Source organism: Calonectris borealis, chromosome 9 (assembly GCF_964195595.1).
Source record: "Calonectris borealis chromosome 9, bCalBor7.hap1.2, whole genome shotgun sequence".
Lineage (NCBI taxonomy): Eukaryota > Metazoa > Chordata > Aves > Procellariiformes > Procellariidae > Calonectris > Calonectris borealis.
Window position 1 is genome coordinate 19,630,054 of NC_134320.1, and position 60,948 is coordinate 19,691,001.

The window sequence follows — 60,948 nt, forward strand, 5'->3', positions numbered from 1 at the left end:
CCGTCCTCAGCACCCAGCAAACCGCGCCGAGCAGAGCGTGCACGCGTTGCCCTTTTGCTCTGTTCCAGGATCCTGTGTTTTTTAAAACAGGATCTTTTCTGCTGGCTGCCTGCCACAGGCTTTTTTTATTTAATATATATATAATTCTTTCTTTCTCTCTTTCTTTTTTTCTTTCTCTCTTTCTTTCTTTTCTTCCTTCCTTCCTTTCTTTCTTTCCTTCTTTCTTCTCTTTTCTTTTCTTTCTATTTAATTTTCTGACATTTCTAAGAAGAAATGGAGGGGAAAATAAAACCAACCCAAAGCAGCCTGTTTCCACTGCTCACAGCACACAATGACCTGGCGAGCGCCGGTGCCGGCTCTGGCAGCGCCCGCTGGACCCGGCATAGCCGGAGCTGGGCGGTGGCAGCGGTTCAGGAGCAATGCCGGGTGCAGGGAGACGTGCTCTGGGTGGTACCAGCCCCTTGGCAGCTCCAGCAGCAAAAGCAGCTTTTCTCTCTGCCATAAACTGTGCCCAGACCCAACCTCTCATCCTCTCTCCTCGGTCCTCCCCCGACCCCTCCACGGAGGAGTGATGGGCGCCCGTGGGGCTCTTGCTGCCGGGTGCCGTGGGTGGATGTCGGCGATGCCGCTGGCTGCGACACGCCGTCGCGGAGGTGAGCCGGGGGCCCGACAGATGCTTTCTATTTGGTCATTTTTTGGTGCAGTGGTTTGATGTGTAATTAGAATTATTAGTTATAAATTAGCCTGTCCTCCCTCCCCCGGCTGCGAATTAGTCCTGATCTCCTCGCCGTGTTTTCACCCAGCCACGTGGCACCGTCCCGCCGGGGGAAGGTGTTTCAAACCCGGGGGTGGCACGCCACGAGCAGCCGGCGGAGGGGAGGAAGATGGTTTGGGCGAAGAGCCCCACGAGCACCGGGCGCAGGCTGAAAGGACTAATTGGCTCTTTCCCCCCTCTGCTGCGAGCTGCAGACCCAAGCACAGATATTTCAGCTGGTGGGGACTTGCACATCAACATATCCATCCCTCCAGGTTTTGCTTTCCAGCCTTTCGCCAAATAAAGGCTCGTGCTGCTCTGCAACATGCTCAGGCCCCAGGCTTTTTATTATTTCCAAGGTCATTTGCTCTGCAGCAGGGCTGAAAAGCAGAATTGCCTTTCTTGCGCTGTTTATGTCTACCAGATACATACTACTTGCTTTTTCATTTGGATTCATTTTCCGTGCTGTCCTGAGAGAAAGGAGCAAAGCAATTTTCTATTTACTGCAAAATTCCAAGTGAGCAATTTTGTGGATCTGGAGATTGTCAGGAAGAGGTTACTGGACTGTGTACGTGGAGGAGGAGGAGAGCAGAAGTGATAGGAGAAGCGCACGGAGCGGGAGAGGCGATGGCTAAAGCTTTTGCAATCCCGTCGCCGTCTCAAGAAACCTTTGCCTAAACACCCAAGACTGGTAACTATTACTGGATGTGTGAGTAATTCCTAGATAATTTTTTAAGTATTTGGAAAAAAACAATGCATAATGAAAACATTACGCTATTGTCATGCTGCTAACACTGTTGGCCAGATTCTCAGCTGCTGTGAATCACGCTCTCGCCTTTGACTTGAGCAGAATTATGCCTTATTTATCCCAGCTGAGGATCAAATGCATCGGCCAGCGCTCGTACCACCTTTGCCTCACAGGTCAGAGCAAAGCTCTGCCTAAAAAGCTGGTAAATTCGGCGATGCCTGCCCGCGGCCGTGCTCTGAAATGCAGCCAAGACTGCAAAGCCCCGGCCGCAGCTGGTTGCTGTTGCCTCCAGCCTAACCCCGATGTGATGAGCTTCATGCACATCTCCCGGGGACAGGCAAAGGCAGGCAGCTGCTTTGCCAGGTCCCAAGGACGGGAGCCCTCGGCGGGCAGCGAGGGCGGCGGGCTGGGGTGTGGGCGAGGGGCAGGGCTGCAGCCGGAGAGCGGGGAAGCACCCGGATAAACAAGGAATGGTTAGCAGTTTGCGCACATAGATTAATTTCTATATGTTTTTTTAGAACTTAGAATAATTTATTGTAATTACTGTTGGCTGAGTTGTGTTTGAAGAAGGCAGTGCCGTTTAAAAGGATTTTTGAAAGGCATTGAATTGGGAGGCAATTATTTTTTTTTTTAAAATATGTTTAAGGATTATAAAAGTAATTACTGCCCTCAAGCCAGGATGTCTAATTATGTTAAACTGTGGCTTAAGACAGCACAACTTTCAGTCTCTTCCTTGGGTGGTTCACGCAGGAGCAGAGCGCACGTGGCATGGTCGGGGCAGGGCTCAGCACAGGCAGGGACGTCCCGGTGGCACCACGGCGGTGATGCAGCCCTCGCAGAGACGTGGGACGGGCGCAGGGGGTGAGCACGGGGCCACAAAGAAGCAGGGAAAAAGGGGGGAAAAAAAGGGAGAAAGGGGAAAATCAGGAGAACAAGGGAAGCAAGGGACTGCAGGTACCAAGCAGGTACCCCCATCCTCCCAGTCTCTGGGCACAAGCTAGACTGACGCCTGCGGGGAAGAGCTTGCTCTGGCTTTGGGGAACGGGCACGGTGACCCCTCCGGGGCCTCTTCCTGCCCTGTTTTTCTCTGTTTTCCTCTGGGAGCCCTTCACGAGCAGCAAGAGAGAAGTATGCGTTTATTTTTCAAGCTTGCCTTTTGACTCCAACTCCCCTCTGTTCTTCTGCCAACGTGTGAGAAACAAGTTCAGGTTTAAAAGGCAACCTGAAATGTGCATGCACACACAAAACTGTTTTATTTTTATAATGCTGTGATTTATGGGCCAGCTTGGGGCAGGGGGGATTTCACTGGTGATTTTGAGCGTTTGAAGGTTGCCCATACTGGGAGAGGCAGCCAACATCCTACGTGCCGGGGAAGCGGCCGCTGCGGGCAGGGGGAGAGGGCAGAACAGGCAGCGCCGGGGACGGCACGGAGGGTCTCTGCAACCACGCTGCGGCTGCACGGGAGCAGGGCAGGGTCTCTGCAACCACGCTGCGGCTGCACGGGAGCAGGGCAGGGTCTCTGCAACCACGCTGCGGCTGCGGGGGAGCAGGGCAGGGTCTCTGCAACCCCGCTGCGGCTGCACGGGAGCAGGGCAGGGTCTCTGCAACCACGCTGCGGCTGCAGGGGAGCAGGGCAGGGCTGAATGTGGTGAGGCAGGAGTGGGGAGGAGGATATTTCAGTAAGGGGGATGAGAGGTGGAGCTGCGGCAGTGATAGGCAAAGCTGCATCTTAGGGAGGTCTAAAGAGCTGCTGAGATTTGGACTCAGCTTGGAGGCGGGGGACCTCAGGGGAGGTGATGGCTTTTGTAGGCTGAGCTGGATGGAGACTGGATACCTGTGCAGAAATTGGGTGCACCATCCCTTCCAGCATCCAGCATGGCAGTGGGCTCGCACGGCTGACCACACACATCAATTCTGAGTACATATCACCCGACTCATCCCTCTCACCCCCCTTCTCCCCCAGGCAGCTGCAAGCCAGGAGGCCATGGGCTGGTGAGGGACTCCTCTTCCAGCACATCTCAAAGCAAATTCACCCCATTTAACCCAAACCATCAAGCGGCATTGACCCAGAAAAGGCTGTTCCCGGGGCGGCAGCAGGCAGAGCAGGCTGTGAGCGGGCGGGAGGGCTGTGTCCCACACAGTGCTGGCGAGCAGGCTGGGTGCTCGGCCCCACGCTCGGGTGCAGGCAGAGAGCGGCGGCCGCAGCCCTGGCACTGCAGCCCCGGCTGCTTCGCAGTGCAGAGCTGCTGGCTCGCAGGCACCGGGGAGCTCGCAGAGGCACGGAGACACCGCAAGGACGGGGAATGCAGCAAGAGACGACGGAAAATATCTGCTTTCTGGGAAGGGAAAGTGCTGCTCCGAGAGAGCTAGAAAGCAAACCCGGAGCTGCCAGCGCCGGGAGAGGAAGAGCAGGGCAGTTTCCAGCCTCTCACGCTGGCCTGGAGGTCTGTCAAGTGTCAGGGCTGGATTCACCTCTGGCTCAACTGCACTAGGCAGACTAGGGAAAATGCAGTCCCAACACAAGGTTTTTTTCAACTATAGAAAATTGTTTATCATTATTATTATTATTATTATTATTACCACCACTGTTGTTATATTTCAGCGTCTTTGGGTGATTTTCACCCTTGGAGTCTGTCAGCAGAAAGACTCGGTGGGTTTTTTCCCAAGCCGCGCGTGGAAGCAGTTCTTGGTGGTTTGGGTCCTTTGTATTCTGCAGATTATAAAAGGTCTCTCCTGTAAGGAGCCTGGAAAAGGAAGAGTTCTAATTATTATTAACTCTGCCAAAGCCAATAATATCCTTGGGTAATTATCGGTTTACCCAATTTTCCTGTGAGCCTGCTATGTAAATACACCATTGTGAAGAGGCTATTATTTCCTCCACGCTCCACCTCGCCATGGCACTGATGGTTTCGGGCTGGTCACGTGCCCATTGCGATCGGGGTTGTTCATTTTGGCGGGCGATCACCACCAATAATCAAATACGATATGGGAAACGGCACGAGTCGATGCACTCCCTCCACCCTCCCAGTCCAGCCCCTTCTCTCCAGTCTTGCCAAATGCCTCTGGACCCTCTTGCCCCAGCTGGGGCCGTTTGCCACCTCCATGCAAAATCCAGCAGGATGCTCCCCAGGGACCACGGCCACCCCTCCAACGCTTCCCAGGCTGGGCCAGCGGCACGGCACGGCTCGGCAGGGACCATCCCATTGACCGGCTGCCTCCGTGTCCGGCCCCGAGCGTGACTTTCCCTGCCGCGATGAGGTGAAGCGCAGGCAGGGAGCTGGCAGGGAGCTGGCAGGGAGGAAGCGTGTCTCACGGCAGGAGACCCGAGCCGCTTTCGCTTTCATCACTGCTCATTTATTTGGATTAGAGTCAGCTCTCTCCTGAATCCTTTGTTCACTGTTTGTTATTCCACATGCACCCAGCGCTGCGCGTTCATCTTTATTAGCTCTAATTGCTTCCCCGTTCTAATGGGATCTCGCTATTCGCATACAATTGAAAGGAAATGTATTCATTAAAATAATTCTCCTCCTAACTGTTGTTTAGGGCTGGTGCTGTCAGTGCCACTCGCCGTGATTTTCTCCCTGCCCGCTGCCGAGCGCCGGACGCCAGGACGCAGGCAAAGCTTCGTTAACGATTTTGTGTTAACGTGGACCGTAGGCTTCAGGCTCGGGTCAGTTTGGGCGATGTTTGTTGATAGAGGAAAGGCCGCAAAGCCACCCGGCTGCTCTTTCTGCGGAGCTCGAGGAGCACGTGAGGGGCGGCACAGGGGTGCTCCCATCCACGGGCAACCGAGCTGCTCTCCCGGCCGCGGCCGGGCTGCGCTCGGCCCCGCTTGCAGTCCCACGCACCAGAGCTCCCCAGCCCTCGCCCTCAGGGGGAAGAAAATAAATGAGAAAGCGGCAGAGAGAGGATAAAGCCAGGGATGCTTGAGAGCCGGAGAAACCGCGCTAGGCAAAAGTCTTCAGTCGAAATTAGTGACAAGAGACGGCTTCAAGCAGCAAACAAGCCATCTTCCGAACAGCTTGGCTTCCTCCCTGGCACTCAGACCAACTTTTCCTCCTTATTTATTTCCTCCCACCACTGCTAGTTAAGCATCTTTAGGGAACACTTTAATGACCCTTCTTCCTCCTCGCTGTTTACGCTCGGCTTTCCCTCCCTACCTGGGGGCGGCTGAGGTACCATCGCCACTGTAGCTAAGCAACCTCCCCATTAGCACACTCGAGGCTCAGACCAAGGCATCTCCACACCAGCTTTACACAATTAGCCCTTCAGTTTTTGTCTGTGGTGCTCTTCTCCTCCCCTCCCGACACCTCTGAAGGGCTTGTTTCTGCAGCACTGTCCGCTCAAATGAATACATTTCCCTTTCAATGAAAAAAACATCCCCTGTTTTATCACATTCCCAATCCTCTGTGAAAGCCGCTTTCCCTCGCCTGGCACATTTATGCCATAATTTGTTAAGACCATCATGTAAGGCCAGGGGTGGGAAACGGGCAGTTTCGGAGCTTGCAGAGCTGTTTCAGCGGAGATGGGCAGCACGTTCTCCTTGTAAGCGATACAGATGTGCAGAGGTTGTCCCTGCAACCGGGGCTGGCAGGGTCCTTCCCTGTTGGGCCACCCCATGGGCCACATTCAAGTCACTGATGGGCTACGTGAGCGCGGGCACTGCCGGGCACGGCTGCAGGTCAGGAGGGAGCATCACCATCGTCCTGGCAGAGATGAGCCCTGCCAGCATCTCCCGTGCTCTTGTTCCCATCCCGTGTCACCTCTGCGGGAGTGGCTTTGCGATTAGCACAAAAGCTGAGCCCACGCGATGTCCGTTTTCACTAGCAGGGTATTCCCAAGGCTCCCCATGTGCAGACACAGCCTTGCAGCTTTCCTGGAGCTGATCCTGGACTGGAGCTGGTCTGGGAGCTTCGTTTAAAATGCAAATGACTCGGCGTTGCCTAACAGCAATGGCACTAATGGGATGCGAGTTTGTGCCCACTAATAGCATCCTGCAGTACTTCTGAAGTAAGCGTCTGCTTTGTCTCCGCATTTGTCTGTCACAGAAGAACATTACCCAGGCCCCGGCTCCCATTCTATTAATGTATTTGCTTAATTATGCTGTACAGAGTGAGTGCCAGGCTGGCAGACAGACTGCAGAAGCTCTGCTATCACTGGAAGCGCTCTGCCGAAGAAGACAGCGGTGACATCACAGGCGGATGACATCAGCCCCGTGACAGGCTCCAGCTTTTCCATCCAGTTCCGCAAACCCTTCTGACCTTGCCTCGCCAATCTCAGGCTTCCACGACATGGATGGGGGCTACCGAGTTGCCCCTCAATAAAAGATACATGTCCTGCTCCCCCACAACTTGCCCTGCGCATCCTTACGCTGGCATCCAGCTGCCGAGTGCTGCCTCCTTCCCCCGGTGAGGGCTCGCCGTCTATCTGCGTTTTAAAAGTGCCCATCAAGCCCCAAAAGACAGAGCGTTAGACAGACAGTAACCATCTGCCTGCAGGTCAAGTGGCCGTGACAGGCGTCCTCTGGCCACTAAGACAGCGAGACGGTTTTGAGACCGTCTTCGCAGAGACTGGGGCTGACTGCAGAAATCGCTACCTGCTCTGTCGCTTTTTATTCCTCCTTGGGATGCACTTGAGAGCTGTCAGCTCCCCGAGTCACGGCGAAGCTGAACGTCTTGCCAAACTGTGTGCTCAGGTAGCAAAAGTGTTGATGAATGCTTTCGGCAGAGCCGGGAGCCCTGCGCCGGGCTGAGGGGTTTCTCCCCGGCGCAGGCAGCCTGCTCGTGCAGTCGGGGAGGGGGGACCCCAGCCTCGGCGGCCAGAAGCACCCAGGCAGCCCCGGGAATTGCTACGGCCACCAGATCCGTGCAGGCGCGGGGGTGCTTGTCACTACATGCCCCTTTCCAGCGTCACCGTAAGCTGCGCGAGACGGATGGCGAAGCATCGAGATGTGAACAGGGCGGGTGGCCGCTGACGGCGCCTGGTCTCGGGCTGGGCACCCACACACCCCAGCTCTGCTTGTGCTTTTTTGGAAGCCTTGCTGTTTATTTGGCCCAGCGATGGGACAGCCTGGATCCAGCCCGGCAGCTTTCATCTCTAAAAGCCCTGCTGAGCTGCAGCTGAAGTCCAGGTCTCCTCTCCTTCCCTTCCTGCCCTCCTCCTCCCCGCCGAGGGCTTTTCCTGACCCCTCCTCTGCCTTGATGCTTCACCTTGGAGCCCTCTCCTCCTCCTGCTCCTGCTCCTGCTCCTGCTCCTGCTCCTGCTCCTGCTCCTCCTCCTCCTCCTCCTCCTCCTCCAGCTCTTCTTCAGCTCCCAGAACAAAATGCTAGGTCCCTGCCTTTGCAGGCGGTGCTGGTGGGCTGATGCGGGGCACCCTGCTCAGGGGGAATTAGTAAAAAGTCAAAAATAAATAAAGTAATCACCCTCCCCCAAAAACCCCAAAACATAAAGGGACAACCACAAGGCATATACCTCGGTTACTGGGGAGCTGGGGGGACCTTAGGCACAAACCGCTGATGGGGGAAGCCGAGCCGGGGGCCAGGGTGAGACCCACTCCCGGACCCCGGGAGCTCTTGCAGCGACTTACTGGAACCATCTGGGGCATCTGCAGGTCCAAGGATGCGCCGTGCTTACAGGGAATAGCACCCGCAGGCCCTGGAAACGCACGGCGGCGGGATGCTTTTCCTCTCTTCCCAGCCACGGGGAAGGAGGGGAGTCGAGTGGAGAGAGGACAATTCTTGCTCCAAAGAGAGTAAAATGAGATGATTATTTTTTTGCCTCGTTCTGCACATAAACCTAACACGTCCTTTGAGGCAGTCCTCGAGGACTGCCCAGACCCTGACTTCATCAAAAAGGAGAAAATTTAAAAAACTAAGCTGTTCTACCAGAGTCGGTCTCTTGAAGCTTATAAACACGAGTGAGGTTAGAGAGGGGCAGGAGAGACGGGAAACACGGGCCTGATCCTGCCAAGGGCGGCGGGCAGAGAAACCAAGCGGCGCTGCTAGAGGGGGCTGGGGCAAGCAGGGGAAAAGGAAATTCCCTGCGAGGCAGGGCTGGCTGGGGGGAGAGGGGGGAGCCCTTTGGGGAGGGAGCCCTCAGCCCTGCAGGCAGGGGGGCACATCTCTGCAGGCATCGTGCAAACCCCTCCCTGCTCCTGGTGCCTTTGAAAAATCTTCTAAGGAAGGCGCGAGCGCAGCAGGAGGAGGAGGAGAGCGGGCGGCTGCTCCTCACCCTGCGGCGCGTCGGAAGCCTCGGCTGTGTCAAAGCCTTGGGCTCGGTTTTGGGGTTTTTTTTGGATCCTAACGCATCTACTCTTTAAGCTTCACTCCGGTTACAAACCTGCGTAGGTTGTTGCTTGTGTTGCTTTACTATTTTTTACTATTTGCTTATTTTCGATTCCCTGCCTTGTCTAACAGCCTTGTTCCCTCGCTGAGACGTGCCCCTGGTCTCCGCCGGCCGCTCCTCGGCAGCACGGCCCCGCCTGTGCTCCCCGCCGCCGTCACCGGCGCTCGCTGCCGCCTCGGACAGACGTCTCCGACTGACCGACGGCTCCGCAGCATCTCGCCACGTTCCCCAGATGAAATAATCCCCCCACACCTTGCCAGGTTTCTGCACCAGCGGCCCCACTGCAGTTTAATTAAGGCGAAGCCCCTCCTTGCTGTAGACACTTTCGCTTACCAGCGGATTTCCCTAAGGCCTCATCAACCGAAACACTTCTCTATGCCCGCTCCTCCTCTACCGGCAGCGCAGCTTTCCCCGGCTGCCCGGGGGAATGGGCGAACCCTGGATTTAAGGTTCCTCTGAGGATACCTGCGCGGGATGCCCCGACACCCAGGGAAGCACCCAGGTGCATCTGCTCATCCAGCGGACACTGGTCTTGTCCTGGGAAATGATGCTTTTGCTCCAAACCCTGGCTTTGCTCTAGGCTCAGTGCATCAAAATTTAGCTCTTGCATCTACACCGGGGGCTGCAAACGGCTCCATGGCTGTTGCACAGGCTGCGGTTTGTGTTTGTTCTCCAAAAATATGTATGGCCAGCGATGGCTCTGCAGCCGGAGCAGGAGCAGGGAGAGTTTCCAGCAGCCAGGCCACCCAATTACTAGGTTTTTTTCTCTCCATCAAGCTTGACAACAACATTTGTGAAAAATTAAGAGAGAGCAATGCTCTTCGCTGCTTACAGGAGGAATGAGAGCCTATCTGCCATAGGCTTCCAGATGTCATTTTATATTTTCTATAAAAATTTACAGGGAAGCCAGCTGGCCCTAGAGACACGGTTTGAGGAGCAAACGTCGAATTGCCACTTGGCAGAGGCGGTCGTGCAGCACGAGCCAGCGGTGCCGCAGCCTGCGCGACGGCCCGCTGCCTTTCCCCAGCCGGGGGTCACGGCCAAGGCGATGGGGGCACCGGCCGAAGGCTCTGCGCTGCGCTGGGCTGAAGGGGGGGTCAGCCTGCTGTCAGCAGAAGGGCAGCGTTTCGGGGGCGGGATGGGCTCTTGTGAGCGGTGGGGAGGGGGATGAGCCCCCTGAGCTGCTCCTGCTCACCGGTTTTCCGCACTCCTGGCTGCTGCTGGACCCGGTACTCCTCCGGCAATCCCTGGCATTGCAAACCGCGTAGGAGTGGACAGGGTAGCAGGATTGGTCCCTTCTCTGACTTTGTTTCGCATTTTCAGAAACATAAATTGCCATGGTTACCAAAGCCTGGGCACCTCATTAGCAACATTTGGTCTCAATGTCACGTTAACGAAGTTGTTCCTTCACAGCGCTGACGGGTGCTGCGGTCGTACCAGCGCCTGTCGCCCGCACGGGCCGTCACTTCGCCTGCAACCTGCGGGAAGGGAAGCCGGCTGCGGGCACCCAGCGCCACCGTGGGAAGGCGGCAGCGGGACCAGCGGCGCAGGCTGCTTTCCCCGGCCCGTTCTGCTGCATTTCCCCCAGACCCCAATTATATCCACCCGTGTCACGTAGGTGCCTTGCACCCCCTTAGCGAGCTGCAAGAACACACCAGCTTTCATTTTGCCTAACGCTCGTTACCGGCAGTAGCGTCTTTGAAAGTATAAAACGTATCCGTTGTTCGTATCATCACTCGGCGATGCCTACGCAACATCAATGCTGCGGCCAACGTGCCCTCTCTCTCTTCCTCTCCAAAGGAGCTATTTAAAGCATCACGTCGAACCATTTCATCTGTCCATAGAGGAACTTCGAGCGCTCCCGATATCTTACAGCACTTGCTGGTGCCAGCTATGAAAACGCTATCCGTGCGCCCTGGTCTGCGAGGAGGGAACGACGCAGGGACCACGGCTCCCTGCCAGGGAGAGCGCGCACGCGGACGGCGTGCCTGGAAACGCGCCGCTCGGTCGGCAGCCCCGGGATGCTGGTGGGGGGAAGAAACGTCAGCTCACGCCAGAAACTCCGGACCCGACCAAATGTCTTGAATGACATCAGCACGTACATCGTTACCCTGGCGATGTAATGTCATCAGGCTAATCCCCAACGGCGCGTAATCTTCTGTCACTGGGACAACACTGAAAGAAAGCAAACCTGGACCAATACCTCCTCATTTACCCAGACCTACCTAATCCCAGAGAAGCAAGTTAATAACATACATCAGCTCAGTATCTGCTAGTTTTTTATTAAACTCCTCACATAACTTCTCTATTATTTTTGTCGTTGCCAACTCAAGCTGCCCGGCTTCAGAGCAGCAAGGACGCACTCGCAGGTGATGTTTCGTGAACAAACCTCAGGCTAAAACTTATTTGCTCTCGCTATCTGCTGAATTCTTATGAATAATGAAAAGATTTGTTTAAAAAACCCCCAAAACCCTAGGTCAGATCCCAAGTATTTTGTGTGCAGAATGGGCTGAGAACAATTGACCAAACGATTTCTAACGGGTCGTTCGAGCGGCTCTTTTGGCAGCATCTCCTCCTGGCACCCAGCGACTCCCCGGTGCTCACCGGGGCCCTTCCCATCGGCGCCTGGCGCCGCGACCGCACCAGCGCTTACCCCTATCTTTATCGTCCCGCTGTGGATGAACAGCCTTTTTCTTACCCAGCTGTGGCTTAATAAGCTTCTCCAGCGAGCAGAGATCTGTAAACAGCGGTATCGGTTATTCTGCCCGACCTGCCGTACAAAATTGTTTTCCTGCTTGTGAAGGAAATCTGCAGAGCGGAGCTGGGGATACACAAACGCAGCCCCACATAGACCATAAATAAATATATATAAGTGCACGCACTCTTTTATTTTGCATGCCTGAAGGCTAGAAATAATGTCTGATGCTCAGAAGAAAGGAAATATTTAGTTAAGAGAAAAAGAGAGAGCTGTAAGAAGGCAAGACAAACACTATATATTTATTTTTTATGGCGTAAATGGAAAGCCCGCGCTTTCAGCTTCGCTGAATTATTTTACGGCATATCTCTGGCAGAAATCGAAAAAATCTGCTCGCATCCAGCCCCTCAATTATTGCACCTCGCTCTTCGGTGTGCCAAAACGACATCTTAAGAACTGGCAGAAAGATTTGCCTCCGCGCTCTCCCTTCACGCAGGAAGGCTGCTCCGCCGCGCTCAAAGGTGTCGGGAGATTTTGCAGCTTAGGTCAAAGGATGTTAATAAAGCACTTGAGTCTCCATATGGTATTTTGGCACTAAAATGTCAGCTGCTTTTCAGACACTGTACTTTAATCACTTCAGACAGGCCCCTTTTAAATGGTTTGTTTAGTTTGCTTAGAGAATAATATTTGTTATTTGGTTTTCAGAATGACTAATAAATGAACTGTCTTTGCTCGGGGAGAATAATGCCACTTAAGCAAAACCTAGTACTGCAGTTCAGAGCCATTTAATAAGAAATACCTGTCAGTGTCAGAATATATTTACTGTGCATTAGCTTTGAAGAATTGCAGAATTAGTTTTCCCCTTGCTAAGTTTACTTTATGTAAAATGTAACACATGAACTGTGAATATGTGGACAGCAAACAGACTGTATCAATGAATTCAGCCTCCCCCGGAAAATGCTGACAGTGGCAAGAGAAACACCTCCTAACAGACACAACTGACACCATCAAAAGCGAGACGCGTGACAGCTGCCAAGGAGCCACAGCCTCCTGCCTCCCGCCCCTTGTTTAAAAAACAAAACCCAATCCAAAATAACACGCTGTAGCCTATTTATCCTCTTGCTTAATCCGCTGGGAAAGCATCAGCATAATTAAACGCTTTTAACCTTTTGGTTTTAACTTGCGATCGGGCGGCGGCGAAAAGAAAGCCGTGCTCTACGGGAGCAGGAGCTCTGCCCGGCCGCCGAGCCTCGCCACGGCCCCCGGCACAGCCGCCCTCGGCCGGGGCACGCTGCCGGCGCGGCTCCGGCGGCGGGGCAGCCCCCTCGGGCACCAGCCGCCGCGGGGAAGGGGCACTGCCACCTTCCAGCAGTTCTTCAGCCCAGCTCCGGAGCTGCAAACGGAGAGCGTTTGCTCCACCACGCCGCAGCCGCACCGTTTCTCTTATTCAGGCGACTCGGCGCTTGCCTTCACGACCCGGGTACCACCTTGGGCTCTCCAGCCGTCCGGGGCAGCTAGCTGGCAGGCTGACGGGAGGTTGTTATTTACTTAGAAACTGTCTCTGTGGCATCTTGACCATCTGGAAAGAATATGGAAATGAGACTTTTAGTGAGATGGAGCTTCCCAGTTGATAAATTAACCAGGCATCTCCAGCAGTAGGCGCAGCTGATAAAAGCACGCGTTTCTAAGCACGTCCCAGCTCGCGCACACGTATATAGGTGTGAGCGTATGCAATTTCCCATCTTGCCCACACATCTGGGGACCTAAGTCACACTCCTGCAAAGCTGCCCGGATTTCGCCCAACTTCCAGCCATAAAATTCACGTGCGATGAAACGAGGGGCCAGGCAGGGCTGGGTTATAAAGCCGTGCCACCGAAGCCCTGCTTGCCCAGCCAAAGCAGCCCCACGGGGACCAAGCCCGGTCCCGCAGGGAAAGCAAGGCTGCGAGCATCCTGCTGGGGTGGCCGGGGGGGCCGGTCAGCAGGGGCTGCTCACCCCACCGCGTGGAAGGTGGGGTGCGAATGTGCACCCCAGCACGGTGCACTTACCCACTCCCCAGAGCTACAGCGGCGAGAGCCCGGTGCGGCGGGGGAATAACGCGTGCAGCTGGCACACGCGCAGGAACCTCTCAGCTCTTGTGCCAGCCTCTGGCTAATCAAAATATCGCGTTAGGCTGGAGCGGGTCTGGTTTCCTTGAGCGTGAGTCGTATCATTTGCTGATTGCCAGGAGAGTTCCCGGGAACTGGGGGCAGCAGGACAGAAATTACAGCCGTCCTCCGAGCACTGTAATTTGTGCCGGAGCTAGACGGCTCTCCGAACCACCCCAAGACAGGACAATTAAGGCTGGCTTCGAGCCAGATGCAGGTTGCTGGGATCAGAGCATGGAGCCCCAAATTAAGCGCTGTGAGAAGGGAGCCAGGAGACTCTACAGAAGGAGTTTGTGAAACAGCGAAATCCCTGGAACAGCCATCCTGCCTTTCAAATGCAAATGCCATCTCAAGGAAGGGGTTTTGTTCTGCGAGCCTCTGAGTGCTGACTTTTAATCATCTGAGCAGAGAAAATACACCCAGGCGTACGAACATGGAGAAAAGCCTCTGGGGGCTGGCTCGGAGCAGGCCAGCGGTACAGGGAAACACGCTCCCACCAGCTGAGTCAATCCAGAGGCGCGCGTTCGGTAAAGCTCTGCTTTGTGTGAGCAGAGGGTTGGGGTCCATTCGCATGCCCCTGCCACGCTGCACGTGGCGTAAAGTTACCTCCTGCTAACGCAGCCCTCCGCCTTGCTAACAAACCGTAAAACTTCCCCAAAGCAGTTGGTGTATCTGGTACCTGTTCTTCCTTCAACATCACGTACGAAAGGCCGTATTCAACAGCGGCCAGCTCCTCCGTCGCCCACTTCCCAGCAGTCCCAACAAGACCTTTTGCCTGATGCAAAGTTGGACAGGTACCCAGCAATCCAACTATAAACAGAACTTCACATACTTGAAACACCAACAAGGGATCTAGAAAAAGCAATAGCCTACCTTGCCAGCCCTGTGATAACCTTCTCCAGGGGTGAGGGTGCTGCTAAATTGCCAAATAATTTTCTAGTTTCCTGAAATCTCCCTTTATCTCATGGGTTCAGCATCAGCCAGGTGTCCTTCCACCCCAGGTCAGCACCTTCCTCCCATCACCTGCAGTTTTTTAAGTGGGAGCTATGGGTACAGTGGAGTTGGAGGTTGTATCTGGCTGCGCCTGCATGAGCCCGTTCTCCCTATGTGGGCAGGTGGATGCCACCGGTCCCTGGAGCCCGAGAAGATGAGGCCCACCACAAGCTTCAGGAACACCTCGAGGGGGCTGCAGCTGCCTTGGTGGAGCACCCAGGAGGGAGCAGTATCCCAGGGTGACAAACACAGGCTTACCTGTACGGAGCAGGGGACTCTTCAGGTGAAGTCCTGCTGGGCCCAAGCTCTGCCAGTGGTCAGCAGATGAGCGGTTTCCTCATTTAAGGCTCAGTGTGGTCTGAAGGTCTCCTTCATACTGACATCGGTGATTCAGGACAAGAGGAAATGGCCTCAAGTTGCACCAAGGGAGGTTTAGATTGGACATTAGGAAAAATCTCTTTACTGAAAGAGTGGTCAGGCCTTGGAACAGGCTGCCCAGGGAAGTGGTTGAGTCACCATCCCTGGAAGTATTTAAAAGACGTCTAGATGTGGTGCTTGGGGACATGGTGTCGTGGGCATGGTGGTGTTGGGTTGACGGTTGGACTCGATGATCTTAGAGGTCTTTTCCAACCTTAATGATTCTATGATTCTGTGATTTTTGTGTGCCAAGAAAGAGCACAAGAGTGGCAGCCAAGCATCCATCCCCCGAGCCCGTGGTGCAGCTATAGCAATCCATTGAGAGTTTTAGTACTTTTCTCTAAATAATTTTTATTTTGCCTTTACACGTAGGAATGCATCGAGCTCAGGTGTGCCCAGACGGCTCTGGGAAATGCATGAGACCTCAGAGTGGGATATACTGGCCATAATACTATGTAAGCATGTATGTATTTTAAAATCTGTGATCCTGTTTTGCTAATTGACTGACAAAGGCGGTGTGTTGAAGTGAAACTAAAACCTGGGAAATTGTCGGATGATCTTGGATATTTGCAGTGCCAACGGGGCTTGAAGCTGGAGCTGGCAGAGGCTCAGCCCTCTGGCTACCGAGCCCGAGGCTCTCCGTGTGGACTCATCCTCAAACTCGTAGCCCACCGCAGCAGCCGGGCAATACAGGGGGGGAAAGAAGCCTCTTCAGCAGGAAACATCTCAAGAGGCTCCGTCCCGGGTGCTGCGCTGTGTCCTCTCGCTGCGCAAGGGCTCGGGCAGTGTGACGTTTTGCCCTTGCTGGAGTTTCCCCAAGTGATTAAAGTCACGGGGGCCTCGTCCAGCGACGGGCTCCGGCTCCCTCTATTCCTACCAGTGCCCTGAATTTTTTCGGCAGTAGGAAAGGTCTGAGGTGAGACCCTCTCCCCTTTCATCCTCGGATCACAGGCTGCAGGGCTCACTTTCTGAGGAGCAAGGGCCTTTTTTTAAAGCACTCCTTAGTTGAACTCCGAACTCTGTAAAGGCAGGAGTTAACCTGGGTTTCTAGAAAGAGAGCAGAGTGCCTAATGCTTTTAAGCAGTGTTTCAGAGGCAGAGATGATCTTCAAAATGTTTTGACTTCCAGTTTTGAGAGAAACATTTTTTCTTTGAAATTAGCCTAATTAAAGGATCACAAAAATAATTAAAACGCAAAATGAAATGCAACGCTTTGCATCAGGTCAAATGAAACATTTTAGCATGCTTTAAAATTAAATCAGAGATGGTTTTCATTTTGAATAAAGAAAACCCCCTCTCCCTCCTCAGCTCTGGAAAACACTGATCCGAAGAAAATCCTCCTCTCCCAAATCTGCCCATTCCAGCGTGCGGAGGGGAAGGGCTCTCCCTGCCCCGAAACATCAGGGACCGGAGACTGGGATCCACTTCACGCTTGACCCTCGGCTCTCACAAAAGACACTTTAGCTGGATGATATTTTAAAGCGCTCCTACTTGGTGGCGGCAGCTCGTTTAAAATTAGCAGTGCCTCTAATTGGGGAGGGGGGAGCTCTGCCTGGCAGAAATGGCACCGCTGGCCCGCGGCGTGGCAGGGGCAGCCCACTGCCACTCTCAATAGTCATCACTGTCAGATGTGGGTTCCTGGCCACGGCTGAACTATCCGCCTGTTTAAATATAGCAAGTCCCAAAATGTCAGGAGTTTCGAAGGCGGACGCGAAGCGGCGGCGCAGGGAAGGCAGGGCCGGGTGTTGGCTCAGAAACAGCCCCCGGCAGAGGGCCGAGACCCTCTGACGTACCGGTGCGACACCTGAGCTGTAATTGCCTCTGACGTGGCCTCGTCCCGCTCCCCGGCAGAGCTGCTGGCCCAGCCGCCTGTAGCTCTTGGCACCAGAAAATACATTTTCCTCCAAGACCAAAAATTTCAGTTCACGGTAAACATCAAGAGAGCGGCTTGTGATTAAGCAGTCGGGGTTTTACAGCATCCCGAGGATGCGAAGCGCTATTTAAGCGATAACTATTTTTACTGTTGTTATTTATTACGTGGGGCTGGTTGGTGCCGGGGTCCGGCCCCCTCCGCACAGCAGGTGTTCCCGGCACAAAATGCCGGTGTAACGCTGGTGAGCCGCAGGCGAGCATCGTGAAAGCAGGTGGCCACGGGCTCCTTCCACAGGCTCCCGAAGGCAAGAATCACAAGGGGGAGAGGTTTCGGCCCTGGGGAGGGTGCTTAAGCCCAGACCCTTAGAGGCGTTCAGGTTGCTAAGCCCATGGGGGAACCAAGCTCCGGCTTCCCTACAGCAAAGCACCGCAATGCTGCTGCTTTTAAGGTCCCGGTGCCCGTGCCGGGGCTCAGGCTCACAGCTGCAGCGGGTTCGGGTTCCACAGCTCCCCAACGGCCACCCCGCTTTGCTGCCAGACGTCACCTCCCCGGGCAGGCTGGCGGGCAGCAGCCCAGCGGGGCGGCTGCCAAAGGGGGCTCTGCACGGAGGGACCGATGCGTGCATCGTCCTCCCTGCGGCCGGCTGGGCTGCAAAGCGGCCGCGGCGCTTGTGAAACCTTATTTGTACACAGAATCACATTTTGCAGTATCACTCAGGCTTTGCTGCAGCGCTCGGGGTCATTAAACCTGGAGGAGCCGAGAGTCCCCTCCACCAGGCACCGTGCCACCGTGAAGCCCACGCAGACGCTGGTACTCCAGCGGCACGGCGGAGCCCTGGCCCCCACCACGGCCACGCACCCTCCTCCCCAGGTGCTCTCGGGGATGGGCCAGAGGACGAGCTAAGCCAAAGCAAACCCCCAGGCAGCTTCCAAGGGGTTAAGGGACCGCGCACACCCGCTCTCCCCGCTGCCCTTCCGACCTCCTCCTCGCAAAAGGCAAACAAAGAAGCTCTCCTAAGCGAACAAAACCCCACGTACCTCTGCCTGCCATAATGGCATTAGGAGAAGGGCAGGAAGAGATCCTAGCTCTCCGCTCACATTTAAGCGTATAAAAACAAACAAAAAAAAATGGAAAAAGTTAAAGCCATCTGAAAGTGCCTCCCTCTCTCCCAGAAGAGTGATAAAGGCTTTTTGGCAGAGCGAGGTGGTGTTTATTTTGGTTTGTGTTGTGTTGCTGCTCTGACCCCCTCAGCTGTTAGACGGCAAACTTGACAGCCTGATTGTTTTTACTGGACCGCGCCGGAGTTTTTCGCTTTGCGAAAGAGATCTGGGAGCAGTTTGCACTGATTGCTTCGGAGGGCTCCGACCAGGGACCATCGCCTTGTCCTGCGCCGTGCCCCGCGTCTCAGGCGGGACTGCAGCCGGGGCCCGGCCCGCAGCTGGTTTAAATCATCACTTTCTCTCCATTTAACTGCACAAGGCAGCGGTTGAAGATTTTCCTTTCTATTCTGCTGAAATGTGACTCTAATTAGATGATAACAAGGCTCTGACATTTTCTAATCGTAATCCTATCCATGCAAGGGGACATTATTAAAACGATTAAAATTATCGATAAAGGGGAGGAAGGACGCTCGGTCAGAGAACTCTGTATTTGGCCGATGGCGCAGGAGGGGGAGGACAGGCCTGGGTCTGTCGCCGGGGATAAAGCCACCGCTGTCCCCGAGGACGTGCTGCTCTCTAAACACTTGCTTAAGTAACGCAACGCCTCCCACCAAGCTGGAGCCTCCCATCGTGACCGTGACTTAAAGGAAAGGCGGTTTCAGTGACAAAAGGTGGACCTAGCCTTCAGGGGTAACACATGAAGCACGGCTTCATCAGAGCTGAAGCTACCAAGGAGAGAGCTGGGTCCAGCGTTTTCCACACCCGTACGTGCTCAGGTAGGAGTCCCAGTGCAAACAGTACCACTTCATATTATCTGGCTTTCAGACCCTCTTTCTGGAAGGTTTTTGCTCCGTGGGATTAGCATGGGGGGTGAGCAATCGGGCTCTCGTCTGCTCAGGTGAAATTAAGGGGAACCATGTCCCTGTTGACAAGGTGAGCAGGTATTTTTTAAAGCCAGGCTCCTCTCTGCAGGCAAGAGTCAGAAACAGAGATGGAAAAGTCCCGAGGGCTAAAGTTTCCACAAAGTAATGGTGAACAGGGCCAGGTTTTCTCTTTCCTGCCTCTGAAACCCTTTGAGGCAATGCAGCAGTTTTATCTCCTCCGACCTAGGAGACAGGCATGCGATATCCTACACCCCCCGTCCCAAATCAGCCATCGGGCCCCGCACACCCAGCTGGGTGCCACGTCCCAGCCATCCCGGCTGGAGCCTACCTTGCGCTCCACGAGCACCAGGGCCAGACCCCCCATCACGCGTCTCGGCGGTCCCCAGCCCCGCATCGCTTCTGCGGGATCCTTCACTTCGCAGGGCTCCGTGCCCAGCTCCACATCAGCCCTGCCTGGCATGGAGGCAGGCAGCTCTGAGCCAGTTTTCTGCTCCAGAAATCTCGGGAATCTCCCTTGGTGTTTCCCAGAATAGCCCCAAGGCTCCTCTAATTTCCTACAGCTGCCGCACACCAGCGCGGCAGCGAGCCGGCGGCTCCACCCGGAGCATCCTCGACCCAGCCCTCGGAGGTGGCAGGGACATCGGTGGCACAGCACGGGTGGCACAGCCCCAGGAGCCGGGGGATTCCTCATCCCTGGGGAAGCCCCTACATCTGCAGAGAACAAGGCTCATTTTGTAAGACTGAAACAAAGCACCACTCATCTAAGGGGGACAGAGAAATGCAGGCAGCAAAGCCCGTTAGCCAAGACGCGGAGGACAGCTTGCAGGCTCCACCACCAGCCCTCCTTGCTCCCCGAGGGCAGGGAAGGCGCCCGGCACTACCTGTCCCCATTCGCACATATCCCTGTAGCTCACCTGTTCTCGAGGATAAAACACAGCAGGAATTTTGCCAGCAGTCGGCAACCCCCCGGTTGACTGCCGGCAACATCCGCAGCCCTGCTCAGCGTGGCTACCTCCACCTGAGGGCTGTAGGTCCCCGGGGAGCACGCAGACTGTCGGGGGGCGAGTACAGTCAGCACGTGCCCAAGCACGGGGCGTTTGAGATGCCCCCCCCCAGCAGTAGTTTGCACGCGGGGTCAAACTGCCAATACACGGAGGACTGAAGACACCAGCAAGCTGCAGCGCTTCGCCAAGAGGAGAAAAGTCCTCCAGAGCTAGCAAACCATTCGCAGAGAACAATTTATTCATCCCATTTACACCTGATTTCTCTTCACAAGCAGATCATAGTCTCCGTGAAATTGCTCATTGCTAGAAATTATGCAGCAAATATTTCAGGATACATATCTCCAGCAAATTGCCCGCTGCCAGTGCTATTTCCCTATTCACAGTCGGAAATCTGAGCTGTTTTGATAGGACATACAGCTTCCATAGCATGGCTCGTTCCCTGTCACGGAGGCATGATGCTCTCCCAGCCTGGCACCAAAAGGCAGCACTTCTTAGCTTAAAATAAAAAGCTCACAACAGAATCAATCTTACAGTGCAAATATTCACGATTATGAATTTGAAAAGCACTTCCTATGAATAACCCTGCACAATTTGCATTAAAATACGCTGCTTCAGCATCATTCCTGCCCGTGTGCATGTTTGCTAGAACAGCCACAGAGAGCAAATCCAAAACTGAACAAATTTATTGAGAAATTCAAACATATGTTTGGTGCTGGTTTAAAAAAAATCTGCTGCAAATACATAGATGGTGTCTCCGTCACCCTCGGAGACTGCACTATGCAGAGCTCGCTATATGGGGACAGAGGTCTCAGATAATTGAAAAACTGATTAATTTTTTTTACACCTACCAACTTTGATATTTTGAAGGTTTTAATTTCTCTTTAAAATGCTGAAGATTTCTTTGAAAAAGATTTAGAATTCATATTGGAAACCCACAAAGGAGTTTTTAAGACTCTACCTTCTTATTTTAATAAAATGTAGTTTAGATTTTTTTTTTTTTCCCCTGGAAATATCTTCATTAAATAGAAGAGGAACTAAAGGGCATGGTAATATAATTCACAGACGATACTAAATTAGGATATATTGTACATGGCAGTGCGGACTGAGAAATAATACAAAGGGCCCCAGAGAGATTGGAAACCTGGGTAGAAAATAAATGAGATTCAATTTGGAAAAATGCCGTCGATGCCTCTGGGGAAAATAATTTGAAACACGCGGAAACCTGGGAAGCAGGAATGGCTAACAGGGAGTTTAAAACAATAACAGAGAGAAAATTGGTCTGCAAAGCATTACGGACCCCCTCTAACGCCCGCTGGAGTCAGCAAAGAGGTTCCTGTTTGCTGCCGCAAGGCCTCGGGGATGGTCGCTGCCACGCTGGTGGCAGAGGCACAAGCAGAAACGTGACCGAGAACAGGCTCGCCACCGCCGTCCTGGGCAGCGTCGTGCCAAAACCAGACGGAGGTGACCAGGGCGAGGATCAGAGCAGGGCAATTCAAGTGACTGGGGGAGTGACCAGGGCTGGGAGCTGTATCTGTACCAGCCCCTGAAAGGCTGGACGTGGAGGAGCAGGAGGGTGAGGATGCTCCATGGGACCATGATGAAGGTGAGGGGGAGTGGGGCAAGAGACACACAAGCTACATTTTGAATCACCACCTCAGAGGATGCCCCAGCAATAAAGACCAAAAGCACAAAGAGCTTTTTGACAGCACAAAGCTCTGCCGGACGCAGGCATGCCTGCATGCAACCCTCTCCTGGAAGGAGACGGGCTGGGACCCAGGTGGTCCCTACCTATCTCAAGTGTTTCCTCTTCTCTCTGGTTTTCCTTCAAACCTATGTATGTTTATCAGAGCTGCAGAGAAGGAAGGAAACGGGAGCCCAGAGCAAGTGTCAGCACAAGAGAGGAGGCGAAGAGGGGGCAGGGGCAGCCCCGTCCTCACAGGACATGCACTCAAGTTCCCGTTGTCACCACGGGAGGAGTTGGACCAATGCTGGATGTTCACACCTCTGTCCAGACTCACAGCAGCTCCAGTCTTGCCAGCAGACGATACCATCAGGTGCTGTTAAGTTATGAGTTAAAAGAAAAGCTGCCTCTAATTTCACCCAGTCCTGGGGCTGGGACAGGACTGTCCGCCCCTGCCCAGGGGGGCAGGCAACAGCACTAACGTTACAGGCTCAGCACCCTCGCTTTCCCGAGAACCCTTTCTCCCAGAGACACCACGTCTGACCACTAACTCGGTCCCTGCTGGTTAGGGCAGGAGTTTGGATGTATCACCCCGTAACCACCAAAAGCACCGTTTCACACAGCCCCATTAGAAAGATGCTTTAGAGAAGAAATCCCTTTGAACAGGTGACCTGATCCAAGCGAGGAATCGGATCAATTTACGGCCAAACACAAACACTCTGCTGAGCAGGACCTGTAATATTTGGACACCCCCATGGGATGGATCACAACCTTGCTCAAGTTCCCTTCTTCCCCCTCCCCTCCCCTCCCCAAATACGTGCTTCCCCCATCTCTTGGGATCACAGTTTCAAGAAAATGAAGTGGGGAGGATTAAGCCTTCTCACCCACTCTCGGCCCCCCTTAAAGGGCTGCAAGAAAGGGGCCTGGCCCCTGCAGCATCTCCCACGGCCTCACGCCTGCCGCCCTCCCGCGGTTCAGCTGCAACAGCTACCAAACACCCGGGCACAGCCTGGCTGGGCGACGGCCGAACCACAACGGCCCCAACCCTCTCACTTGGGGTTGCACCAGCTCAGCCTACTTGCAGGATGACAACCGATTTTTTTAAAAAAGTTTTCTTTTTAAAGGGTTTGGTACTATTTCTCCAGGGCACTCGGAGCTCTGCTCACTTGTCTTCTGTATTTCAAGAAACCACCTAAGCCTATATATTCCAGATGACAAACTCCACCTAGCAATTTTCTCCTTTTCATTAAAATTATTTACACCAAAAGAACTTAAAACAGCAATCGATTTCAGAAGAAACAAGGAGGAACAGATCAAGGACTCCTGCTTTCCCCTGCGATTTTTTAGCTTCTGAAAGGCACATTTATGAACTTGAGCATCACATATATATTTTAAAAGGTAACAGCACAAACACTTGTTACAGTATCTATCATTTTTTCTTGACCTTACAAAAAATAGAGCTCGTCAGGTAACAGCATTTCTGACATTTTCAAGTTGTTTGCTTTCACCTTTGGGACAGAAATAAAATCTTTAAGCATTTTGTTGAATGAGCTTTCAGAAGCGTGGAGACACCTGACCAAACTCAATGTTTTTGTTTAGATAAGCTTGAAACAATACAAGACTTTCCACTGACTCTAAAACCCTCTAATTTTAGTTCTCATTCTAGTAAGAGTTCTCCCTTCCTCAGAGCATTTCAAATTAAATGTAATTGTTCTTCTTCCCCAGATGAAAACTCTGGCACTGGGGTGGGGCTGAGGATGGTTTTGATGGTCCTCCCCAGAGCCACTCGCAGGCTCTCGGAGACGTTCATCTCAAATCAGAGGGAACTTGTTTACTCTTTTCCTGGACTATTGATTTTTAGATACATCTCTGAAACAGCTTATATCGAGCTCTCACAAGAGGAGTCCTTAGGAATTAAAGATGTGGACATACGGCTGGCTCTTGAAGTCCCTGGGAAACCTCAGAGAAGAGGTTTGAAAAGGCATTTCCCTGCACTCTAGGACTGCCACAACACATTGGCTCTGTAGTCGACACCGAGCTTCAGCCAGCAAATGTTTAAACCTTCAGCTGAGGGCAGGGGAGAGACGAGGAGGTCTCGGGAACCATGCCATGAATAGCACAAGAGCAACCAACTTGCAGCCTTCACTGTCTTGTCTCAGGTCACCGAGAACTAGCTTTTAAAAAAATGCTAACTTCAGGTGATTTGAGTCAAAATATTTTAAAAAATAACCTGTTTCTAAAGTTGAATGCAACAGCACGCACCAAGGCAAAAACTTAAGTGTAATCTATTACCTAAATAAATAGAGAAATGCTGCCTTCGCTCCTCGGTCGTCACGGTTTCAGGGATGTGGGATTTTTAACGGGTTACAAAACCAGAAGGCAGCATCGTTAACTTTAGAATACAGCTAACACTTTGGTTACTTAAGCGCGTTGTGTCCCACACTAAAGCATCATGTCAGTCTTTAGACTGGAACAAAGGATGAATTTATATACTTCAGTGTACATATCTGCACATTTTGTCACACAGAAAGCTCATCTCGTAATGCCACCAGTTTCCAGTCCAGCTACCAAGTGTAGGGCAAGGGGATCTTCACCCAGCCCAGCTCAGAAAGAACTGGGAAACCAGGGAGTCTTCCCATCCTCGCTCAACCAGCAAATTTGAGTCCACTATGGAAGGATGAGAGCTACAAATTTTAGCATTTCAGAGGAAAAAAAGCCACACAAACCATTTCAAAAAGCTGTAGGCACTAAACCAGTAAATTTAAGCCCTTGGTCTCTCCTAAGTGACTTTCGGAAATCCTCTGCATGGCTACAGAGGCCCTGGACACCTGATGAAAGGCATCCTTGTCCTGTTGTGACCAGAGTCTGTCACAGTCATTACCTTTTACTCAATCACTTAGAAATGCCCAACTTGGTTTGACAAGCTTCATTTCTGTATTTAACCAGTTTTAAAAGTATATTGTTTATTTTAATTGCATACCATTCTTCATCCAAGTGCCGTTCAACAAAATTAAAATTAAAAAACATCTAAAGGTTACATTCACTTTTTTAAAAGTGAAAAAGCTAAGGTTTTTAATACAAAAATTGAACTATGTACTTGTTTAAATGAGCATTCCTTTCCCATATCTTCCTCCCTAGTAAGAAGTAGTGCCATATTTAATGCAAGCAGTTATATTTGGTTACAAATCATGTTTTAGCAATTATACTACACAGCAAGAATGAACAACTCTGTAGTTTTTAATAAAATACACATGAGAAACAGGATCTTCAATTTACGTTTATTTTTATCTTGCTCGTTCATGAAGAGTCATGTTCAAAAACTACTTTGTCTCGTCTTTTCATCAGGGCAAAGCGAGGGTGTGCTTGAGCCCCGTGTGGCTCCAGCATCAGGTGAGACACGACTGCCCTGCCCAGCTCAGAACTGAGCTACGTCAGGAGCTCTAAACTCAGATGTTACGCCTCCGCGGTTTGCAAAGGGAAGAGAGCATCAATATTGCAAGCTGAGAAGTACTCTTGAAATTTAGGGCTGGAAGGTACTTACATAGCGGCTGGGAAGTGGCACTACCCCCTTCCTCGGAGGGCAGCACCCTGCCCTCAGCCACGCTTTGCATCAGTCGCCTCCAGCGGTTCGGCAGTTCTCAGCCTGGCAGGTTCCTGCGACTTCGCACACCCGGGGCCTGGCACCTACGGAGGCGAGAGCTACACCTTAGAGACCTTCCCGTCTTCCTTCTTGATGTGTCCCATGGACAAGCCAAGTATTCCTGGTACTAAAATGAGCCTGTAAAGCCAAAATTCCTCTTCTCATTTTAAAACCTAGCAAAGGCTCCAATTAATTCCCATTGGCAACAGACAGGCATCTTAAACCCACTGTGTTTCAGCCCTTAATTGACCAATCTGATCATTAGTGCTAAGAGGAGGAAGAGGAGGAGGGAGGGGGGAAGGCAGGGAAGGGCAGAAGAAAGTAAAATAACAGGGCTACCTGGGAAACAAATGAACAAATTTCCATCAAAACACCCAAGTGATGGGCAGTAGCTCGCTCCTGCCCAGAGCACCTCGCTCTCCTACTGCCTCCGTGGTTGGTCAGGTGTTGAAAAGGATCCCCACGTCAACACACTTAGCTCCCGCTCCAGGGCAGGCAAGACTTCACCAACCCCACTCCAGCCACCCCACACAGCAAGTACGTTACTTTAACATTTTTTAGTAAAGATGATAAACCAGGTTAATAACTTGAGGAGGACAATGACTTTGATGGAGTTGGGACCACGGAGCTGGCTACCAACAGCAAGGTCAATATGTGCAGCATTTTCCCAACGGGCTCTTTGAAGTTTTCCAAGCCAAAGCCTTCCCTAGACCCAGAACTTCACCAGCTAGGAGGAGGATGCTGCAGGTCTGCCAACCCAAGAAATCCCATCAGCAAAGTAGACGGAATAAAAAGGATCCAAGGGCAAAGCTATCGCAGTGCAGTTCACTTTCTGTCCACCGCGTGGATTAGCATAATTAATTAAGTTATTTAGAAGCTTTTAGACTAGGAAGCAATGCCACCTAGTGAACAGGCCGGCATGTGACAGACAGGGGACATCTCTGAAGGTTGGTCCCAGCGCGGGGTCGATGCAGCAAGCTCCCACTGCTGCCGTGGGGCTCGGCAGCCAAGCCGAGCAGTGCGTGTATATGGCATGGGTGCAAGGACGAACCAGGTATCCCATCCCACCATCTGCCCCCAGCTACACAAGCACAAGTTCAAAGACATTTTAACCGATGAATAATTTAAAGAAAAATGCATTTTCAGTAGGCCTTGAATTTAAATTTTCCTTCAAGAAGACATTTAAAGCTGGAAAATATACAGCTCAAAAATGACAGATGGCTTTAAAATTAGAGATCAGATTATATGGGAATTTATAAAGGTATTACAGAGAAAAAGCAGCACTGAATGTTACTAAATTTAGCAAAAAGCCTGAGCAGACACTAGCAATTAAATAAAAATTCCAAAAAATTCATGGCCCAGAGGCTGTCACAGCGTTCGGCAGTGGCTGACAGCCACAGCACAGCCCAACTGCCTAACAGAGGGCAACCAGTTCCCATTCCTGCTCTGAACCATTTTCCATTAAAAGATCCAAATTGTGAGCAAGTCAGACTCTCCACACAAGATATTTGATGCAGCAGTTTTTTGGAGTTTTGGGGTTTTTTTCCCCTAAACGAATTCCTGGTTTTGTTTAGTTATTTGCAAAACCATGTCAAGTTATAAGCATACGACCACAAATCAGACAGAAGTTGCTACTGATGTGGTTTCTCCCCCCCTCAGCATTTGCCATGGTAATACAAAGTTATAAAAATAACAGTCGTGATCTATAGTAGGGCAGCAGTTTGATCAGACTCAAGACTTCTGGTATGCAAGACTTCTCTACCAAAAAATGTTTCGGCCAATTTGTAAAATTGATGGGACTCCGGAGTAATCGTGCCGGAGCCAAACACTTACATGTTTGATACAGAGGGATTTGCAGTGGATTTGATGCCGGGTGGAAGGCGGGGGCAGGGCGTTTGGTTTAACATACACATTCTTTTTGCAAGTGCGGTGCAGACTTTGCTGAGAAACGTGCGAGAAGACAACAACCAACGTGGCAGGCGACACGCAACCAGAAGACATGATGGCTTGGTCAATCCATGAGCAGGGAGCTGAGTGCGCAGCAGCAGACGCTGTTCCGATGGTCCTTGCGTGACATCTGGTGGTCAAAAAATACCCCGGGAAGAACCGTCTGACTCCGGCTGCACCCAGGGTACCCCCACAGCCACTCAAAAGGCCACGAGCTACAACCCTGCCAAGAACTTCACCAGGACCTAACTGCTCAGTTTCTAATGTATGTTGTGGTAAAATGATCAAATAGTGATTTTGGGAACGGAACCTGTACACTCCCTGTTTTCTAAACAGCACTGATCCTCTCAACGCACATCCCAGTCCCTTCTAAAGACTGGGCATCCTGTCAGGGGACAATCAGGATTCCTAAGTAGACATAAATTTAAGGCATTGCGTTTCACTAGTTTGAAGTTTTTCAGCATCTTTTAGCTATATTTATGTTCTAGAGGAAAAAAACATTCATCTGAAGTGTGATCCACCAGAGGACAAAACAAAACTCTGCCAAAAATTAAGCCCTGAAGTCTCTTTCTGCCCATTAACAGCAGCATTTAAAGATTCTCACGCAATTATACAAGGTGGCAAACAGAAGCATTTCAGCATGCAAAGCTGAAAGCAGATCTCCAAGTTTCCTGAATGAGAACGGAACATACTTATTGAAGATACACCTTAGAACTTCTCTGTACCTCAGACTTCTTTAAAAACAAAAAAACCTCAACCCTGAAACCCCAAAGCAGCCAGGAACTGAAAGGTGAGCTGGAATTGACTTAATCTGTAAGAGCCTTCGGGCAGCCCTGGTGTTCGCAGTGGAGCAGAAGCACGCTTGTCTGCTTTTCAATAGGCTGGAGCTGTCAGAGATGCTGAGGATAAACTGTCAAGCCACGACTGTCCTAAACAAAGGTGATGTTCAGCTGAATGCTGCGGAGGGAGTTTCATCCTTTGCTGCAGTTGCTGCCTGCATTAAGTTGATCTAAAATGCATGGGCTTGAAGCGAGATGTAGCATCCCTATGTGCACAGCAGAGCAATCGTCCCTGCAGAAGGCATCTCTTCCCCACATTTCTCTCCCACTCATCCCAAAGGTTTTCAGAAACAAGATGGCTCCTTGTCTGTATCAAGCTCATGTACCATAAACATGACCTGACCCACATTATCCAGTTAAATACATCTTATTTAAAGCTCAGTTTCTCCCCTGCCCTTCCTCCCACGACACATTTATCACAAGGCAGTGCAAACAGATACCCCAATGGATTTTTGATCCCTTCTCCTCTCGGCCATTTCCCAAAGTTGCCCGTAAAGACCCCCAGGGAACCTAAGCATTAGGTAAGGTCTGCAACCTCAAGAAAGTGCTGCGTTAGGGGAGAGGAGTTACCAGAAAAGCTGAAATCAAGCACAAAAATTAAGAATAAGAATTCCTCAGAATTCCAGGTAGGAGCAGGAGCTGCTTTGCACACGTTCTGCTTACTTGTGTTGAGAGACAACAAACCAGCTGATTTCTCAAGATATTTCATACAGTTTGCAACAGTTTTTAGCTCTATAGTTTGTAATATTACATGCTCTGAAAACGAAATTCAATCCTCAAATTCTTCTAGTTGGTTACTCATAAAATCCATTAAGCTCAGGCACAAGCAAACGAGACTCATCTCTTTCCCTCCCAATGCCTATTACATATAAATAGTAATTATTGTTCCTGGCAAGGCTCTAGTGTCTCTTATGATTCTGTACTTTAACGATCTGATTTCTTAGCACTTTGCACTGAAAGAATATATTTAACAAGCATCCATGTTTCCTCCTCCATGATAGGATTTTTAAATTATGAATGTAATAAAGACAATGATGTTGCCAGTCTCATGATTAATAGCTTAAAGAGACATTTGCTAAGCCTTCATTCCCCCCATTATCACAAGTTCTCAAGCTGTATGGCTTTGTAAAACTCAGCAAAGACAAGATTTAACTCTATAGTTACATAGCTAAATCAACAAGCAATACAAGAAGGGCATTAATTTAGTTTGAGCTAGAAAAGCAATTTACGTCCTACCTGTTCTGTTGACAGATCTGTGTTTTTTAAATGCCACCTTAGTAGAAAGTGTCTAACACAAGATTTCCACCCTTATTTACGCAATATGTGACATCTCCAATCTTGTATGTTGTCAGAGCTCAAACCACAGTAAGTTATATCACTGTGGTGCTACGGAACAGAGAGCATCATTAGCGTACAGTTCAGAGTTATTGAACTAATCAACTGGAGAGGCCTCTCCTAATAACATAGATCTCAAAACAAGCTGCTACGAACATTCCCTCAACCATCACATCAGTTGCTTTTAAAATTAAACTGAAACCAAACCGCTGAAAGAAAATAGGGTTTATGGTAAAACTCAATTTTATTACTTCACAGGAACACGGGCTTCATTCGATGCAAGAACACACTCACAAAACACAGTTGTTGCTTGGTGGAGTTAAGTCTACGTCACTCCCCAAGGTTTAAATTTTCACAGACTTGAATAAATGCTACAGTAGATAATGCCAATCAAAACTCTGAGAAAGTAAAGATAGGTTAAGCATTATGCTAGAGATTCAACACAAGCCAGCAACTCTTTGCAAGCTTGTCTGGCTCAGTAATCAGTGCAAGTGAAACATTCAAAATATCACCTTCACACTCCAGAGGGCCAGGTAAGAACGGAGCAACAGCACATTAGATAGCACAAAGGTCCAGCCTCCATTCTGCAAGTATCTAACAGCCCAGCAATAGGCATTTCTCTACTTACCTTGCAGAATCAAGGCCACATTTTGCATTTTTTGATTTGTATCAGCTGCACAGTCATTTTAAACTATAGATTAAAGCAAACAAAATGGAAACTAATAATTTATTTCCAATTGTGTTCAAGGTTTATTACAACTCAGGTAGCTTCAATTTGTCATGCACAAGATGGAGGCTTCACCAGCTCTGGGACTATTTGTATAAATCAGCACAGTGAGACAATCTCTTCAGAACAAGTCATGAAATTCAAGCATCAGCCAAACCAGTTCAGAGTGATTTATGAAATTCTGAAGATCACATTAATGGAATTGCTAACAGCCATAACTACATCCACATAAATGTGCCTCTCATAATAAAAACAGTCTACATAGTTCTGAATGTTTTAAGAACTGGTAAAATGACTACAGATTATGGAGTCTATCTCCTTTAAGGCATCAAAGACATTCTCAAGGAGGAGTTAATTAGTCCAGTTTCACAGGATACACCATTACAGAGCCTGAGATTCTGACTGCCTGTGATTAATTTCAACCCTGCACCAACATACTTTGCTTACATTAGCTCTGTTTTCAATTTCCCCTCCTATTTTTTTCAGAGGCCTCTCACTGGTGTGTTCACAGCTGGAGACTCAAGTGCAACTCCTCTGTACTGCCCCATAACCAACTGGAACACTTGTCAGCAAACCTCTAGATGACAAGAAAGCACATAAGAAGTACTTTCCAACATGCATCTTTCCCCACCCTGTTCCCCAGTTCACAAGGCAGCAGATTCAAATGCAAACCCCCCTCCCCTCAAATGATCTGGTACACATATGCACTTGCTTCAAAGCATCCATGTTCCCGTTAAACACAAAGTTCACAGAAATATTGGCCTTTTACTGATGCCACTGATAAAGGGATCACGATTAAAGACTCCTCCCAACCTCTCCTATAGAGGAAGATGGATTTCTACCAACCAGTAGCAGTCACCAAGTTTCAGGAAAGGACTCCCTGTGGTCCAGTGCTCCAACACATTCCCATGCAATGAAAAATATCCGTCAATGAGGCAACTTCCACAAAAAATCAGGGTCTTCCTTGGAGGCACTGAGTCTGGGCTAGTACACTGTCACAGCACATCTTTCAAGCTTCCTTACCAAATAGCTAAAGTTCTGAAAATAAAGGCAGCTTCCTTATGCAGTTCCCTTTCTGTTTTTCACTCCCTTTCTGCAGGGAGTCTTGCTTGAGGATATAGCTTCACTTGCATGCATCCAAAGCTGGCACTGCTTTCATGTCTCCTGTTGGCCACCCAATTCTCCCTCTTCATTCATGCTGGTATACACATTCAGTGACAACTTACACTGAGGTAAGAACTCCTCTCTCCTTCGGGTTAAGAGCAGCCTTTTGGCTGGGTTAGTTTTAAGCTGGATCAGCTCAGCTAGCCACCACATGGCAGCATTAAGTATTTGTACCATTCATGTGATGGCAGTGGAGAGAGAAGACGAGAATGGCAGCACTGGCTTACATGTTCTACCCTAGCACATGAGAAACCACATCCCAAGTTTCAGTTTTCACAGAAGTCACCCTTCACTGCTCACAGTCACTTGCCCCAAGAAGGTGCTGCTGTTTGTATCAGTAACACTTCAGGGAAACACCAAGAAACCACGTGCTGTGGGGTGCTCTGCACCATACGATGGGCAAATATATGTTTAGCCAGTCTGGGTCTTAAGGTTCTTTCTGATTCAATAAGTTCCTCGTTCAAATTGTCTAACCAAGTGCTTAAGGCCTTCCTTATCTTGCTAAATTAAGCCAGTGCTTGCCAGCTGCCAACAAGGGGAAGTGGAAACACACAAGGATACTGCAGGACCTCCTTCTCTAGCACAACACAGCATGCACACGCTTCCATCTCGCAGCCTGACTGCACTGAGCTTGGCACTCCCTCACTTCTCCCTGCTGCCTCCTGTAATCTAGGAGGGATTTGCACCTGGCTTAGCTCAAGCCTGAAATAATTTGCAAAACAGGGAACTCAGAATGGTTTTCCTCCATCAGAAGTCAGGGCTATGGACAGACACAAAGTGAAGCTGTGCAACAGATGATGTTTAGCATTAGAAATAGTTTTCCTCTGGGTTCACTCCTTTATCTGGCAGAAAAACACAGCGAAGCCATTTGCTGGTGTAGCAGTCCCACACAGCAGTCTCTTCAAACAAAACTAGCTCTCTTCAGCAAGGAGCACATCATAGTTTACAGATCAAGGCAAAAAACCAAAAGTCTCAAGACCCGCTGCTCTCACTTATCCCGGTCCAGTGCAACAACATGGCAAAGTTTAGTGCTGGACTCACAGCCTCCCGCCCCGCCGGAGCAGAATGTGTTTGTACAGCACCCACCACAAGTGCTGTTATTCCCAACCAGACCCATTGGTGCTACTGAACGCAAACAAATCGAGGGATGTTTGAGACAATCAAACAGCAGATGCAGCAGAAATGAATTAATTTATATTTGAACAAAGGCAAAAGCCAATGGGAGATTAAACACGACAAGCTTGAAGGGAGTTCATCTGAAGACAGAGCTGAAGGGAGAGATGCTGAAATGGTACATTTCACCGCATACTGTAGAACTGAAAAATGAGTCAAAGCCATCTGAGATTTAAACAGTTACAGCCAAGGAGTTTATCTTAGTATCTAAGCTGTGACTCTTCAGGGCCAGCTTTATAATTCTCCTTAATACACACATCATGGAGACTTCTGCAGCATATAGGAACACACTATCAATCTGACTGACGGAACACCTTTGTACTTTTTATTATACAGACAAGTGCTGAAGCTTTATTTGTGCAAAGGCTGCTTTTTATCTATAGGGACAGGCTGATAATGACAGCTGGATAAATGTTAACAGAACAAACTTTATTAGCAACTTGAACTATTTAAAAAAGAGGTCTCCACAAATTAAATCTGTAGATGAGTTTAGCCACCCTAAAAAGTGGTAATTCAGTATTATACAGCCACAACAGGGACAATGGAACTATCAAATAGGTTCTAGCTGTTCTTTTTATGGCATTGATTTTTTTTTTTAATACATTCAAAGCATTATTGCATCAGAAAACATATCATGCATCTTTATGTTTCCAGACAAAATCACCTGTATTTGTCATTTCTAGCTACATCTCAAAGGTGCACCAAATCTACAGTTTTATGGTTTTAGTTGCATGCTTTGCCTATATGCATGCTGAGATAATAAATATTAAATACAGGAAAGAACATAAAAGAACCAAACTGACATAAGGAATATTTTACGGCAGCTCTGTTATGTTCTGCCAGTTAAAGAGCTTGTCAAAAAATTGAGGTAACAACAGTGGCCACACCACTCAGCTGAGAATCGCTCAAAATTCACGGAAGTTTTCAGAAATTCAAGTACACAAACACCAGCTGCAACTTGTCAGAAATGCCAGAGAAATTAGGTTGGCTGCATTTTATTAGTCTATTAGCTGGCGTTCACACAGCTCCTTGTATATCCTTTTTCTCACTCGGGGCATATCTTCCTGGGAGAACTGAAAAGGCTGGTCTAAGGCGAGGCACTTGCAGTACTGAGGAAAAGGAAAAGGCTTGATTGAAAAAAAGGACATTTATTATATGAACAATACAGGCCACTGATTTTTAAAAAGCAGTACTCTTACCTGGAGCACAAAAACCCCACAGTCACTGTCATTTTTCTGTTGTGGAATGCACTACAAGGAAAAGAAACAAGAAGAGACATGTTAGATCTTTACTTATCCTTTTATGCTCCAAGTCCTGCTTAAAGTCCAAAAGGAGATTCAGCAAAACGATCAGGTATCTCGTTCTCAGAGCTAGCTGTTCTGCAGCACTAGACACTGGAGTTGTAATTACTTATTCTGATCCCAACTTTTGCAAGGTGACACTCGGCACCTTGTTAGAGTAACACCTAACATTTAGAAAAATATATAGTGTAGGACAGAAAACAAATTACAAATCTTTCTTTCAAGTTTATTTTCTTTTAGTGACCTACACAGAACAGCTTCTCAATTAGTTTAAATAAATGTTTGTACAGCATTATCTGCTTTACACAGGACCAAAATGTATCAGCAAAGTCACACAGGCCTAGAGGAAGATTACTCTCAGCATCCATGTTACCAGCAGTGGCTTTCCTGCCCCAGCCACAGCAAAGGGTCTCAAAGAACACGAAGAGTGGTACATCGTCACGTGACAGGACTGAGCAAGGCAGTCTCAAATTATAACTTTCAACTTTCATTATTTCTTCAAACATGCTCCATTTTGATATGCGGAGCTAAGAAGTCCCACTCACTAGTGCCGCTGTGTGTCTGGCACTTGAAGAGGAAAAGTAATTGTCTTCCTCAACTCCCAGATCTTCTACCTCACAGAACGCAGGAGGACAAACTCTGACTGCACAGGGTGTGCATGAGTGCAGAGAGGAATCATTTCATCATTGTATCAGCATCTAAAAATAAACCTGTGTGAGGAGGGAGCTGTTGGGAGTATCTCTAGTGTGCAATGACCTGTTTTATATCTTTGGAGCCATTATGGGATGGCTACGCAAATCACATATTCCCTCATTTACACTACACACAAGTTACTCCCTTTTATTGTTGCCAGACTTTGTTTACTTGTGATCAAATGCAATGCCCCACAAACAGCCCTGGAGACTAAAGCCCACTATCCATACCAAATATAAAATATAGGCAGTGGCAGCATTAGCCTATTCCCTCCCTCACCAAACACCATCTATTTGGCACAGTTCAGAGCAGTCCTTTCGGGAGAAGTCAGGAAGCTGAGTCTCCAGCTCATTCAGTCCTTGACCTTGTGCCAACATGGGCACCAGCAACAGATTTTGCTGCACGGATATTTAGTTGTCCAGAGATTAGGGTCAGATCACCAAGTCACTTGCAGAAAGTATTAAAGACCTGGTGGGAGCTAAATGAGCTCTAATTCCCATGTGTAACCACCTGTGTCGCTCCTACCACCCTCCACCTGGTCAGCGCAGAACAATTTACTACTTGTAAAAACATATGGGTTTAGAAGCAGCCTCCTAAAATCTCCCAGAAGGTCAGACTCCAGAGCTTGAAATGCTGCCATTTACCTTTGTCACAGCAGTCTGCCAACCCTGAAGAAACTCGGGGCGATTCTTCTCTTTTGCTTCAGTCAGCAAATACTTTCGAATGTTCTTTAAAAAGGAAAGGGAAAAAAAGCAACAATATTATTCACCAGCTAAAGAACAGGAGAGAGACATTGACATCTTTGCTGGTATCCTTTTGACAATGAGGACAAATTTCGGGTAAGCATTAAGCATTAGGAGCTGAGCTCAGATCTAGAGGTAAAGAGATGAACTGTGGTGGGTACTGTGCCTGCCACCATCAAGGCTCATCTTGGTCTATCAAGGGGAGCTGTTACACCCTCAGCCCCACTGTAGGCTGGGATACTTAACAGTGGACCAGCTGTGGCACTCAGGCACAGAGTCAGAGTGCTCTCAGACATGCAGAGACACACAGCGCGGTCCGGCATGTGTTCTCTCCTGGCTTACTTGGCTGACACCAAGGCCCTTATATTCGATATGATAGCATTTTCCTGCCTGAATCTCAATACAAAACACTGAGTTCTGCAGCTAATCAACAAAGCTCCAGGGAGAGTTTTAGTGACATTCAGGAAAAAATAGTCTGACACAAGCAAAGAGAAGGAAGCAAGATAAATGAGCCTATGGTCTTGGGTTAAGCAAATCCTTCTACTTCTCTGTAAACAGGCTGGTGGTTTATAGCACGATTTAAACACAGTCCAGCACGCTAACATTCACCTCAGGGTGGATCATAGTGGAGTTTTCAGTATTGGCCCCCCTTCCCCTAGAAAGGGCAGGAATAAAAGCCTCTCATGTTTGTGAGACATTTAAGTGCAAATGCCTTGCCTGGAGCAGGATGGGAGAGGCCACATGGCAGGACTGCAGGAGAGACTGTAGGGCTGCTGAGAGGGACCCCTGGTTTACACAGCAAGTTCAGAAGCTGGAAAGCATGAGGTCTCTCGCTCCCAGAACAAACATTAGCTTCATCCTCAGCAAATGCTACCAGGAAACTAGTATCTTCATTCAGAAGTCCTAGCTGGGAACTCTCCTGGGTACAATAATTACTACTCTTCTGTAAGCCAACAACTACACACAGTTAGAAGTAGAGGGCTGCTCCATCAAGCAAGCAATTAAGTTGACAAAATTAGCTTTTGTAAGAGGGTCATTACAATTTGCTAGTCCCAGCAAAAATCTTCTGTCTGCTCTTTACCAGGAAGACTGATAATTTAACTCCAGTGTTCAGGCTGCAGCTTCGAAAGGTTGCTGGGTTATAATCAGAGGTACACATCCCGTACCAATGCAGACAGAGGAAAAAGGCAACACGTTGTTAATAGCACAGTAACACATAAATCCCGCTGGGCAGCACTACAGCATCTTCAGTTCTGTTCTCTCACCCAGGCAACCTCCCCCAAAAAGGATCACAATTTATCATTTCCTAAACATGAGTCCGTTAGCAGTTGAAAGAACTGCCTTTACTGTCATTCTGGCTAGTCTGCTTCCCTATGGCACTTGGCTTTGAGCGTCTGCTTTTTGTGGGAGTGACAAGACAGAGCCACAAAAGGTGTGCCGATTAGGCTAATTAGGCAACAGGCAATCTGACCTCAACTCCCAGCTTTGGTGTGACCCTCGAGGTCTGTGCTTCAGACTCCCCAGCAGGACAAGCTGATTCTCATTTCATACACGGCAGGACAACAATAGACACACTGCATTTAAAGTTTAAGGCTGAACAGAAAAAGGGGGAGTGGTTTGTTTAAGAAAACAGTTCAAACTTTGCAGACACAGCTGTCACTCTTACCTCTACACAAAACTTAAAATGAATGCCTTGGGAATCATAAAATGAAATAATTCGATGGGGGATGTTCACAGTAATGAGGGACCAGTGGACTTCCAGGTGAATAGGAATTAACAACAGAGTCTTTTTGAACAAGTCCACCTGGCAAGAAGAACAATATACATTAGAGACAATTCCACAGGCACAACACACCAAAGCAAGATACTAATTGTATCTAAGTTTCCTCTCTGCCATCCCGTAACTGAAGTCTTCTTTTGGCCCTCCACTCTTTCAGCACATTCCTCATGTTTATCTCACACGCAACTTATTAGCAGGCACAAAAATACAGTTACAGCCCAGAAAGTGGCTAAGGACCACTGTACAGTATCAGAGTTAGTCACCACTGTATTTGTGGCAAAAGCCTGCTCTGCGTTAACATCCGCGTCAAAGTGGAATTTCTTAAGTAATGATGGCAATAGAGTCGAGCCTCAATTTGGGTTACCTACGTATCTTCAGTAATGACTCTGCTGCACTATGAACACCACTGATTTCTACCAGAGCTGCACCACGGATAGGTGACAGATGAAGCAGTTGTGATTACAAACACCCCACAAAACCAGCGAGCTGGTGCAGTTTGACTCCCTCTGCCGTAACACAGCATCTGTGACTTGTCAGAGGAAGGCAGAGGAGGAGTGCACGATGCTTTGGTGAGCAGAGGAAAGGAGGGGGTGAAGACAGAGCAGATGCATCCTTTCTTAAACTTAACTTTGTAGCAGATGTACTGTGGTCACAGGCAAGCAAACAAGGGAGAAGGTCTTAAAGTACAGAACAAGTAGATCAGATACAACACCCCCAGTGTCTGTGTGGCAGATGAGTCCGTATGCTTTTGGAAGGGCCTTTCATGATCTTCCTTCTCCCAGCTCCTCGTGAAATGGTTGTCTAATTGCTGGGTTTTTGGTGGTACAGTCCAGAAAATAAGCAAAAATAGAATACTGAACGAAATGAACTCATCCTGTGGGAAGATTTCTATGCTGCTTTTTTTTTTTTTAAAGCACTGTGCAATTTGAACAGTACGTAATTGCTGCACTACTGGTAAAGGCAGGTCGTTTGTAGGAAAGAAAAGTGTATTTTTTGAGTAACAGTGGGAAGCTGAAGGCACAAAAAAGTCTGAGCATTCACAGCAGTTGTCAGCCGAGCCTTGCTCACAACAGTGCTTTGATTGTCACAAGCATCGACAATCCCAGCTCCCACCTGCAGAAACTGCTTCCTGACCAGATTACAGCACACTCACTACACAACAATCCATCATTCTTGGAGAGAAGCAAAGAGATGTCAGCCAGCAGCAAGCTGAGCCCACAAAGGAAAACTGGAGTAAGATAAATGAACTACACCTTCTGCCATGTCCAGCAACAGCAGAGCCATGCTAAACTCAAGGGTCCTCATGTGACCCTAGTTGTGGGATTGCTGCAGGCATGCAAACCTGTAGCAGAAGAGGCAGCCAAAGAGGAAGAATGGCAGCCAAAAGCTGGAAGGGTCTTTAGTTAAGACCTGATGTACAGAAAGAACGGTGGCAACCTAGATCTGCTTCACCGAGACAATGCAGAGTCAGCTTGCTGACATGACAGCAGATCAGAGCAGGAGTGCCAATCTGATCAGTGGCCAGAGGGGACAGGCAAACAGGAGCTTTGAAACCACTGCAGCTAGATGCAGAAGAGCATGTCCTTCTAGGCTCTGGCCTCCTGTATCCCAGGGGACCACATTTATAAAACCTGGTACAATACTCTGGTGTGTTCAAAAAGCAGAAACAAGTTCCCCTTAATTGCATATTGCAGGACGAAGCAGTCTACTGAATCCTTCCAATAGATACTGCTTAGTTCTCATCCTTGCTTTAGAGATTCTTCAGGAATTCAGGTGTAAATGTCTAAACAACTGTCCTGCTCTCATCTGGTCCCTCCTCAGCAGCAACATGAATACAGGTTCCGCTTTCAGTATCTACCGTCACTTTTGGGGTTTTTGCAAAACTTGGGTTGCTGGAGAAAAAGAACATTTAAAAAAAAAAAATACCTGGGAATATTAAGCACCAATATTCAGTCTCTCTTTAAAGAGATTTTAATAAATTATACGAATAGATTTTATATTTGGATAATGAGTTCATCTCTAGCATTTCACAGATGTGTGCTATTTAAGTGCTTCTGCAGAAAGATCACGCATTCAAATATGGTCCTTGATTAGTCTTGCCTCATCTCCCATATTAGAAAGGACAAATGTTCACAGAAAAAAACCACAGCACTGTTCTTTGTATTAGCTATCTCAGAAAATATCCCAACCCATGATCTGGTATAGGTTCTGGAAAGCAAGGTGAATTCTGTTCTTGTCATGCGAACAACAGGTTGGCTTATTATGGGTGTCTGATTTCTGCTTTCTAGTACCTGTAGGTATTACTCAGGAGTAACAATTTGATTTTATCAAACAATCCCAGTCTGAGATAAAAGGAAGAAGCAGAATTAAGTCTGGTCTCCTGTAGCGTACCTGGCACTGTCAGGAGCAGCAAGAGACATTTCTTGCAGCTAAAGTAACAGCTTGCATGAATATACACAAAGAGATAACCTACCACCAATGATGAAGCCATTCAAAGTACATTTTCACAACATAACCATACTAACTTGAATAGTGCCACACTACTATTTTTATTAACCTCTCCCCACTTTGTATAGCTCCTTTGCAAACCATCCTTTGCAGGTAACACACTGTAACCCAGTTTCAAGTTAGTCATTCAACCCAGCCCAAAAGAACCAGAGCACTGACGTCACGGAGTTAAAGGATACCTTTTTAGTCCATCGTTTTACCCCATTATATCCTTTGGTTACGAGCTGTCTATGAAAAAAGCTGTTAAAGAAATGAACCTGAAAAAGAGAGAGAGGAGGAATGAGCACAGAAATCTTCATGCACAGTCATTCCCCTTCCCCCAGGATTATTTATACAAAACAACTTGTAATGAGCCAATATTTAATGCAGGTTTAGAAACAGAACCCCAGTAGGGACAAACAGAGGCTTTGCCAAGCCTAAACTATTGCTGTTCTTCAGCAAGCAAATAAAGCAAGCCTTATTTCCCTGTAATATATGATGTGAGCCACTGCAGTATTTATATTTACACTTTTGTATCTCCAGGCATATCATGTTTAATTTTTGTTGGGGATGGACTTGGGAGAAAAACACCAGGATAAGGAGTACAGTTTTTGTTGTTCTTTATAGGGATTAAGGAAGAGAACAACAGACTGGCAAAGTGGGGGTGGTAGAGAAGGGAGTAGCTTCTGTTTTTAGTTGCTGGAAGTTGAGACTCAAAACAAAAAAAGTTACGAGATTTAATCCAACAACATGGTCATTTGTATTCAACTACTATGACCAGCTCTAGGCAAAAACAATATCTGCTATTTAAGAGCATTTTTTAAGTTATACCACATCCATTTTGTAACTAAAAACCTACATTTATGGCAAAAAATGTAGGCTTATGTTAAAAAAAAATTATTTAGCTCCAACTTAACACTATTATTCCCTGTGCTTAGCTTCTTGCAATTACAGGAACAGATTAATACAAATGGAAATCTGCAACATCTGTTTTTAATAATTCTGCTAGTGTAGAGGTGGTAGAAGGCTTGAGTTATTACTTGAAAAAAAAGTTAGAAAATTCAGCATCTGAAAACACAGTCTAACACCCATTAGCTATGCCAACAGACTTCAAAACCACATTCTGAGGTACCAACACAAAATCTCCCATGAGGATTTCAATTATACACTATGAAGAAAAAGCAGACACAAGCAAACAGATACAATCTTCAATACCACAACCCTAGCACACACTCAGGAAGTACAGAGAATACTAATGAAGAATCACCGTCACCACCAATCAAAGTAACAACGCTCTTTCTTCTGAGCTTCAAGATTTTAAGAATTACATTCTGCAGAGCTCATCTAAAAATGGCTTTGTTTGGGTCTTCCTTTGGTCTCACCTGAAAATTGTTCAGCTCTACTAGTAAACAGATGGCTTTTTATAATTGCCACTGCTGCAAATGTAGTCACAGAAGGGGGGCATTGTTTTTTTCCTTTCTTTTTTTCAACTGCCACCAACAGTTAGACACTACAGTTGGAAAGCAGTAAGCGTTTCTGTTGAGGATGCACAAACCAAAGAGTCCTGCAGAGTCAATACTGCCGAGGAATCAAGCAGCTCTGCATCAATTCACATCCGCAGTTTGAGCTGTTACGGCCCCCACAGCTGCGAGGTGGGCGGGTAGGCAAGTGCAAGCAGCACATGTGCATGGTTCAGATGCTACCATTCATGGTTTGTCATCTCAGCAGAAATCCATCTTCATCAGAAATTTCAGCTGAAACACCAGACTAGTGAGCAAGGGCACGGATAAAGCACTTTAGAAGCAGATAAGCTGGAGACAGAAACCTCTAAGGGGGAAAGGAGAGTGGGATGGGCGAAAACAGGGCACCCTTCTACAGGTACATCAGTAACATCAGGCTACCACAGAAACCACCTGCAGAGCTAATCCAATGAGTTCCTGAAGCAAGAGCAACAGCACTGAAAACTGTATTTTAGCACGGGAATGGAAGAAAATCTGAGCAGCAGATTATAATGGAACCACTCGGAACATCATCGAGCTATGAATCTCAATTCTGTATCTGAAATATTCAATGTTTCACCCTTCCCTCTCAATCTCTCATTAGGTACATTTGCATAATAACAAAACCCCTCACCTTTTCAGGAACTGCATCCATTATGAGTTCACCATACATGTTAATTATCTGTAAGAGTTAGTAAATATTTGAATACGTACAGAATAATTTTGTAAAACTCAAATTCACAACTTCCCATAAAACATAGGACCCTTCACACTTAAATCAGCAATAAGGAGGTGAGCAATTATAGTAACAGTTTGCTGCAGTCTGAAGGACATGCACTCTGGAACTAATAGTGGTCGGCCCGGAGAGAGACTGTAACTGGCTGCTTGAAGTCTACCTCAATCTGAAATGCGGTTTAATTCAATTTAAGTGTACCGGTGCATGCCCTGGGCACTACAGCCTTCTTGGTTTTTTGGCTGTGGGCCACAGTCTGCTGCTTCACTCTGCTGTTCTTGTAATCTGCTCAAGCTTTGGGATGGGGGAGATGCTAAAACCTATATGGGTAGCCACTATTTTCCCAAAATAGTGCAACATCATTTCTTCAAAAAGAAACAGTTTAGTTGTGACACTTCCCATCTTCCAGACTTGTAACCACTATTATTGCACCTGCCATGGCAAAAGCTGCTCACCGCTTCTTTTACTTCTCAAGTGTAAAGTAAGGATAGTCCACCTATAACGCAGCAGAAGGTGAACAACTGATATCCTAACATAAATGGGCTAAAAAGGGGTAAGGGAGCACATAAACACCAAGCATCTCTGACCTGGTCATTCAGCCAGTTCTGGCCTTCCAGTGTAGCTAAATCATCCATATCTAGCATGTGCTTATTATAGAAGACCCGGAAATTGCAAGTGGAGGTTTTTGGATGTTTTTCCCGATACTTCATGATTTCCCTGGTGATAAAAGGTTTTCTAAAACAGGATTGAAAAGGTAGAAAAAAAATAAGTCAAGTTCATATCAAATGGACTTCTGTTCTGTTAGGTGTTAGACGTGGAGCGTGTAGTAGCAATGCAAGCAATTTGTCCTTTACAAAGTCTAGAATTTGATACTGCTACACACCTATGGGAGAAATCTTCATTAAAGACTTCTTTTAATCTTCCCATGACATCTTTTTCACAGAGTGGAACTAAACTGCCATATTTCTTCATAACTTCATCTAGGAATCCTTTAAATATACCAGAAAAATGAAAGTGCAAACATGTAAAAAACCCTCCAAGTTCACTAGTCCAATACAGCAGTCATTTCTTCCAAGTACGAGCAGCAATCATTCTGCACCCAACCAACACACGGCAAGTATATGTTTAAGAAAACTAAGCTCAAATTGGCAATATCAAATAAAAGCAGGGGAAGGAGGAAAAAAAATAAAAAAGCAGGAATCTGATCACTCAGCTTTACAGGGAAAGTTCAGACCCCATTCTTCCCATATGCACATATATCTACATCAAACTAATTATACCACTGCTACGAGGAGAATCCATCCCACTGCTTATTTCAATTAGCATCTTAAATAATTTTACTGCAACATGAAAAGCCATCATTTTCTGCAACAGTTTTCACTGAAAACCCAGTATCTTGTCCTTACGGTATGCAGAATTACTCCCTTCAAATGTAAGCAGCCCTGGTTGGCAGCGTTTGCAGTCTGTTCAGCTTCTCTGCTGCCACCATAGCAAAGAGACACCAGACAGACACTCAGCAAGTTTAACGCATTTACCCTAGTATCCTAGGGAAGGCATTTAAGGTGCCACGGACAGCCATGTCAGCCTGCCATAACACCAGAAACAAAAGATATTAACTAGGAAATAATGAAGAGATGAATGCTGGAGGAATTAAAAAACCTAGGAAATAGATTTCCCCCCCCAGACACAAGACTGGACCAGTGGAGACATAAATCCCACCCATGCATTCAAAACCACTTTGAGAATGAAAGAGAATGGAAAACAGGATTTCAACACTTGCTAGTGAATAAGAGAAAAAAGACCAAGTTGTCCAGCTTTCTGAAAATGAGTTTTCAAATGCAGCAGGAAACACGTGTTCTGTGTACAGAAAGCTGGCTCTGAGATCAGAGTCCAGGGAAATTGCACTAACCCAAAATCCAGGACTCTTCTCAGGCCTGGGTGTGATGGCAGACAGCATCACTGGATAGTGCAGTGTATGTTTAGCTCTCTGCTTATTAAGGCTTTAACAATATTTCCTGGAAACTTTCAAAGATCAGGATGGGAAGAAGCAAGACAAGAGAAACATCCCACAGAAAAAAATGCCAGAAGAACAGTAGTAAGAAAAGAATAAAAAAAGAAAGGAGAGAGACCAAGAACAAAACACAGACAGGCGAGAAAAGCAGTGAAGATGCAGCAAGAAGCACACCTGGATGTGTGACAGAAGGAAGGGAGCACTGAAGAGCTAGATCAGACAACAAGGAAGAATTCTTCACAGGAAGATATCCTTCCTCGCAACTCTGCCAGGCACTTGCCTAACAACTTTTATCCCTTACATCTTAGTAGACTGTGACAGGGAGAATATTTCTCACTCTGGCTAGAAGTCTAGATAGATGATGTATGGGGATGTAAGTGTACCTTATTCTCTTTTAATATATACAATTTTTAAAAGCTTTTTATTCATACACACACAGGAAGGATTGTTCTCGTAGTTACAACTAACAGTAGCAGAGCTCCAAGAGACCTCTAGCTAGATTCTGACCTCACTTGGGCTGGTGTAACTGCATAATTCAAGGAGGAAAATACAAAGTTCAGACCTGGTGCAAGATCAGACACCCATCACGAACAGGATTTACCATGGAGCTCTGTTCAACACGTAATAGCACATCAGAATGCACTAAATATTGCAGCCCATTAACATCCGAGTTCAGCTGCTGCAGAGAAATTCAACCATAACACTTACATCTCCTTCATGCATCTACCCTAGCAACTCTTGCCAGGTTAGCAGTACCTTTTAGGGTGCAGTTAATAATTAACAACACTCCTAAACAGACAAGAACTTCTGTACACAATTACACCAAAATTAAAATTCTTTTTTATAGCTTTTCAGCTGAGAAAACTCAGAAGTGCTATACTGTCAGTATGAGTGTATATGTAGTGTAGGCTTGGCTTCAATCCTCAGAGAGGAACCCTCAAGTCTGAAGAAAATGGAAACTGGTCTCACCTACTTCCATTCAGAAGCTAGGTAAGAATTTTCTTAAAATTGTCAAGTGTGGGAAAGTTTAGCGCATTTGCTGTCTGTCTTTTTAATTTTATTTTTTAAGTTATACAGGCCTCCCTTGAAGAAGAACGTGACTGCCTATCAGACCACAAAACCCTGATACAATCTTAGTTCTTGACTGTTACAGAAGGATTACGTCCCTTTTTCTGCTGGACATACTTTAAAACTCCATTGCAGAAGTGGTCTGTTCGCTGTGGTAGCACAGTTTCTCTCAATTTCTCACATAGCGCCCGGTCCTTGCTGGATCACGTAAAGGCAGTCATAGAGAAACACATCCCACACTAACTTGTGGATCTGGAAAGCTAAATCATCTTTTGAGGTTCAGTGTCTCCTTCTTCAGGTTTTGCTTTAGAGAATCAATTGCAAAATTGAAGGACAAAAAGGTGGGCAGAAAAATCAGAGCATGTCAAACTTCAAACAATCCCTTTAACTCTAGTTGAAACCAGCTTCAGGTTTATGGGAATCTATGAAGCCAATTTCTTCAAAGGAAGACTTCAGTTATGAGAACACCACTGAACTTGAACATTATATTAATGGTACGAGGTGGCAGAAGGTGTTAGCCTACTGCTCCTTACTATGTGTATAGTATGCTGCTATACATAAATAAGACACCGATTACTATATTTACCACGTTCCTCTTTAGAGAGACTATCAAATACTGCATGCTCAGCATTGAGTAAAAAAATCCCAAAGCCTTTTTGCTGTACCTTTGCTAAGACTAGTCTTGCCTTTTTAAAAAATATTGTCTAATAAGATTCATTAAGCCTACTTTATGAACAATTGTAGAGAAAACTAAGTGACAATGAACAATATTTGGTTATTAAAACCTGATTCATTAAGTGATTTAATCTCAGTCTAAGAGCAAGAGAAGAGAGGATAGGCTGGAAGGAAGTATTAGAACACTAAAAATTTTCAAAAACCAAGTTAAGAGTAATAATTGTCAACCATTTAAATAACTGGAAGTTTTATCATCTTCTGAAATCACATGATAAAAAACATTTAAAATGTCTATCAACAATTTTCCACAAAGATTCCAATTAAATTACGTTGTATTCTCTAAAACAAAAGTAGCAGAGGCACCGTTCAACTAGCCCTCAAAACAGCTTGTCAGATAAGCATTGATTTGTCCTTCCTTCATGCAGCTCTCCTCTTTGCAGCCTCATTTCATTAAGTGTTATGCTAAGCACCCTTTACAATACACAATAAGAAACCATTTTAATAAAGGAATTAACGCAACATGTAAACTCCACGATACATCCACCAGTTTTCAGGAACTCCTGGAAACCCTAAGATATATAAAAGGTATACCACAAAGCCACGTTGCCAACTGTTCATCAGCCACCCGGGAAGCTTTCTGACTGTTCCTTTTGCCTCCCTTCTGAGTTTCTGATTTTAGTCCTGTGCTTTCTGGTGAAGGCTCCTCAAGAGGACTTTTACAATAAGGGTGATCTAGTAACTTTGCACTAAAAACGTCCAGGTTTAAGGATCCCTCTACTTCCATTTGGCTAGAGCTGTCCTCATTTTGTGCCAGCTCCATGGATAAAGGTCCATTTCCAAAGTTATCATTGACATCAGGATCCTGCAAGGAGGATTGCAACAACATCATTCCATCTACACCCACAACCTCATTAGATTCTGTGTCATCTTGACCTGAAACAGCAATTTCTCTTCCTGTCACGGAGACGAAAACGTCAGAGCAATGATCCTCTGCCAGAGTCCCGTTGGTCTCCACCTGGTGCAAGGTCTCTGCCTCCAGCAAAGCTCTAGCATGCAGTTCTGGCGGGACAACATCCGCACTGCCATCCTGCCCTCCAGATTCTGGCTCCTCAGAACACGGCTCAGCACACGGTAATGCATCCTGCGTACGGCAGATCTCAGGTGCACATATTTTGTTCTCCTCACCTAAAGATTTGGATGTATTATTGTTCATATCTAATAAGCTGTACCGGTTCCAAAGACGGTTACTTTTAGATTTCCAGTAGGAAAGCCAATTACACAATCCACTTTCAAAATCCCACTGGAGCGTCTCTTGATGGTCCCTCGTAACTTTCTCCACCCACCTTGGCTTGATTTTTCTCAATTTGCAGGTTTTGCCTCTAGCTCGAAGTTCCGGGGATTTTATAATTCTATACCGAAACCTAACCATAGAAAGTTTCTTATGCATCATAAATAAAGATCTCTTTTTTACAGTATGATGGTTAAATTTGGACTTCTTTATAGTTGTCAAGGGGCCACAAGTTCCATTCCACTCCCTTTGCAACAGCATTTCCTTTTATAGTTGTTTAAAACTACTAGGACTGTGTTGCCCTCACCATTACTGCTCTCCTCCCTGCTAAATACAAAACCACCTTTCTTTACAGGTAAGGCAGCACCATCCAGCGTACCACATGAGACATAATAGATATTGCTAGAGTTGCTATTAATAATAGCGACAGTTTCAAATTCTGGGGAATTCGAATCTTCACTCTGAAAAGATTCTTTGTTGAGTTTTCTTACTGCTTCTCCAGATGGGCTTTCGGCTTTGCGACAGGGACAGGATCCTTTTGCTCTCAGTAGTTTTGTAAGGAAAGCTGTATGGTTCAACAGTAGGGTTTTGATAGGTTTCTGCATTTAGAGGCACATCAGGAGCCCACCTGCTTTGGAGCTCAAGTGCCTTCCTTCTGCACTGCAGTCTTCTGTACAGTTTGTTGTGATTTAAGCTCACAATTAGCTGAGCACTCTGTCTTTTCTTCTTAGCTAGGAAAGATTGCTTTTGGAAGCAGTATTTCCCAAGCTCCCCAAATCCAGTGGTCCATCTTCTAGACTGGGCCAGCAACTGACTTCTTTTCCAAAGCAAACGTCTTCTATGGTTTTTCATTTTTCTGCTGCATTATGATCTTGAAAAACAGCTGAAAGAATAAGGGAAATTAATTCAGAGTCATCTGGACTGTAACATAATAACAAAACACTAGGCAACATGCCTATCTAAAATTCCACCCATCCTCCAAACACAATCCCACATTCCCTAGGACATTCTCACTTGCACCAAAAGGAAAAAGAAGCAATAGTTGCAATGGCTCAGTGTGTAAACAGGCTCTTCTCATTTACTTTCCCTTGAGGTAAAGCAATAAACAGGTAAACCCCACCCAGCCCACGCTGCCTATACGTAATTTCTGACTCTCTAGCCTGAGGTTAAATCTCTCTCAATACCCAGGGTATAGAGCAAGCACAGTTAACTAGCGTGCCTCAAAAGGCTTTTGAAAAACAAAACTTTGAAGTCCAAGTTAGTCAACAAGTGTGTGCAGGTACCCAATTCCATCAGCACTGTACAAAACTAATGCTTATTCTTGTGCAATAAATGTTAGCAGGCACTCGGAAGACACTTCACACGCTCACACAGATTTTTCCCTTAAAGGAATAGCAATGCACATACTGCCACAGAAATTTTGATTCTCTGACTAGATAAAGAATGACACAGCTTACTCTGCGAAGTTGTTCCTCTATATTTACAGTAACAGCTCACTCCATAAGACAACACCATCAGCTTCCATAATCAGTGTTTATCTTTACATTAACAAAGCAATATCAATGTAGGACACCAGTTAATCACCTTAAAAATCCCTTTCCCCACTAAAAACTTGCATCTCCAAGTGTGCAGTAAGGATATATCTGAGACTACACAAGAGTGTAAAGCCTGCATAGTAATATCTATTCATCTTCACTACATAACTAAAAATATTAATTCAAAGGTAGAAGAATCCAGAAACACAAGGGGAAGGCATCAGCCACACACACAACATAGGATCTTTCATGCAAATTGCCCCCCTCCTCCATCCAACTGATTCTGACTTACAGATTATTCTAACAAATTTTCCCTTAGCCACACCTGTCCCAAGCCTTACACGTAGGCATCATCTAGCTGAAAATAAAGGAGCCTATAAATGGAAATAAAACATTAACAGTTGGACTTTAAAGGCAAATATGAATGCTAGACACCTGCAAAAACAGGTATTTAAAGTCTGACTTAAGCAGCTCTTCTGTATTTTTCACTCTACTCATATTAGACATAAAGAGCAGGTGGCGCTTTTTTTTTTTTTGTGGAGGAGCGGGAGGGGAGTAGAAATGCAGAGAGGATAAAGAATATCATTTAGCACTCGGGTAAGGTATTCCCACCATACAGAAAACAGTCCAGAGTTCACTACCTACAACCTAGAAAGGAACCCAGTTACCTCCACTGACAGAGACGTGCAAGACAGTACAGCTTAACAGTATAAGCACTGCAATAGAGTCTAGCTCTTTTGTAACCCTCTGCTAGTCACCACACAACTCAGTTATCATAAAAATCAGGACATAACATCTCCTCATGCCAATTTTCTCACACTTGCTCTTCTAGCACTTACATACTCCTCTACACTAGATCCAGTTTATGCCTGCTTTTACGCTACAAACTCTACGTGTCTGTCTATTGTGTACGGTACCTACAAAACATTCCTTGAGTGGCCCCAGTAAACATCAGCCAAACCACAGTCTTGCTAGGAAAGCTTATTCCAGCCACACTTCCATCCAGATAAAACAAACCAACCCAGCGAAATCGCAGCGTTCTCAGCACAGCCGTGTATACAAGGGGCTTCTGCCAATACGGCGAGTCTTGAGTCCTCTAGGAAGAGCTCATGAAGGTAATGGTTTCGCTGCTGCTCAGAGTCTCAGCAATATGTGCCCAGTAACTGTGCAATATACCTGCTGGTTTTTAAGAACACTCCTGAACGATTTGGAGTCATGACTTTTCTCCTTGCTCGCTCATAGCAAAATTCAACAGGAAGCATCCCCTCCATGGGCACTGCCTCAGACGTGGAAGGCGGCTGAGCAACCGCTGGTTTTCTGAACAGCCGTGGATTAGGCAGGAGCTGAAACGCCTACAGCTGCCATTGTTTCACGCATAGTAGACTGAACTAATGATCACAGTGGGAAAAATACTGAACTAGATTCTAGCAAAGATAAGTCCTGACAACAAAGAGAACCTGAGGCAAACTTGAATTGAGAGACAAGAGTGGTGCCACAGTTTCAATGCAATCAAGTGCAATAGCAATCGAAATAGCTCATTTGCTCATTAGCGTCATGAAATCCAGCTTCTTAAACTGCAACAAAGGAAGATCCTAGGAAAGCTATTCTACCCACCAGTTCTTCTGCTTCATTTTTAACTTAGATCATTAAAAAATGCTTCACATTATAACTTACAGGATTAAAAAATACTCCATGTTTGTCTGTGATGCACACACCATTTTCTCCACATTGAAAGTTTTTCCTGTACAAAAAAGTTTCTCCTTAAAATGGGAAGAAAGTCTGACTAAGCCATTTAATCCAAGCAAACCTTTCCTGCCCTCCCCTCTCCCTTTTCAAACATAATCAGTTTTGAGTCTGGATCCCTTTAAAGCAAAGGCCTCCAAGGAGCAGTTAATCCCAGTCCCAGGAGCTGAAACAGTTCACTTTTCTAAGAGCAGTATTACTTAGAGTGACAAAAGATAATCCATACGCAAATATTTAATTAAAGGTGCTGCCTGAAGAACTTATTTTCCATCAGTGCTACAAGAGTGTTACTAGTTTCACTTGGCAACATAAATCAGCAAGGCAAAAGGACAGCTTAAAAGTGCACTGCTAGAAAAGGAACTGAAGTGAGCAACATAAGACCAAAAATAAAACAAGTATCACCCAAAGTTTAAAAACCCGAAGAGAAAGTCACATCTTCTCCCCATACATTGACACAGATAAAAAACCTCTGAGGTCAAGGAACTTGCACCATTAAAAGAGTCATTTGGCTAGTATAAGCCATACCTCCACTGCACAGGGATGCTGCACCAGCAAAATCCTAAAGCCAGAAAAGCCCAAGATGTACACCTCCCAAAGACCACAAGTGAAAGAAATTTACTGTCATTAGTCCTCACCCCTTCAGCTGTGTTTGACATACCATCTGCAAATGATTAAATATTAAAAGGCACAATCTCTTTTGCACTGGACAAAGACAACCCCGAACTGTTACAGCTCTGTACTAATGGCAGATTCTGGTTATAAATTTGCTTTGTACTCTAAGCTTTTAAAAACACATTTGGGAGCCACTCAGTTTTCATAATAGAGACTTAGCCCAAGAGCTCTGGTAAGTTACAAGCAAGCATGACTTTGTATCAACTTGACACAAAGACGGCCTAAAATTCACTGAACACCTACACAGGAGGAATGGAGGAATGCAAGGCCCTTGATCCTCTACCGACTAACAAATTCAGCGCAGATACATGCTATATTTTAGTTAGAGCAATTAGCAGCTCACTCCATTTGCAGCTTACATGGTTGCAGCTTGTGTCACCTTCAGTGAAATTAAGTATGGAAAAGACACTACCCATTCACATCTTTCACTAATTTTAAGCCTGTTACAGTTTAACCACTAATTAATCCTTGGCAGTCCTATTTATTTTTGGCAGGTTTAGAGAGCCCAGGTTTTAACTGAAAAGCACAGAAACAGGAAAGGCAGTCCCAGGCAGTGCTGCTGACAGGACTCTAACCAAAGGTTTCTAGCTGACACCTAGTCAGACCACAGAAATCTTTTGTCCACGCACGCACAGAACAAACCCACAGCACTGCAGCAGTGTAGCTACTTCATACTTAGATCACCACAAGCTGGCCTGGGTGGCCAGCAGATCAAGAGACACATGCAGCTGGTGAGTAATTCAAATACAGCTCACTTGCTAACTCTTAGGTTGTTTGTTTTTTTTTTTCCCAGACTGCCCAGATTTTAATATTGCTATTCAAAATATAAAAGAAGCTTGTTTTGAAGAGCATCAGTAACGTAAATAAAGCAAACAGCCTTGGAAGCGTGGCCTTGTGTGGGCACGAGTAATTCATGCATCACCTGCTCCCATGGGAGGCAGCGGTTCTTGCAACACCCAGCGAGTCCAGCCTCTCCCAGTGGAGATCTGGGGCAGGCTCTCAAGGACAGAAGATAAGCAGGAAAGAGAAAGCGGGCCTGAGGTTAGAGAGCTGGGATATGCTGTGCAAGAAGATGCCCACCCTCCCCCAACTGGAATCCAAAATTGGAAAGGCAGAGAGGAAGCTGGGGAAGGGTGTCTCTCTTCAAACCACCGCGTGGCCAGAACTAAGCTGATAAGGTCAGGAAGTCTGAAATGATTCAGTTAGCACATGCAGAAGTAACGCAGGTTCACAGTACTGGGAACTATCTCCTCTTCGCTTTCTTTTCTGATCTGCCCAGCACAGTTCTGTGAACTGTTAACCAAATATTTTGTCCCAAAGGTAAAACAAGCCCTAGGGAAATGCACTTTGACAAAACATAACGTATTAACACAAGACCATACAGAAACTGCCAAAGTCCAAAGTTAGCAACTTATGGGAACACAGCAGGGCATGGAGCCGATGACCTCAGTTACCACACTGCAAGGCTTAAACTCGTACAGTTACTTTGGTCTCTTCCTTTCTCTCAACTAGTGCTTTCAGGAACTAACCCACAGTCTCACTCGGCTGGCTACACATCTGCTAAATTTATTTCTGGCAAGATGATTATAATTTACTTATGGAAACATCCTCCTTTAGGCTAAACTAGATTAGTGGAGATACGTATAGCAGATAAAATGGCATTTAAGAGAAATACTGTCACAAATCAGAGTGATGAAAGAGAAAAAATTCTAGACTAAAGAGCCCAAAGTTACTTTTGTACAAGTAAGGAATAAGGATATAAATAATTTTTAATCTTCAGGCTTTAGATTGATTTTAATGAAATATCACTCAAGCTTTGTCCCTTCCTTCCTGAATACCTCTGCAAGGCAGAAGCATGGAAGTAGCTGAAGCAAAGTCTATCAAACTTTGCTGTCCAAGCCCTGTGAAGGGAACAGAAACTGAAATTTCAGTCAAGGTCCCTGCACATGTCTGGGAACAAGGGTCTCCCTGATGTCTTCTACAGGCTTTCCTTAAGACACAGTATATTTTCACAAGTATTAAACACATATTCCTGCAGCTTTGAAAAAAGATTACTTCTCTACTTGTATTAGTGACACACACAGAGGTAAGTAAAGGTGAGGCTATTAATAAAGGCAATCTGCTTCTCTTCAGAGCTAGAAGTCTGGGCTAGAACAAGTTTAGTTTGGAGATGGCTGTAGGGAGAGCGTGTTAGTCAAACTCAGTCCTCAGCTGAGAAACACAGCTCTGCTGTTCCTGCCCCGCAGTTCAGCACCCCACCTGTAACTGCCACCCCTGCAGAGCTCCCAGCCACTGCCTCACCAGCGCAGCCCAGTTTGGAAGGGCTCAAGGAGGGGAGAGGAGACAGCACTGGAGCAGACAAGCTCTCTGCTTACACAACAAAAAGGCTGGGAGTCTCTGTGAGCAAGAGACAACTCGGGGGCAGAGAAGTGGGGTTGAGAGCCCAATGATGGAAAAAAATATCTCTTGCAACAACTGAAAATCCCTTTCTACAGCTGCCCAGCTCCATCAACGCCCTGACTCTCCCAGTCTTATAGTTATGGAGAGTCTACCCATGCTCCCCAGGAGAGACTGGCACTGAACGACTCCACACCACCCCAGGACTTTCCTCAGACTCCCTATTCCCGCTAGCGCAGCCAAGCCCCTGTGACGACGCCAGGAACCAAGACGCAGCGCCTGGGCCCCGGCACCCACAGCGCGGGCAGGAGAGCAGGCAGGAACACAGAGAGGGCCGGGAGGCAGCACAGCGGCCAGCGGCGCCCCGCGGCCTCCGCCCGCCCGCGGCGACAGCGTCCGGGCACCCGCGCTCCCGGCCCTGCCGCTCTCCAGCCACCGTGTACGGGGCGAACCCGGGCGAGACAAGTCTGAGCGCTGCCGCAGGGAGCTCCGGGCGGGCACTGCCTCCCGCTACCCCGGCCCGCACGGCGGGACCACCCGGAGCCGCCCGGCGGCCGCTGGCCAGGCCGCGCTGCCCCGCACTGGCGGGGCCGAGCACAGGGCAGGCCGGGGCCGCCGCCAAGCGCCGCACCGGCCCGCGCGGGCCCGCCGCCCCCCGCCTCACCTCTGCCGGCCGGCGCCGCCCGGCTCATCCCGGTCGCCGGCAGGGCCGCGCTCCGCCCCCCGCCGCACGCCGGGCCGGGGAGCGCTGCGCCGGCGCCGCCGCGTCAGCCCTGCGACAGGGCGGGGGGCAGCGGCCGGCGGGGCAGCGCGCCTGCGCCCGCCTGGGCAGCGGGGCTGTGTCGGCCGCCGGCGGGGCAGGGCGCTGCCCGGCCCGGCCTTCCCGGTTCCACCTCCTGCCCTTCTCCTCCGGGAAGCCCGAGCAAGGCATCCCCGGGTTGTGTGAGCCAGGGGTGCAAAAAGGCGGCACGGGCCTTTCCTGGTGCCGCTGTCACTCGGCAGCGGCTCCCCCCGCCCCGGCGGAGGGTGACCCTGCTCGGCATGGGGCCGCGGGGCCCTGCAGGCGGCCCCTGCCCCCTCCTCCGCTGCACGCCAGCAACGGCCGCAGGAATGAGGAATTTAAAAAACAACCTGACTTTTAAAAACAAACCATTAATTAATATCTCCGTATCTGGATGTGTTTCTAAAAAAAAAAATTGAAAAATACTGTGGTTGCTCCGGCCTCAGCAGTCTGGCAAAACTGCTTCTCCTACAACTAGAGCTGCAGGCGGGGCCTTCCCAGGCTGCGGTGGAGGCAGCAGAGTTTGTTTCTCCGTGCGCTGGCTTTTGTGGGTCGTTTAATATCTCTGTACCCCGGTTCCTCTGCCTGAAGCATGGGGAAGAAGATACTGGCCAATTTAACTGCTGTGCTGTGTTGTACAGAGACATCACGAAAATGGGAAGTGCTCCAAAACCATTGCATTTTTGTTGCTGGGTGGAGAAAGGTTACACTTCCTCTCACTGGGTAGCCCCTGTGAAGAGAAGCTAAACGAATTTCTCCAAATAAAAAAAAGTCAGTGAAGCAGGGAAGATTGGGAAACAGCCATGATGCATCATTTTTGCTACAGCTTTGCACGAGGTGAACTATTTTGTGATCATGCAGTATCCATTATGCTGTGCATTCCTCCAGGAATTACAGTATCCAGGCCATGGGTTGTGTAATGCTATAACAAAGAAATTAAAAAAAAGGGATAGAGAAGACAATGGGGTGATGCAACAAACAAAACGGCAAAATCAATGCCAAACTGAGAGTTGCTGGCTTTTATTTGTTTGTTTGAAAAAAGTCCAGCCCAGCTCTCTCATTAAATACAGTGCTTTCCTAAGCAACCGTTTGTTCTTCCTGTACAGTAAATCCAGCCAAAGATGGACTAAGCAGTTTCAGAGCAACGGGATGAGTCCTCTGGCCTTTATGAAACACACAGTAAACAGGGTGCACAAGGCAATGCTCAGGCTGTGAAGTTAAAACAGGAATATAATAAATGGAAAGAGGATTCCTTCCCCAATCCATGAGAGTGCTGCGGTGCTCTCTGGCTCTCTGTATGTAATAGCACCTCTGCACTCAAATCATGGCCTGACCCAGGCGATCATTAGTACAGTCTACGCCAGGCACTTGAGACACATAAATGGGAGCCCAAGTTCATGAGATCCTCTTAAAAAATCATGATTTGACTTTTTAAATGTGGGTTTTATGAGCCTTCTGGTTTTGCCTGTGAGGATCAGCCTTATCACACGTTCATGCTTCCTCTCTGTCCACGAGGGCTAGTAGCAGATCTTTAAAAACTGGAAGCTGAGATTCTCAGATGAGTTAGATGCCTGTAAACGCCGAGGCTTTATGGAATGCGTGAAAGACATGAGACTTGTGAAAATTAATAAATAAATAAATAAATAAAAGCCAGACTTGGCAACGCTGACAGAAAGGACTGAATACCAGCTGCATTACTGTAACATTTTTGTGGCCAAACTTGCAGCCTCAATGTTTTAATGATGGCAGCCTTTACTGCATTTAACAGAAGCCTGGATTTGATTCTTTCAATAAAGAATAAAAGGGCTTTTGAATGCTGTGTAAAGACAGTTTCCTGACTTCATTGATCGCTGACACAAACACCAGAACTAAATCTCCTACATCTTGAGTTAAAGCAACAATCCCATTAATTTGGACAGCAGTGAGCTTGTACAGGAAGCAGTTGCTGGAAGAGGACATGTAGCATGAGCCGAACCAGTTGGCTGCTCTGTGTCTCATGTTGCCAAGCAAGAACAGGGCCAAGGTAAATCTCCATATAACCATGTTTTATGTGGAGGCTGCTAACAGCCAGTGTGAATTCACGAAAGAATGTGAATAGCCACATCAGGAAACTCAGCAAAAGATTATTCAAACTGGCACGGTTTAAGAAGGAAAATTAAATTTGTTCTTTGTTGTCCCTGCCTATTTTTCCACTTCTGAATAGGAATAAAATTAAGGACTGCTCCAAAGAGCTTGCACATTCCTTCATATAGCTTCAAGTTGTGATGTAAAGACTATACTGGCAGAAATATCTGTACGTCTCAGCACATACTTGTCAATAAATACATTGAAAGGATTGTTGTTAAGTTGCAACGAAGTAAAAAAGCTTTAAAAAAGGTGCATTCACAGCAGGTGAACTCTAACCTGAACGCAACTACAGACAATGGAGCGTGGCTACTCTTTGGTCCATGCTTCAGGAAGTTTGAAGTTCCTCCAGGCCATAAGAAACTTCATGAGGTTAATCCTTCTATAGCACAGCAATACAAGGGGGAAGGAAGCAATAATGCAACAGAGATACCCCAAACTCCCCTGTGAGGAAACATCCCCACCACATAATCTTGCCTCTGTACTTTCAGCCCCTGCCCAATTACTGAAGAGGATCTCGATCAGCCGCAGCAGCTCTGTCCCTGCTGCCGCCCTCCCCATGGCCACCCCACACGCTCACACGCTGCCTGTGATTCTGGTGCCTCCACCCCTCAGTTTGTCCTCCCAGTCAAGGACAAGTGCACAGCAGCTCCTGAAAAAAAGATCACTTCAGTGTATCTCAGAGCTGAATCTCCTAAAATTTAAACATTGGCTTCTATCTCTCAGTTAACAAAAAGTGGCATTTCTTCTTCCCTCAAATTCAGTGGACTTGATAAAGATTAAGCCTTACATCACTACAGCCGTGTAGATAGGTACAAACCTCATTTAAGAGGTTGCCAATTTTCCGGCTGCTTATTTCACTACATCCCGGTTAGCCCAAAGCAAGGGCTGGCAATATAATGTATGCAGAAAACTCTGAATTGGATCTGCAAAGTAACGTGATTTGAAAAAAAAAACCCACAATGTTTTAAAAGCAGACTTCTCATAGCTTGTTTAGAGTGTGCTCCGTGGCCTGCACAATTCATCCAAGGCAACTTCTGGCAGAGGTGGAGGTGAGGGGACCTCTGACATTTCCATCACTGCAGGGTGAACTTTTCAGTTCCTCATCTATGATTATAACCCAATTATATAAATACAGGCAGAGCTTTTAAAGTACAAAACCACCGCTACTCGCACATTTACTCAACTGAATTTAAAATATCTATACTTTCATAATTACAACATTGACAAGGATTTCAGAGGGAAGGCTAATTTTCTTGAGGGAGAGAGGACGATTAGTGATTGAGGATGACATGTATTAACATTAACATTCTGCTCCGCCACAAACTGCTAGAGTGAACCTCCCTGTATCTGGCATTCAGGACAGTGCTTCACCCCACAGTGGCCACCAGCACTTGCTGGTTGGAGGCTGTTACCTCTCTAGCCCAGGCTGCAGGGCAGAAAATACTTTTGTTCCCTGTCCACTTTGCATGCAAGTCAGAATATCTGGGGCCACCCTCACCGGTGGTTTAAGTGAAGATGCCCGGTGGTTTAAGTGAAGATGCCCGGCGTTGTGCTGAAGGATGAAGAGTCACACAGCCCATCAGCTCTGCTGTGGCACTGATGACTGCCCTCAAATGGGGAGCAGTAAAATCCCAAGCAATTCTTGCTACTTGCAAAACAGACAAGTTTCCGAGTGCTTCTCAGATCTCACTCTACAGGACACCGACAGGGCTGCTTCCCTGCCCTGCAGCCGTGTTTCGAAAACAAGCAGATTGAAGTCAACAGACCCCAGATATAACTGCAAAAGGAACTGTGGAAGTGAAAGAAAGGCACTCCTAACATAGTGTTTAGCATTGAACTTGGACAGTCCATAATTATATCTGTATGTCTGCACAGACCAGAGCTTACCGAGACCACATACAGGCTATATTTAAACTAGCTATTCCAGTACCACAGGCAGTGTCGTCATGGTACCAATACAGTGCAGGCTGCGGAGCCCACTTGTGAAACCAAGAAAATATGCAGGTGACTACACTCTGCTGTGCTCTGTAGCTCACCAGGGCTACTACTCAGCTAGGTAATTTAAAGCTAATTCGAGGTACATTTCCACATGTTTAGTTAGGCAGTGAAACCAGCTGGGGAAGTTTCTTGCCTCCAGTCACTGTTTTTCACTCCTGTATCTCTGCTCCCTCCCACTGTCCCTCCAGGTGTGCCAATACTACTATCTGTGAAGCTCACTGGAAGCGGAATGCTTGAAGTGATCCACATAGGGAAAAAAAAAAGAAAAAAAAAGCAGCAATACCCAACAGTTTTTCCCTGGAGTTGCACAGGGACAACTGGAGGCAGGGGCAGGCTGAAGCAGTCAAGGCTGGAAGGGCAGGCAGGAATCCAGTTAGCCACCAGCAAAAATGTATGTAGAACCACGGTCTCAAAACGCCCCATCACTGCTCTGGTAGTGAACAACAACTCTTAAACATGCATAAATTATATTAGTCCAAATGGTGTTACAGAAAGGATAAATGCGGTCTCTTCCAACTGACTGCCAATATTCTTCATTAAAACATGTTGGTTGTGTTCTCTCTAACAGTGACACACTAGGGGCAAGATATGGAAGAAGGTTGCCTCCTGGAAGCACTGCTGATGCACAGCATCCTACTGGTACATTTTGTCTTTTGCTTGGCTGCCAAACGTGGGACTTCCTTTTGACACTGTGCTGCCTTTCACTCATATCAGATGGTGAGGGGTTGTTTCATCAGAAACAAAAGAGTGAAATGGAATAAGGAATAAATTAGAAGCAGGACAAAGCTGTCACTGCAATTCTTAAAACTTGAAAGAAGAGGTAAAAACCCCTGCAGCAGAGATTTGATTATCAGCTTCCCCAAATGATACCATTATTGTTATTGCCAAACTCCTTCTAAAGCAGTATATAGCTACAGTCATTGCAGCACCAGAATTGTACATGGAGAAGGATGTAGAATGTGCAGTGTAGGACAGAAATGAGGACGTTACAGTCAGTGAAAATCTTCATTATCAGGAGAGGCTGGAAAAGCTGAGACCATCTTCAGAGAGAAAGGAAAGTGCTGGAGGGGCCTTCCTACATATTTTCAGATCAGTGAAAGGGAATAGTGTTTATGCATTTTTCTTAGCCTAGGAGAATCAACTAGGAGAAAGTAAGATCAAATGGGGACTTCAAAATGCAGTGGGCAAGGATGTCAGCCTTTCCCAGTGTCCTATCAAGACAGTCATGCAATATCATCTGGAGCTGGTCTGCTGTATATAAAGCTTTTGAAACATAATGAACTTTGCTTTTCAAATTAGAACTGACAAATAAAATAGCCTATTAATCTCTATTCAAAAATTACTCCAAGGAAAGAAAATCCAGGCAATTTATTGGAGAGCTGGCACTTATAGAAAATGTTTCTGATGACAAGTTTGTTATTCAGACATCTTCCCACTTTCTGAGTAGAAGTTACAAGCAAAACAGGAATGCCCCAACCCGAACTAGGGGCCACTCAAGCTTGGGAACTATCATCTCATACAGATGGGCATGGTATTTCAAGAGATGCAGCAGAAGACCAGTACTCACTGTCAGCCTCTGCTTCAGAGACATCAGTTCATTCTGTGTCCTTAACGTTTTTAAAAGCTACGCAGATAGCATCCTGACCACATGGAGGGATGTAAAAGTGTTCAGAAACAACCTTCTTACAGTCCCAGGAGGAGCTACAGAAAAAGCCACATCCCACTGCCAAAACCTCTTTAACCTCTTCTGTATAATGAGTGTCTTTAAAACAAATGTAAACTCTCACAGTCAAATGAGAGATTCCTGTGCAGGGCTGAGTCCCAGGTGAATAACCAACCTTATTAGGTTGATGCATCAGTTGCTAGCATTTGAAAGGTATCCACTGTGGCTGGCCCATGACTAGTGACTGTAAGCGCTTGAACTTCAAACTGATAAATGTTGAAGGTTTAAACATGTAGATTATTGCTAATGGCTGAGACTAAAAAGGGAAAACAGGGTTCATTAAAGGATTCCATATTATCTTTCAGTATACAAAAGAAACCCACGAAAACTTAACCAACGCAAAACCTGTACAATGTTACTGGAGTTATGCTAGCACCAAGAAACATCAGGGATCCTACTGTGCTGAAATTCCTTGTGGTATTAACCAAAATTGACTATGTAAAAAGGAGACATCCAGTCTGACCTTGCTGCCAGGACTTCTTTGAAATGAACAGCAAAGTACGTGCTCCTCCAGTGGCAAGACATCCCATCTAGATTAGAAGAGGAATCTCCAAGTTAAGAAGCCATTCCTTCTCCATTCATTACGGACAGACCCAGACAGCTCCTACAAGTTAAAGTTGAGGGAGATGAATCCTACCTTTAGTGAAGAACAGTTTCTTCCCTGACTAACTTATCATCAAAGACAATGGGGAGTCATCCCAATCCAGACTCAACAGCTCCCAGGGTGGGTATGTGATAGGAGACTGCAGGTGGTAACCTCTGGATCTGGAAGACACGATCTAGGGCAGATGTTTACCCTCATGTACAGCACAGTCACTGGCAGAGCCCAGCCAACCTCTGAAGCCAGACAATCCCCTTTTTAAAAACAGAAGTTCATCTCTCTCCTGTACCATGAATATTTTCTTGCATTATGAAAACATTACGCCTATTGTTTCGAACAAAATCCTAACGCATTCTTATTTGACCTAGTTGAGAGTTTTAGTAGCTTCTCATATTTCTGCATTGCAGTACTGTCAATACATACCTGCAATAATGTCACAAAGGTCAGGGGCTCAGCTTGCTTCAAGAAGCGTAACTAAATATTCCCGGAGACTTTTATGGATAGTGATCCAAATTCTGCACTCACTACTTTTCTCTAGATAGGGAGGAAAGATGTTCATTTAATGCATG

At 47.3% G+C, this 60,948-nt stretch overlaps 1 protein-coding gene across 3 annotated transcripts; it reads right to left on the minus strand.

Annotated features, from left to right (window-relative positions):
* Positions 1-32,523: 32,523 nt before the first annotated feature.
* Positions 32,524-53,888, minus strand: SENP5 (SUMO specific peptidase 5). Of its 3 annotated transcripts, none has more exons than XM_075157287.1 (10): positions 53,814-53,888; positions 46,106-47,685; positions 42,644-42,749; positions 42,348-42,495; positions 41,662-41,709; positions 39,729-39,806; positions 36,928-37,065; positions 35,163-35,246; positions 33,724-33,774; positions 32,524-33,633 (listed from the first exon to the last, which is right to left on the minus strand). In XM_075157287.1, exons 2-10 carry the CDS (start codon positions 47,061-47,063, stop codon positions 33,523-33,525), a joined length of 1,722 nt encoding a protein of 573 aa, XP_075013388.1. In that variant the 5' UTR covers positions 47,064-47,685; positions 53,814-53,888; the 3' UTR covers positions 32,524-33,522. The 3 variants fall into 3 exon arrangements, with proteins under 3 accessions (XP_075013388.1, XP_075013389.1, XP_075013387.1); XM_075157288.1 differs by having other exon boundaries at positions 46,448-47,685; positions 53,814-53,869; XM_075157286.1 differs by having other exon boundaries at positions 32,524-33,651; positions 53,814-53,869.
* Between the last annotated feature and the right edge of the window lie 7,060 nt (positions 53,889-60,948).

What these genes read in the sequence shown, in the direction of transcription:
- SENP5 (XM_075157286.1), bottom strand. Translation starts at nt 47,063, where the DNA reads ATGCTGTTGCAAAGGGAGTGGAATGGAACTTGTGGCCCCTTGACAACT. An exon ending in AATGAAGATTTCTCCCATAG is followed by an intron (nt 42,496 to 42,643) that starts GTGTGTAGCAGT and finishes ATCCTGTTTTAG; the next exon opens with AAAACCTTTTATCACCAGGG. An exon ending in GTGGGGTTTTTGTGCTCCAG is followed by an intron (nt 33,652 to 33,723) that starts GTAAGAGTACTG and finishes TTTTCAATCAAG; the next exon opens with CCTTTTCCTTTTCCTCAGTA.